The sequence below is a fragment of the Hemibagrus wyckioides genome, linkage group LG05 (genome assembly GCF_019097595.1).
Source record: "Hemibagrus wyckioides isolate EC202008001 linkage group LG05, SWU_Hwy_1.0, whole genome shotgun sequence".
In the NCBI taxonomy this organism is placed as follows: domain Eukaryota; kingdom Metazoa; phylum Chordata; class Actinopteri; order Siluriformes; family Bagridae; genus Hemibagrus; species Hemibagrus wyckioides.
Window position 1 is genome coordinate 3269961 of NC_080714.1, and position 72089 is coordinate 3342049.

A 72089-nucleotide genomic window follows, 5' to 3' on the forward strand; every position below is an offset into this window, starting at 1 on the left:
TTTGTTGTCACTTTTTTTGTTGTCATCCCTCTATGGGGCAGGTGGACGAGGACGAGGACATTGCGGGTAAAATTACTGTCATAGGAAACCTTCTAGAAGATGGCTTCTTAGGCTGGAGCAGTGACAGGCTTCCGATGAGGAATGACACACACACACACACACACACTTGCGCTAACTCATACACACTCGACAACTGAGAATGTCAGAGAAGGAGAGACGGAGACGGGGACGACAAAGTGACATGGTATGGGGGGGTCGGGGGTGTGGGTGTAGGGTGGGTGGATTTCGAGCATCAGCCAATAGGAAGGCTTTGAATAATTAAGGCGATCGGCTTAATTAGCTCAATTACGTTAATTTGACCACGGAACATGGCCATATGGTGAAAGGAAACAAAAGAAGGGGAGAACTAATTAAAAGTAAAATAATGAGGATTTTAATTAAGCTTCTCCCCAGACGTGGGTGAATGGGGATCTGGAGCAGGAGAGAGTAATTAAACCAGTGTAGCGCTGGCAACATTTCTCCCCTGTTATCTCTCTCTCACTCTCTCAGAACTGTGAGGGCTCAATCGGTCTAATTAAATCTGTAAATAAATTAGCTACATGGAAGTCTGTTCAGTTGACACCCACACCACCACCCCCCATCCATCCAACCCCCCAACACACACACACACACACACTTGCTCTCTCTCTCTCCTATATCTGTCCGTCATTTGCAGAAGAACATGACAGCAGGGTGGGGTCGAGGACTGATTTGTGTTTTGTTTTTTCCTTCACCCGTTGTTAACTACAAATGAACTGACTGGACACCAGCACGCTACATTCAGACTCGCAAATAGTCACCGAAGAAACTATATCGAACCTCAAACACAAGCTTACATAACACAGTAATCAGCCTGAAAGCCGGTTATCTGGTTTATGTTAGCTTTGTCGGTAGGATAGCAAATCAAGCTACAAGCTGTCATTAGCTACAGATGAACTGACTGAGGCTCTGGCTGGCTACATTCCCACTAACGAAGCAGAGTAGAATCTACAGTGTAGCTAATTCCTAAAATCAAACACACATGTGAACATGCAAAAGTTGGTGGTTTATTTATGTTAGGTGCTGAGTGTTATATTAGCTTTGTTGCCAGCTTAGCAAAGCAAGCTAAATTAAGTGTACTAGCTAGGGATGAACTGACTGGGCACTAGCATGCTACATTCACACTAGCAAGTCATAGTAGAGACTATATCTAGCTTCTAAACTCCAACACAAGCTAAATAACGTGCTAATCAGTGAAAAAGTGGGTTGGGTTTATGTGGCATGCTGTTAGCTTTGTTGGCAGATTAGCGAATCAAGCGTCGACAACTGTACTAGCTGTTGTGAGTAAGGAATGAACTGAGTGTGCACTAGCGTGGTACATTAACACTAGAGACTATATCTAGCTTCTGAACACAAACACTAATCAGTGTGAAATGTGGTTGTTGGGTTTATGTGATGTGTATTAGCTTTGTTGGCAGATTAGCAATAAATCTACATCTGTACTAGCTGTTGTTAGCTAGGAATTGACTGAGTGCAAACTAGCATGACACACTCACTCTAAGAAGAGACTATATCTAGCTTCTAAACTCAAACACAAGCTAAATAAAATTGTAATCAGTGTGAAAGTGGGTTGTTGGGTTTATGTGGCATGCTGTTAGCTTTGTTGGCAGATTAGCGAATCAAGCATCAACAACTGTACTAGCTGTTGTTAGAACTGAATGCACTAGCATGACACATTCACTCTAGCAAGAAACTATATCTACTTTAAAAAAACTCAAACACAAGCTAAATCAGTGAAAGTGGGTTGTTGGGATTATGTGGCATGCATATATAACATGATAGCCAACAACTGTACTAGCTGTTAGCTAGGAATGAACTGAGTGTGCACTAGCATGCTACATTTACACTAGCAAGTCACAGTAGAGACTACATCTAGCTTCTAACCTCAAACACAAGCTAAATAACACGTTAATTATTGTGAAAGGTAATCTAGCCATGGGAGTCACAGTCCAGTGACTTCTGTGCCGGTTCCAAGCCCGGATAAATAGAGAGGGTTGCATCAGGAAGGGCATCCGGCGTAAAACATTGCCAGATTTAATCATGCGAATCGTCAGTACTCTGAATTTCATCGGTCGAAGAAGAATTAGTGTGAAAGGTGGTTGTTAGCTTTGTCGGCAGACTGTACTAGCTGTTGTTAGCTAGGAATGAACTTTACTCTTTCAGATGAGATCGTACAACATGACAGTCAACAACTATAGTAGCTGTTGTTAGCTAGGAATGAACTGAGTGTAAACTAGCATGCTATATTAACACCAGCAAGTCACAGTAGAGACTTCTACACGCAAACACAAGCCAAATAACACGTTAATCAGCGTGAAAGGTGCTTGTTAGCTTTGTCGGCAGATTAGCGAATCAATCTACTAGCTGTGGATCTCACAAGCTTTCTTTTTCATCACAATTATCTTTCATTCCTTCCACAGCAACTTAAACGCCATGAGATTATTTGGAAGATGAAGTGAAACGAGGAAACAGCCACAGACTCCAGCTAAATTGTCACGCTGTCAGTGGAAGAGCAGATAAAACTGACAGCATTGTCACGTCTCACCATCGTGCTGGATCTTCACCTGACAGAGCAGCAGCTACTATTAAGACCAGGAATGACCCCTGTGACTCATTTTCTTTCGTCCAGGAAACTTACAAAATATAATCTATTGATTAAAGCTGCAGTTTGTATTTTAACAGCTCTGAATGTAGTTTTCAGTCTTTAATAGCTTTAATCATATTCAGGTTTGTGTATCAGTAAAACATTTCCAGCACAGATACTTTCTCTTAAACCACAAACACCTGAAGCAGCGGAAACCGAGAGCGATTTGTCATCGTTTTCTCACCTGATTTGTAGAAATGTGTGGGTTTTTTTTTGTTTTTTTCACTATGATGATGCACCATATAATTTCCACTTACGGGTTCCTTTGGTTTTCTATATCCCATGGTTGTGGAAATGGGTTCGATTTATTTCTGAATGTTTCCTTATTTTGGTAGCTGATGAATATTTTTCAAATATAGTCAAGCAAGCTTGTTCTAAAATTGAGGTAAAGATGTAAACCTGGCAACCCAGAAACCCATATTTCTTTAAGTGGTATCTAGTCTAGATTTAGTTTATGGAAAAACCACAACGGTTTTAGTTAAATATAAGGTGTTTTTTTCCTTCTGATATCCCGAATACCTTCTACAAACAGGTAGAGACTGTTTTAATTCATAAAATATTGCCACAGCAGTCAAAAAGCATACCTCGGGTTCCTCGAAGTTCTATATAGAACCCTGGGGTTCTGTACTTTGGCCAGTGTGGAAATTAAAGACGAGTTGGTAAAAGTGGCGGACTATCCGTGGGCTGATAAATAAAAATGAATCCAAAACATTACGTTTTCTGATAAAAGGGACATGTTTGATGTGATATGAAGACACGGTGCAGTGAATGTTAATGTTTCACCGACTGAGTCTGTCTAACGTATAGTCTTATTAATAATGAATAATCATTTAAATATTCAGGAATTAGCAGGCTAAGATAGCCTTATTAGTCATTTATATTCAGACATAATTCAACCCATGAGCATGTCAGGATCACAAACTGCAACTTAAAATCATTGTAACCACACACACACACGACTCCATATCCCCCTCTGGGCTTCAGCGCTGGTCCTTTATCCGCATTAACAAGCTCTTTGTAGTGACTCAGTGCCCCAGTGGGCGCCAATATTTACTCCGTGTTAAACGTTAAGTGCCGTCCACCCCGAGGTCCGGTTCCCATGTCAGCATGAGCCTTGGCTTTAATATGCCTTTCGTCAGTAATATCTCATTACGACAGACCTTGATTATGTCCTCGATCTTCTGCCTAAGCCACCCCACCCCACCCCAGCTCACCCCACTCCATCCCACCCCTGCCTGTTCCTCACCTTGACGGCACGTTTTTAATTAGAACACGCATTCAGATTGACAACAAAGTCATTTGCATTTTAAATGAACAGCTATGTATGCTTGACAACGTGAGCCGTTTCAGAGAGGCCATGCAGGGAAGGTCAGGCTCATGCTGCATGTTTTAGCAATGAGGATCTGCTCTTAACTCTTAAAGGGTAAATGTTAAATGGAAATGAAAAACTGCTCCAAAGTTTAACCATAAACACAACAAGGCATACGCTTGTGTTCTTTAAACATAATCCATATCGCTAATCTATAAAGTACTCTTAAAGGGATACAGTTATGTGTTTTTAACATAAACTCTATTGCTAAATGCTAAGGTCCTTTTAAAGGGATACTCCTGTGGTTTTTAACATAATCTCTGTCACTAATCTCTAAAGTACTCTTAAGGGGATACTCCTGTTTTGTTTTTTTAACATAATCTTTAATGCTAATCTCTAAACAACTCTTAAAGGGATACTCTTGGGTTTTTAACTAAACTTTATTACTAAAATCAGGTACTCTTAAAGGGATAGTCCTTTTTAAAAAAAATATTTTCAGGGAGGGAGTATCTAAAAGGAATACTCTTGTTCCTCTTAAACTCTCCGGCTAAACTCTGAAGTACTCTTTGGAATACGTCTTTGTTTTGTTTTTACATAAACTCTATGTCTAAACTCTAGAGTACTCTTAAAGAGATACTTCTGTATTTTGTTTGTTTGTTTTTACTTAAACACTGTGGCTGTACTCTTAAAGGGATACTCCTGTTTTGTTTTGTTTTACTTATACTGTAAATAAGTAAGTATAAGTATTTGTCTAAATTTTAAAATAGTCTTAAAGGGATACTCCTGTTTCCCCCCTTTAAACTCTGGGGCTAAACTCTGGAGTACTCTTAAAGGGATACTCCTGTGTTGTTGTTTTTTTACTTAAACCCTATGTCTTTTTACCCAAACGCTACAGCTAAACTCTAGAATACTCTTAAAGGGATAGTCCATCACTAAAATGTGTAGTTTAGGTGTAGTTATTCTTCTATCAAGAAACATTTATGCCAAGTATGTATTTTGGTTTAACGCTTTAATTTGATATGTGGATGATTTTGTAAATGATAAATCTAAGATATAAGACTATGAATCATTCCTTTAGAGATGGAACTACTTTCTGAAAGTGTTACTCCTGGCCTGATTACACAGTGACACTAAAATCCTGCACTGCTTCAACATCTGGCTCACCTTCATAGCTTCTGTGTTAGATTTTAAAGTTCACTGGATATGTTAGACTTTTACTAAATGAATTCAGTGACATATTCCAGTGACCTGATGTTTCACGTTTATCTTTAGGTTCAGCAAACTGCTAATGTGTCATCATGCTAATCACCAGTGCAGCTTTTGCAAGCCATAAAGCATGTTAAATTTCCCTCCTTAACTATTGCCCCTAAACCCCGAGCACACAGGTGGCATCCCTATGTAAATAAACAGGGCGTGTCAGTCAGGGGGGGCAGGTCGAGGGGCATGCCGGACCCCCCCCACGGGAAAGCCAGATGCTGCCTCTTACCTGAGAGCCGAGCGAACACAGAATAAGAAGCGACATTGTGGGGAAACTAATATAGACACCCATGGGAGACGTGTGTATTATTCAGTTTGGCTAAAATTAAATCAGAACAATGCAGGTCCCACATACACACTCCCACACACACACAGGCCCAGAGGACCGGGGGAAACCCGGCGGCGTCAAGTGCAGCAACAGTCTGGAGGCGTAGACGACGTAAACAAGGTGCTGGTTCATTAACAGAGACACAGCAGTGTCACAGAGGGGGGTCGGGATGGATATTATCACCTCCTTTAAAGAAAGAAGAGTTACTCTGTTCACATTAAAGTGAAAGCCAGACTCAGTTCAATCTGAAACTTATTTATTTTTATATATAAAAGTAAAAAAAATATAATATAGAAAGGATAAACTAGAATTCTATTGCAGACACTGACACCGGGCTGCAACAGTGTGGAAACCATCGAAACAACAAACCCTGCCAGCTCCGAATGTCTATGAATAGATACAAGTAAAAATAGAACTTCATTAGAAATAATTCTATTATAAGTATGCTTCAACTAAAGGCAGGCTAAAAACAGGAACTTTGTCATCACTGTAATGTAATTACATTGTGATGAAATCTACACTTTACTTCGTTCAAATTACAGAAATAAGTCTGAAAATAGAATTATAATTATATTCAAATCCATTCTGTGAAAATGTCATTTCTATTAGAAATACTAAAACTGGAACACTAATTTGGTCAGAAATAATAAAACAACAATCGTAATTACATTAGAAATATTTAAAAATTCATTTCATTTTAATATTTTTTAAAATTATATTACAAGTTCTAAAAAAAACCCGGAACACTAATTTTATCGCATACACTAAAACTAGGACCCTAAATATATAATCAAATACTAAAATTAATCCTATTACAACTAGAACAAGAACGGCGATGTACAAGAAACACTAAAATAGGAACTCTAGAAACTTTCCAAAATTAAATCATAAAACTAAGACAGCATTTCTGACATATACAAACATTTCTAGAATACAGAATTCTATTCTATTAATGTTAAAACTAGAACTGTAATTCTATTCTGAACACAAAAATCTGAATTGAAGTTATTTTAGAAATACAAAAAATTGAATTCTATTATAACTGCTAAAATAGAACTGTGCTTATATTAAAATAAATTGGATCTTTAATTATGTTACAAACAAGAACTTTAATTATGTTTGAATGACTAAAACTGGAACTCTATTATCTGCAATTATAACAGACTACTAAGAATAATATATAAGAATTGGAACACTATATCAAAAATATTCAAACTCTAACAACATTTCTATGGCAAGTACAAAAGACAGAATTCTATTTATATTCAAATCTATTCTATTCATTCTAAAATTCAATCTCTAAAGTCTCAATCTATTAGAAGTACTAAAACTGGAATTTGGAGTTAATTCTATTCAGAACTGTAATTAGGTTACAAATACAACAACCACAAATAATCTGAGATAAAAAATACTATTACATTACAAACAGGAACTCTAATTATATTAGAAGTACAAAAACTGGAGCTCTATTGAGTGGAATTATAATCAACTACGTACAATAATAAACAGAAACACTATATTTATAACAATATTTATAAACAATATTTCTATGGCAAGTACAAAAATGAGAATTCTATTTATATTCAAATCTATTCTATGAATTCTAAAACTAAATCTTGATCTATAAGAAGTGCTAAAACTGAAACTTTAATTCTATTCAAAATAATAAAAATTGAACTGAAATCATGTTACAAATACAACAACAACAAATAAATAGAGATTTTAAAAAATACTATTACATTACAAACCTTAACTCTAATTATAGTAGAAATACTAAATCTGGAGGTCTATTAATTGGAATTCTATTATATTGGAATTATATTAAACTACTAACAATAAAAATGGAAATCTTCAAACTCTTCAATCCTCAAATTCTAATTATATTCCAATCAGTTTGATTAATTCTAAAATGAAATCTTGATGTATAAGAAGTACTTAAACTGAACCGTCAATTCTATTCAAAATAATAAAAATAGAACAACCACAAATAATTAGAGATACAAATACTATTAGGTTACAAACCAGAACTTTACTTATATTTGAAATACTAAAACTAGAGCTCTATATATTAGAAATACTTAAACTGGAGCTCTATATATTAGAAATACTTAAACTGGAGCTCTATATATTAGAGATACTTAAACTGGAGCTCTATATATTAGAAATACTTAAACTGGAGCTCTATATATTAGAAATACTTAAACTGGAGCTCTATATATTAGAGATACTTAAACTGGAGCTCTATATATTAGAAATACCTAAACTGGAGCTCTATATATTAGAGATACTTAAACTGGAGCTCTATATATTAGAAATACTTAAACTGGAGCTCTATATATTAGAGATACTTAAACTGGAGCTCTATATATTAGAGATACTTAAACTGGAGCTCTATATATTAGAGATACTTAAACTGGAGCTCTATATATTAGAAATACTTAAACTGGAGCTCTATATATTAGAGATACTTAAACTGGAGCTCTATATATTAGAAATACTTAAACTGGAGCTCTATATATTAGAGATACTTAAACTGGAGCTCTATATATTAGAGATACTTAAACTGGAGCTCTATATATTAGAAATACTAAAAGTAGAATATGGTGTAGATTGTGTTAAAGGTTTGGTTTTATTACAGTTACAGTTAAATATATGATGATGGAAAGGTGGTAAATGTGAGGAATGTTTCAGGTTCCAGAAAACGTTCTGTTATTTCTCAAGTGAGAAAAAGAGGATATGAGATCAGTTCTCCCTCTACATCTCTCTCTCTCTTTCTCTCTCTCTTTCTTCAACGTCTCCAGCCAAGGTGACTAAGACTGTTCATTAGCACCCTGTGGAGAGGAACAGATGCAGTAAGAAACACCTTCATAAACACACGTACAAACCGAAACTGAGCTCAGTACCACAGCGCACAATTACCGTTTTTTTTTTTTCTTCTTTTTTTTTCTGCAGCGAAGGCGACAGTTTTCAGTTCGAAGCCTTTGGCACATGTGAAGAGGCCTCACGGCATTGCTTTACACAGCTGCTTGACACACTCGCATTCAGAAGCTACTCTGAAGCGGCCTGATTGACAGCATTTCTATTATTATTAAATCAAAAAGTCACAGGAATGAACCCGGCAGCTTCACGCTCGATTACACGCTGAATATTTCTGGATTTGACGGTTGGTTTGTTGGGCTGCTCCCATGGCCAGGAATTATTCGTTATACAGACGAGGAAGATTTTATGAAGACAGAATAGAATTGAATAGAATACTGATAAATTCTATCGTTCCTTATATAAAGTGTTTGGTCACTGCAATACAAATGTTTTATATGTTTTAGATTTATCTAAATTTGAATTAATCTAAATTTCACAGTTTCTATCAGGAATGAAGAAATAATAAAGCAAAAATAGTGAGGAAGTGGAAAATAAGACACGAAGGAAAGGGTCACTGGACATTGGGAACAACAGTAGCCAGTGGCTGGACGTTGAGAAAATGGTGATCAGTGATTAGACGTTGAGAACAATGGAAGTCAGTGATTGGATGGTGGGAACAATGGTGATTAGTAATTGCATGCTGGGAACAATGGTGATTAGTGATTGGATGCTGGGAACAATGGTGATTAGTGATTGAATGATGGGAACAATGGTGATTATTGATTGGATGCTGGGAACAATGGTGATTAGTGATTGGATGCTGGGAACAATTGTGTTCAGTGATTGGATGCTGGGAACAATGGTGATTAGTGATTGGATGGTGGGAAGAATGATAGTCAGTGATTGAATGGTGGGAACAATTGTAATCAGTGATTAGACAATGAGAGCACTAGTGAGTAGTGATTGGATTTTGGATTGAATGATAGTTACTGATTGGATACTGATTGGAACAATGGTGATTAGTGATTGGATCCTGTAAACAATGGTGTTTAGTGATGGGATGCTGGACATAATTGTGATCAGTGATTGGATTTTGGATTAAGTGATAGTGACTGGATGTTGGGAAAAATAGTGTTCAGTGATTGGATGCTGGGAACAGTGGTGATTACTGATTGGATGGTGGGAACAATTGTAATCAGTGATTGGACATTGAGAACACTAGTGATAAGTGATTGGATTTTGGATTGAATGATAGTCAGTGATTGGATGCTGGGAACAATGGAAGTCAGTGATTAGACAATGAAAACAATAGTGAGTAGGGATTTTTGGATTGAATAATAGTCATTAATTGGATTCTGGGAACAATGGTGTTTAGTGATTGGATCCTGGGAACAATGGTGTTTAGTGATTAGATGCTGGGAACAATAGTGTTTGGTGATTGGATGCTGGGAACAGCTGTGCTCAGTGATTGGACATTGGGAACACTAGTGAAAAGTGATTGGATTTTTGATTGAATGATAGTCAGTGATTGGATGTGGGAACAATGGTGATTAGTGATTGGATTTTGGATTAAATGATAGTGATTGTATGCTGGGAAAAATTATGTTCAGTGATTGGATGCTGAGAACAGTGGTGATTAGTGTTTGGACATTGAGAACACTAGTGATAAGTGATTGGATTTAGTCAGTGATTGGATGCTGGGGACAATGGTGTTCAGTGATTGGATGCTGGGAACAATAGTGTTCAGTGATTGGATGCTGGGAACAATGGTGTTCAGTGATTGGATGCTGGGAATAATGGTGTTCAGTGATTGGATGCTGGGAACAATAGTGTTCATTGATTGGATGCTGGGAATAATAATGTTCAGTGAATAATGTTCAGTGATTGGATGCTGGGAATAATAATGTTCAGTGAATAATGTTCAGTGAATAATGTTCAGTGATTGGATGCTGGGAACAGTGGTGTTCAGTCTGAGAAATAAATCTAGAATAAACGCTGACTCTACCTTTAATCAGAGATTGCTGTGCGGGTCTTTCTGTTTTCTTTCTTCTTTCCAATTGTGTGATCAATTGAGAAGTGAGGAATCTCTCTCTCTCTCTCTCACACACACACACACACACACACACACATGCACAGGTGAATCAGGCCATGTAGCCGAAATGTCAGTTGGTGGTTTGGTATTTCTGAGAGAGATAGAGGCAGAGGGCCTCACACCTTTCCGGCTGGACCCTCAGTGATAGAGGCACGCTGGAGCTCAGACAGGCAGTGAAGAGGGTAGTTGTGAAAGAGGGGGTCCTAACCGCACAACCTGTGGTGCATTGTGGGAAATGGGGCCTGGGTTCTTAGCTGGAGAGATAAGACTTAAGGCTGGGGCTAAGCCTTGGATTTAACCTGCCTGGAAATATCAGGGCTTGACTTGAAAGTGAGAGGATTGTGTGTGTGTGTGTGTGTGTGTGTGTGTGTGTGTTTAAATGCCACTACAGATTCTCAGAGGGAGGTCCACCTTGCTGAACCACAAAGCACTTCTCTCGGTTATCGTCTGTCACACACCTGCGCACAGACAATGGGGGGCCAGAGCAGGATGTGTGTGTGTGTGTGTGTGTGTGTGATCATGATGCTTGGTCAGTAAGATCCTCCTCCACTTAGCATTCAGTATCACCTGCACTTCAGTCAGTTAAGCTACCGTTTACATGATCACTTACTGACTGTGTGTGTGTGTGTGTGAGAGAGAGAGAGAGAGAGAGATAACAGTCATGCTTTAATCCTTATTCTTAGGTATCCCCACAAGATTTTAGCTCTTAGCATTGCTTTACTTGTTAAGGTTAAAAGCATCACCTGTAATTTGACTCTTGTGGGCGTGTACCGATGGCTGCTCTGATCACCGGTGGGCGTGGCCTGTCCTGCATTTTAATGAGTAACATATAGAGAAAAGTTTTATCATTGACTTGTACTTGTGATTTATATGGATCTGGCTGTTGGTGTGTGGCATGTGTGTGTGTGTGTGTGAGTGAGTGTGTATGTACTATAAATGACTTGATATATGTGTGTGTGTGTGTGTGAGTGAGTGAGTGAGTGAATTTGTGTGTACCTATGAATGACTTGATATGTGTGTCTGTGTGTGACAGAGAGTGTGTGTGTACCTATAAATGACTTGTGTGTCTGTGTGTGTGTGTGTAGGTATGTGAGTGAGTGTGTGTGTGTTTGTGTGTGTACCTATAAATGACTTGTGTGTCTGTGTGTGTGTGTGTAGGTATGTGAGTGAGTGTGTGTGTGTTTGTGTGTGTACCTATAAATGACTGTGTGTGTGTGTGTGTGTGTGTTTGTGTGTGTACCTATAAATGACTCAGTGTGTGTGTGTGTGTGTGTGTGTGTGTTATTGTAGAAGTCTGATAAGCCGAATGGAGCCAGACAGTAGTGTGGGTGCAACAGATCAGCTGATGAGTGCTCAGATACTGAAAGCTCTGTTTCTCTTGTTGGTTGATCGCAATGTGTGTAGTATTTTGTCCTCTCAGTATAGCAGAGGCCATTAGCGGTCAATGCTAAGTGTAATTACACTGTCATTTTAGTCAAGTGAAGTCATTTCCTAGGACTTTTCAAACACTTTTGAAGTAAATGTTGAGATTCCTGACAGCTTTGTCTTGCTTTCTCTACGAGTCTCAAATTGTTCGTAAAATATACCATGGCCATCTGCTAGCTAGCTTTGTTACAAATACTTAAATTCTAGTGTTTTCTGAGAAAAAGATTTCAGAAAGTTCTAGAACCAAATCATTTAGGAAAAGCTAACATGCTAAAATCTATCAGTAATGTTTTTGTTTTGTTTTCTGGTGAGCTAAATATCATTAAACTTTCATTTATCAGAGTTTTCCTAACAATTCTAATGCAAATTTTGATTTCTTTTCGTTTTCTTTTTGCCTCAAGATTCTATAAAATCCATACCGGCTATTTGCTTAGCTAGTTTCACTGTTAGCAATCTAGTTTCAGCTTACGGCCCTGTGTTTCCTGGTTGCCTAGCAACAGCGTTCACACTTCTTGCCAGACTGGCAAGACATTTTTGCTATGGATTAATTTGCCTGAAAAACAATGCTAACTCTAAATTTAAACACCAAATTACTAGCCAGACATTTATTATCAATTTATTAACACATCTGTGGTAAATTTTGACAATCCTGAGGGAGCTGTCTTTTTTTTGCAGTCATTTTACCTCAGATTACCCCAAATAAATACATGGCAGCTACGTATGTGTTTGTGTTAGCTCGCTTCCTCACTGTTTGTTTTTGCCGGTTGCCTAGCAGCTTTAACCGCTTGTGTTTTCAATCCATTAAAATATGATTAAACTCTTCTTAAACTTGACTGAACATTCCAGGAAGTATCCGGAACCACAGAGTTTTAAAAAACGGCCGGTTTAAGGCTAGTAATAATGCTAACTGTATAATAATTTAACTAGCTTAGTTGCTTGGTAGCATTTAAGTTCATTTCAACCGTGTTTACATCGCTTGGAGAAGAAAAAAGGGAGGAGTGAGAAAGAGAAGTGTGTGTGTGTGTGTGTAAGGTAGAAGTGGAGGCTGTTTACAGCTCAGGTGAAGTGGACCATCACAAAAGGAGTTGTGCAGCAGCCGCTGGCGTGATGCGGCGATTACGGCGGAGAGAACGTGCAAGCTGATGCATGTTCATGCTCTGGTTTTTCAATCAGGATTAAAAGAAATCTAATTAATCAGTATACAGTGACACGCTCACACTCGAACAGCCTCACACAAGATCACGGTCCATCTGCCAGGTCCAGCACCAGGCCGTGTTTCTGCACGTGTTCTGCTGAACTTAAACAGAACAAGGTGTGCCTCAGAAGAGTGTCCACACAATCACTCGCACCATCAAAATAGCAGGTGCTCCACCAAGCATTAAGTGCAATGCATCATGGGTAGGCATGAAAAACAACCATCAAGCAAAAACGAACAAAACAGGTCCGCTGCCGACGTGGAGAACATCCAGAAATATGAGTATGACGAAAGTACCCTAAGCCCTGACTGCTGTCATTACATAATTGTGTGCAGGTGTGTGTGTGTGTGTGTGGAGTGATGACAGACTACCTGCGCACACACACACACACACACATTAAACTTGATATATCTTAAAAACCGAAAGCACACCATGAATAAATTAAACTATAACAACATACAGACTTCTCTTAACAGATTCTCCTTTTACAGATTTACATATACAGTGAGGGAAAAAATGATTTGATCCCCTGCTGATTTTGTACGTTTGCCCAATGAGAAAGAAATGATCAGTCTGTAATTTTAATGGTAGGTTTATTTGAACAGTGAGAGACAGAATAACAACAAAACAAATTTCATAAAAGTTATACTTTGATTGGCATTTCAAGAGGGATTTTGTCCCACTCCTCTTTGCAGATCCTCTCCAAGTCATTCAGGTTTCGAGGCTGATGTTTGGCACCTCCAACCTTCAGCTCCCTCCACAGATTTTCTATGGGATTAAGGTCTGGAGACTGGCTAGGTCACTCCAGGACCTTAATGTGCTTCTTCTTGAGCCACTCCTTTGTTGCCTTGGCCGTGTGTTTTGAGTCATTGTCATGCTGGAATACCCATCCATGACCCATTTTCAATGCCCTGGCTGAGAGAAGGAGGTTCTCACCCAAGATTTGACGGTACATGGCCCCGTCCATGGTCCCTTTGATACAGTGCAGTTGTCCTGTCCCCTTAGCAGAAAAATGCCCCCAAAGCATAATGTTTCCACCTCCAAGTTCCTCCCATGTAGTTCTCGGCTGATTCCTCACCATTCTCATGATCATTGAAACTCCACGGGGTAAGATTTTGCATGGAGCCCCAGACCGATGGAGATTTACAGTTATTTTGTGTTTCTTCCGTTTGCGAATAATTGCACCAACTGCTGTCACCTTCTCCCCGAGCTGCTTGCCGAAGGTCTTGTAGTCCATTCCAGCCTTGCGGAGGTCTACAATCTTGTCCCTGACATCCTTGGACAGCTCTTTGGTCTTGGCCATGGTGGAGAGTTTGGAATCTGATTGATTGATTGCTTTCTCTGGACAGGTGTCTTTTATACAGGTTTAGGACACCTGGGAGTCAGAAGTCTTGCTGATTGACAGGGGGTCAAATACTTATTTCACTCATTAAAATGCTTTTTAAAACTTTTTTTGAAATGTGTTTTTCTGTATTTTGTTGTTATTCTCACTGTTCAAATAAAACTACCATTAAAATTATAGACTGATCATTTCTTTGTCAGTGGGCAAACGTACAAAACCAGCAGGGGATCAAATCATTTTTTCCCTCACTGTAGAAAGTTTACTTCAGTCTGTCTGTTTAATAAAATACCCCATGTTCTGCGATTGTTTGTTGACCAGAATGTGTGACTTGTGTGTTATTTTCAAACTAGTTTTCTAAAAGCTTCATCAAACTTGAAGAACGTCTTCATCATGAAAACTTAAATAAAAGATCATCTTGTCAAGCATGGTGATGTGTGATGCATTTAGTGCATTCATTTGTTCATTTATTCCTTTGTTCATTCATTAATCTGTTCCATCCTTCATTCATTCGTTCGTTCATTCACTCCTTCCTTCCATTCATTCATTCATTCATTCATTTGTTCGTTCCTTACTTCCTGCCTTCCTTTGTTCATTCATTCATTCCTTCGTTCATTCATTTGTTTTTTCATTCCTTCCTTTCCTTCATTCATTTAGTTATTCATTTGTTTGTTCATTCCATCATTCATTCCTTCATTTGTTTGTTCATTCTTTCCTTCCTTCACATGTTTGTTCATTAATTTATTTATTCATTTGTTCATTCATTCCATCATTCATTCATTTTTGTTCATTCATTTATTCATTCATTCGTAGTTTGTTTATTCCTTCCTTCCTTTCTTCTTTCATTTATTCATTCGTTTGTTCACTCCATCATTCGTTTATTCATTCATTTATTCATCCATTCATTCCTTCCTTCCTTCCTTTGCTCATTCATTCATTTCTTCCTTCCTTCTTTCCTTCCTTTATTCTTTCATTTTCATGAACTGTGTTCCCTTGATCAGGGTTACTGAGGTTTAATTTGTTTATATTTCTTTAAATAGGGGTGAATTAGTCCTCCCTCCTTCCCTCTCTCTCTCTCTCTGTCCAAGTCTCTCTCTCCGAGTCTCTCGTTCATTGTTTCAGTCCCCGTGTGACTATTTTCTCTCGTCCCATCTGGACCAGGAGGTGGGTGGGGGTCTGAGAGGGTTTTCTATTAAGGCTTTAATCTTTAATTGTGTAGGTGAATCTGAGCTTTAAGTGCGTCGCCTAATTGGCTGCGAGTGAGTCCATCTGCTTTGATTGGGAGTTCAGTGCAGCAGCATGGGGGGGAAGTAAGAGCGCCTGGCTTTGTGTGCACGCTGACAATAATCACAGTAACAAGCTAACAGCATACCATCTTTCCCATTATATTCAAGTCGGATTTTAAAACAACAGCTGCTTCCTTACAGCTCGGAAAGATTTCATCATTTTGTAGCAATATTCTGTACAGTTTTATATCTGTGTGTGTGTGTGTGTGTGTGTACTTAATGAGGTGTATAAGTACCTCTTGGGTTTTTCTCAGTAAAAATTTCGGCTCAGAGGAGAAACTCCAGTCTCTGTCATGCCTCCGGGTCTGTCAATGGATAAAAAAATTTAAATATGTGAATTCAACATCCAGCCAATCAGAGCAAAGAGACACGATCATGATGCTGCACTGCTTAGTAAACAATCATGTTTATTTGTCACATATACATTGCTGCACAGTGAAATCCTTTCTTCGCATATCCCATCCTTAGGGGTTGGGGTCAGAGCGCAGGGTCAGCCATGATGCAGCGCCCCCTGAGCAGGCCTTGCTCAAGGGCCCAACAGTGGTAGCTTGGCGGTGCTGGGGCTTAGTATAGCTGTTCCTGTAGTTCTTTCACCGCCACGACCCGGGTTCGAATCCCAGGCAGAGATCTGACCCAGCCGCAGAAGGATTAACTCTCAGTGCTGGTCCCAAGCTCGGATAAAAGCCCGGTTGTGTCAGGAAGGGCATCCGGTGTGAAAACCTGTGCCAAAATCAAATATGCTGATCGGATGATCCTCTGTAGCGACCCAGAACACGGAGCAGCTGAAGGACAACAACAACAACAACAGCTGTTCCTAAAGTTAACTACTAAATTAATTGGCTAATTTAATTAGTATATAATGTCACTTTTATAATACGGTGCTTCTGAAATCTCCATTCTGATTGGTCAGTATTGAAGGTGTCAATAAAATGTGCTCGTCCTACCGTATCATGTTACCGTTTCTATAGCAACTCATTTAAATAGATAGTGCCATGCACCAGGCAGCACGGTGGCTTAGCGTTGCCTCACAGCAAGAAGGTTCTGGGTTCGAATCCCGGGTTCGGCTTTCTGTGTGGAGTTTGCATGTTCTCCCCGTGCATGCGTGGGTTTACTCCGGGTACTCTAGTTTCCTCCCACAGTCCAAAAACATGTAGATTATGTTGATTGGTAATTCTAAATTGCCCATAGGAGTGTGGTTGTCTGTCTATATGTGTGGCCCTGCGATGGACTGGCGACCTGTCCAGGGTGTACCCCTGCCTTTCACCCAATGTGCACTGGCAGATCCCCGTGACCCTAATTATTAATAAAGTGGGTATAGAAAATGGATGGATGGATAGATGGTGACCTCTTCACATAAACAGATGTGTGTATTCAATCATGGTCGATTTCTATCACACACATTTCAACTCACCTGATTCCTGATTGCAGGCACGTGGACTCCATCACAAAGGGCACTCGGTCAGGCTACTCATTGTATACATGCTGTGTTTACATACCAAGCTGTTTGTTTAGTGATCGTCTGTCAGGTTTGCGATCTCCTGTCCGGTTCTCGATTGCTCTTGCCTGCTCTTGTTCATGTTGGTTGTTTTGGATTATGCCAATGATTCTGCACCCGGTGTTGGACTTTCCATCAAGCTCACTATACTTGAACCTGCATCAGTAAATCAACAAGGAGATGTTTGTTTAGCGTTTATGGAAGGAGTCTCCAGTGTCAGAGCTTTGTAACAAAGCTGTAACTTTTAGATTTTTGCAGTTACATGAGGTCACATCAAGAGTTTCATGAGAGAAAAATAGCTATTATGCTACTTCCCATTTCTGTTTCCAGTCAGAATCATCACTGAAATCAAGACGCTATGAGCTAATGAAACTATGAGATGACCTAGATTCATTATACACTTGATCTGTGACTGAGACACAGAGACAGAGAGAGAGAGAGAGAGCGAGAGAGGGAAGAATAACTGAGTGGGAGGTGATGAGTGCTTGAGAAAAAGAAGTCTGAAGCCACGTATTCGCCTCTCTGCAGTAATTCGTTTGTTAATTAGCGTGTGTCTGCAGCACTTCAGGCCTCTCGTTGATACCCGTTCGCTACGTGACTTTACTCACACGATAAAGATGTCGAGAGCGTCGTTCGAGATGTGTCGGTTTTTACATGTAGGATGATTCGAGTGTCACTTGAACTTTATCGGAGCAATTTCTCCAAATCACGTGCCGCGATTTAATCCCTTCATATGCGCCAAACGTCTGTGTAATAACATGAGTTATTAGGAGAAAAAAAAAACATAACACAAGAGGTCTCATGTGACGTTACCTTCTAACGTGGCCTCTGCATGAAAAATAACAATATTTGATCGGCTGTAAGAAAAGGTGAAGTGCTCGAGTTCAGGTGTGTTTTAGCTTCGTTCGCTCGGTTCGTTTGAAAACATCCATAAAGATAGAAACGTGTGGGCTGAGAGTGTGAAGGAATTGACGGTGTGAAGTGCAGCCTCTCAAACACCATGTCCTCACAGTAGCACTCATTAAAGCTAATAGGGTTCGCTAGCTATTAATAGCAGTAATCCAGTGAGCAGACTGGAAGAACTTTTGCATCACGAAACTTTACACTGCAAATGCATTTTTATTGCTATTTGTGAATTTTGTATTATTTCTGCTTGTTATTCTACAAAAAAATTAAATCACACACAAATGGTAGAATGTACTTTACTGTATAGTATAATTAGTCTCTAGTCACCAGATGTATAGTATCCCCATGCTAAATTTACCAAATCAGATTAATACTACTCCAGGAGACTTGGGGTACGAGCCTGATGGTGAAGGAAACCGGAGTACCCAGAGGAAACCCCTGGAACCCAGGAAGAACATGTAAACACAAAGGATGAAGGTTGGAATCAAACCATGTAAATGCAATATAATGTAAGAAATATTGGAAATGCAGATAATCTGTTCCAGCCACCCGAAAATATGAGCAATATGATCAATACGAAGTGTATGTAAACTGTATGGCTGTTTACAAAGAACTGACCCAAGCCAAGCATTCCATGTCGCAGGAAGTCATGCAACCAAGCTTGGGCTAAAACTAGAACAGACCACCCACACCACCAATCTGTTAACAAAAAAAAATGTGTGAAAAATCACCTAGCTTTTGAACGCATGATGAAGGCAACATTGGTATCGTGGGTTGACTCTTTCCAACAGAAAGAAATTCGTAAACTTTGGAAACTTGCTTCGCTTGGCTTTCCACTGAGGCAAACAAGTTTTGAACGGCTCACAGACGTACACACAACTTAGCTGGCGCTAAGTATGCTGAAAATGCTTCGTATGCTGAGACAAATTTTTTATTGCAAAATACAAATTCTTAAGGTGAAAATTCGTAAGGCAGGGCATTCATATGCCGAGGTTCCACTGTATTTAAGGTTAGAAATGTACCGGACTGTATGTTCTGTACAGTTTTCTTACTCCACAGTGCACTAGATGGTAAAACGTAACACACAGAAGATACTCCAGCATTCAGAGTTCATCCCTGATTCCTCCTCAGCCAGGACGATGCGAGGCTCTGTTGCTCTTTTTGAAAAAGAAAAGACCGACACTATTGTAGTTTACATCTTCAACCCAATTATGCACACAATTAAATCTGTCCCCAGGTGTCTTGTATGTGGAAATAGGACCTTTGAAAATGTCTCTCTGGTCTGCAAAGCGTAGAGTTGCAAGCAAATAGAGGGGAGAAGATCAATAAAAAGCGTTCTCCTCCCGAGGAGTCCCGATTACGCCCAGACTATCCAAACTATTTATCCCGCTGCGCTATGAGACACAATGGTACAGCATCAATACCTGCAATCTCCGACAGCAGGGTGTGTGTGCATGTTAGGCCCAGCGATACACCAGTGTGTGTGTGTGTGTGTGTGTGTGTGTGTGTGTTATCCTGCCAGCAGACGGTAATTGGGACGCTGCCGGTTTGCATCAATTCAGTTCAGTGGGGGAGTTGAGGACAAAATGGGGTAGGGGCCATTTAAAGTGCTACAAAACAAGGGCTTTTGTTGGGGCTTGGTGATTTTGTATGAGAAAGAGACATACAGACGGAGGAATAGAGAGAGATAGACAAAGATGGAGGGGAGGCAGGTAGGGGGATTTATGTCGCTGGATGCTGAGAGGGGGAGTGGACCATAAGGTGGGATCGGTATTTTCAATTATCGGAGAATTCTGTGTAATTTCATCCATTCAGAGCGCCGGCCTCTGACTGAGAGAGAAATGGGGGTCTGAGAGCAATGACCGCTACCATCCCGCTGTTCCTCGTCGAGGCTGAAGCACACATCCCCGTCGGCTGCCTCCCCGTCACCTTCAGCTCGCTATTGACAACGAAAAACTTTGTTTCACGTCGAGGCTTTTTGGAAAGTGATGATGTTTACGGCACAAAAGGACAAGCTTGAACATAATGATTTGAAGTTAGATTCAGAGTTATTTATTAGCATGATGTACTCATCTATGACTTTAGATGTTGAGTTAACCAGTGAGTCCCAGTCACTTCATGCTAATCTGCAGCTACGTGGCCTAAAATCGAGCCACTGCTGATTCTCACATTTTCAAAATATGTGAATCCAGGGTTTTGAAAATCAGACCAGACAGATCTGGCTAATCGCTTGAACATGTGACAGAATGTAATGGTAACTAGCTTGTACTCGCTGCTAGCTATCTTAACACTGCTTGTTGTTTGTTGTAACATGTGTAACATGTACTTTTAATCGTTGTGGTTCTTTCCATTACGTTCACTAAGTCCTGTTCTGTTTGTTCCTCCATTTTGTTCTGTTCTGTTTCTACATCCATTCTTTCATGTCTCTTCTGTTCTTTTCTTTCCCTTCTTTCAATTCAGTTCGATTCCATTCTTTTTGTTCTGTACTCTGTGATTTAGCGAAGATGCCATTCCTGTTCCTTCTATCTCTGCTTTATTTTGTTTATCTCTCTCTTTTTTTCTCCCTGAGCACCACATTGTTCGATGAGAGAGCAGCAAGCAACTAAACATCGAAGGCTGCCGGGTTATTGTGACAGAATGGCAAGGAGATCCGCTAAAAACACATGGTCCATAGACATGGACTAGAAACATTCAACCTTCTATATTCAGATCAAAGCTACCTCCAATGACTAAAACCTTTAGATGACTAAATTGTAGTCTCTGGCACTTTGTCCCTATTTAAGTTAATGACACCAGGATAATTTTTGCTCTGTTCTTTCTTTTAATGCCACTTTCTGCAGAAAGGGGGTTGTGGTGGTAAGAAGGAAAGTATGAAAAGAGTATTAGAGGGGGGTCGGATAAGTGCTAGGTGGATGAAGGAGAGGAAATTGACAAGTGCCCTTGGTGCAATACAATAAAAACATCCTGTCATTTGCGGTGCATCCCCTCTGCTCTTTATAAAATCTCTCTCTCTCTCTCTCTCTCTCTCTCTCTCTCTCTCTCTCTGTCGTGCTCTTTTTCTTCTCTCTTGATCTTTTTCTCACTTGTCCTTCCAGCACGAAAACACAATTAATACCTGCAGCTCTGTCCTACTGATAACAACAATCACTGAAGACTCTTTCCTATAATAACTCCATAAAAGATCGACAAAAACCCCAAAGCACCGTTGCTTATTACCCAGAAGCACTTCAATTCACAAATACAGCACTTTATATATAATTATAGAGGGAAGAATATGGGAGGAAGGAGAGCCTTTTTTTTTTTTACTTTTTTCCATTGCTTCGTTGAATTGCTTACACAACAATACCGGCCATGTTGGGATGTTAAAGTGGAAAGGAATGAAAAGACTTTGTTGGGGCTGAATATTACAATTAAAGGGATATGAAGGCTGCACAGAGTCCTTATAAATGCAAATGCAGGGCATATACATTATATCCTTCAGTACTGACAAATTAGTGACTATTTCTAGATTTGGGAATATTTGAACCCCTTTAGCAGCTTTATTTAAAAATAAGGAGCCTAGAAACTTTAGAGAAGATGTTAGTGATGTTAACTGGTTATGCAAGTTGAGGGAGCAGGTTCACTCGACTGTGTAAAGCCTATGTGACCAATCACTGATCACCACTATTCCCAACAACCAATCACTGATCGCCACTGTTCTTGACAACCAATCACTGATCACTACTGTGCCCAACAACCAATCACTGATCACCACTATTCCCAACAACCAATCATTAGGTGCGTTTACACGGACACTTTTTAATCAGATTGGACTGAATTCAATCAGATTGACGAATAAAGTCAGATATAAAGTAGATCAGATTGTTATGCGCGTTTACATGACACATGATTAGAATGGATTAGATCTTTTGACATGCGCACAGTCCACGGAAACATCCGTACGTCATACGTCATTCGTATCAACATCCGTACGTCATACATCATTCGTATCAACATCCGTACGTCATACGTCATTCGTATCAACATCCGTACGTCATACGTCATTCGTATCAATATCCGTACATCATACATCATTCGTATCAACATCCGTACGTCATCCGTCATTCGTATCAACATCCATACGTCATCCGTCATTCGTATCAACATCCGTACGTCATACATCATTCGTATCAACATCCGTACGTCATACATCATTCGTATCAACATCCGTACGTCATACATCATTCGTATCAACATCCGTACGTCATCCGTCATTCGTATCAACATCCGTACGTCATACATCATTCGTATCAACATCCGTACGTCATCCGTCATTCGTATCAACATCCGTACGTCATCCGTCATTCGTATCAACATCCGTACGTCATACGTCATTCGTATCAACATCCGTACGTCATACGTCATTCTTGCGTCATTGCACATGCGCAGAACTTTCCAGGAACATGTTCCATCTGATTAAGTGTTTACATGTCCTCTCAATCGGACTAAAAATGGTTTAAACCACCCCTTACCATCTGATTGAAATTTTAATCGGATGTTCCAAATACCAATCACTGATCACCACTGTTCTCAACAACCAATCACTGATCACCACTGTTCCCAACAACCAATCACTGATAAGCACTGTTCTCAACAACCAATCACTGATCACCACTGTTCTCAACAACCAATCACTGATAACCACTGTTCTTAATAATCAATCACTGATCACCACTGTTCTCAACAACCAATCACTGATCACCACTGTTTTCTCAACAACCAATCACTGATCACCACTGTGCCCAACAACCAATCACTGATCACCACTGTTCTCAACAACCAATCACTGATAACCACTGTTTTCTCAACAACCAATCACTGATCACCACTGTTCTCAACAACCAATCACTGATAACCACTGTTCTTAATAATCAATCACTGATCACCACTGTTCTCAACAACCAATCACTGATAACCACTGTTTTCTCAACAACCAATCACTGATAACCACTGTTCTTAATAATCAATCACTGATAACCACTGTTCTCAAACAACCAATCACTGATCACCACTGTGCCCAACAACCAATCACTGATCACCACTGTTCTCAACAAAAAAATCACTGATCACCACTGTGCCCAACAACCAATCACTGATCACCACTGTTCTCAACAACCAATCACTGATAACCACTGTTTTCTCAACAACCAATCACTGATAACCACTGTTCTTAATAATCAATCACTGATAAGCACTGTTCTTAATAATCAATCACTGATCACCACTGTGCCCAACAACCAATCACTGATCACCACTGTGCCCAACAACCAATCACTGATCACCACTGTTCTCAACAAAAAAACAATCACTGATCACCACTGTTTTCTCAACAACCAATCACTGATAACCACTGTTCTTAATAATCAATCACTGATAACCACTGTTCTTAATAATCAATCACTGATAACCACTGTTCTCAAACAACCAATCACTGATCACCACTGTGCCCAACAACCAATCACTGATCACCACTGTTCTCAACAAAAAACCAATCACTGATCACCACTGTGCCCAACAACCAATCACTGATCACCACTGTGCCCAACAACCAATCACTGATCACCACTGGTTTCAACAACCACTTACCAGTGTTTTTCACCCGCCCACTTCTTTGTTCTTCGTCTTAAACTTTCTTCTTATTTATTTCCTTTCTCTTCACTATATTACTTCATTTTTCTGCTTTCACTTTAAACTATTATTTTTTTCTTTTGTTAATATTCTATAAGTGTCTTCCTTCATATAAAATCTTCATTTATATAACATGACATGCCATATAACTGATCCTGATGGATGAAAGAATATGCAAATTAGCCTTTCTAGTCCTAGTGATTTTTGAACATGCTTATTGCTATTGTAAAGAGTTGCATACTTCACACGACACACTCGGAACAGAAGACGTAATGTTCTCTTTTTTTAACCAGAGTTTAATATTCTACCCAAAACTATTGCTGATGCAGCATCCTTGTCAAGATATAAGTCACCTAAACCAGGTCGCATGTCCCCAATTATAATCACAGCAGACATGTTTGATGTATTACAGTAAAGAAACCAGAGTGGAGAAGGGCACCGTGATCCAGTTCCTGCATCTGCTGCAGGAAATTGAATAAAGTGGGACATGCCAGCATGGTTATATCACAGAAACAGAATTAGTGTTCAGTGAGGAATAAAGTCATGAAGAGGATGTGATCCAGATGACATGTGTGTACACACTGTGTGTGTGTGTTTCCACACCTCGGATGTACGAGAAGCTTTGATCTCTATCTTAGCAGGTCCAGGAAATGAGCAGCGCATTAAAGTCCTGCATGACACCCGAGCTGGAGCTGAGAACTGCGTGCTGTAAAAACAAAAACACAAATCCCCTGTGACTCACACTTGTATAAGCAATCCACTTCTGACAGGAAATTAAACGGCTTGAAAAACCACCCATAAACCACAAAGAGACCGAAATGAGAAAATAATGACGGATTGTTCGGATCGGTGGAAAATTCATCCTCTCACTTTTCATACTCATACCAGAAAGAAAGGTACCAAACTGTACTTACATTTAGGCAGACGCCCTAATCCAGAGTAACTTATATCATTTTATCATACAATTGAGGGTTAAGGGCCTTGCTTAGGGGCCCTGGGATTTAAACTCACAACCTTCTGATCAGGAGTCCAACACGTTACCCACTAGGATACCACATCCCGTGTACTTCCTTGTACCTTGGTGCTGGGGTGGTACCAACAACGGGACATGTTTTGTTATTTTAGTGTGTATACTGTAAAAGTAGTAGTGTTTGGCTCAATATGGAAACCCAGGTTAGCCTGGAATGTTGTGTTTAATATAATAAACTATATTGCTGGAAGGTAGACGCACCAACATCAACACAAAAGAAAAATATTATACCCAATATTATACTACAAGGCAACAAAATACAATAAGCATCTAACTAGAAATGCAAAGCAGTAGCAAAGTATAAACATACACCGGTCAGCCATAACTTTATGACCACCTACCTAATATTGTGTTTGTCCCCCTTTTGCTGCCAAAACAGCCCTGACCCTGTCAAGGCATGGACCCCACTATATCCCTGAAGGTGTGCTGTGGTATCTGGCACCAAGATGTTAGCAGCAGATCCTTCAAGTCCTCTAAATTGCGAGTTGGGGCCTCCACGTCCACTTAAAGGATACTTTTGATAGATACTGACTACTGCAGACCAGGAACACCCCACAAGAGCTGCAGTTTTGGAGATGCTCTGATCCAGTGGTCTCGTCGGCAATACAATTTGTACCTTTGTCAAACACACTCAAATCCTTACACTTGTCCATTTTTCCTGCTTCTAACACATCAACTTTGAGGACAAAATGTTGACTTGCTGCCTAATATATCCCACCCACTAACAGGTGCCATGATGAGGAGATCATCAGTCTTATTCACTTCACCTCTGCTCAGAATACTATGCCTGATTATATATATATATATATATATATATATATATGAATGAATGTACAGATTATGTGTGAATATACAGAATATATATCTATATATGTATATATGAATATATAGAGAATACGTGTGACTATACAGAATGTTTATGAACATACATCATAGCAAAAGGAATGTACAGAGAATATATACAGTGATATATTGCAGTTTTGAAGGGTTTATCAGTGTGAAGGGGGGAATATTACCATTAGTGGGGAGGATTAGTGGGTTGAAGAGTTGAAGAGGGGTAAAAGAAAATATATAACTATTTCATTTAAAAGAACTGTACCACACTGTACAATTTGTTCCCTTTATTTCTGTTCACTACTTCTGTCCTGTCTTTCTGTTTCTCTCGGTCTCTCCGAGCTCCTTAATTACAACCTCCATTTGTTGCTGGTGCCAATTACGGTCAGTCCTGATTGCTCTTTCAAAATGAGTCAAATTAGCCAGGTCAGGAACAATAAAGACCCCCACCGAGCATTATGAAGGCATGAGAAGTCAGTTCAGGCGCATCAGATATAAAGCTAGGAAACGTATCCGTTCTCCTCCGTGGTGTGCTTTTCCACTTAATTAAAAGTAATTAGTACTTCAGGCAGAAATAGTGATGATGAGCACTACTTTGTACTAATTACTTAGCTCACTGTCGCATATTAAAGCTTTGTCGTGATTTTTTTTTTTTTTTTGAAAGGCTCCATGGCCTCGCACAACAATAAGAGCCGGGCTCATTAATAAACACCATTAATTACCACAATGAATAACATGTTCACGTTTCCGGAACGAATGGCAGGAATGAATAACGCAGATGCCATACCCCCCTCTTCTATTAAATTTCCATTTCGAGAACTGATTAGACTGATAAGACGAGCGTCGCGCTTTCTAAATAGTAAAGTCTAAATAATCTTTCTGTTTGGATCGAAAGAAACCTGGTTCTTAGTACAGCACTGCCTCCTAGTGACTCTATCCTCATGCCACATGGAAGGATGTGTTATAGGGAAAATAATCAACCCCCGAGTGCAGGTGTCATGAAGGTGGGTCACTGTCCCACCCAATCGTTGATTATTTTCCTATAACCACACAACCTGAAGTCATTTAGTTCTTATATGACAGAAATGTGCTAAGTGGTGAAGGTGAAGAAGGTACAGGAGTTTAAGTACTTGGGGTCAACAGTCCAGAGTAATGGAGAGTGTGGGAAAGAGGTAAAGAAGCCAGTGCAGGCAGGTTGGAATGGGTGTCGGGAGTTCTGTGTGATAGAAAAATATCAGCGAGAATCAAGGGGAAGGTGTACAGGACAGTGGTGAGACCTGCCATGCTGTATGGTTTAGAGACAGTGTCACTGAGGAAGAGACAGGAGTCAGAGCTGGAGGTAGCAGAGCTGAAGATGTTGAGGTTCTCTTTGGGAGTGACACGGTTATACAGGATTAGGAATATCAGAGAGACAGCTCATGTTGGACGTTTGGGGGACAAAGTTAGGGAGGCCACATTAAGATGGTTTGGACATGTTCAGAGGAGGGAGAGTGAGTATATTGGTAGGAGAATGTTGGACATGGAGCTGCCAAAGAGGAAGGCCAAAGAGGAGGTATATGGATGTAATAAATGAGGATATGAAGCTAGTGGGTGGAGAGAGATGATTCGCTGTAGAGACCCCTGAAGGGAAAAGCTGAAAGAAAAAGAAGAAGATATGACAGAAATGTGGCCAATTTTTGTATGACATGTCACCTTTTCCCTTTATAGTTACATTTAATGTTGTGGAAAGATTTTAAGTAATTAGTTCTCCTTTTCTCCAGCATTCACTCACCAGCCCTTGTCTTTCTCTATATCTTAAGGTTAAATTAAGTCTTCCTTGAACGTTAAATAAATATTTAGTGGAAGATCTTGAAGACTTGTTCTTGTCAGAAATTTTAAAAATGTATAAAAACTTAAAAATCGTCAATAGTGAATGCATTGGGTTGAGTAGGGCGCCCTCTGTTGTATGACAGGGGCTATAACATGCAAGTCAATTTCACTGTTTTAAAAGTCAAAAATCACAAATCTGAAATCTCATTGAGTTGATGCAAAATTGGGATTTCTACCAAAACAAGGCTTTCATTCTGGTGACACAATTCGTTTGCGATACAAACGCAATCCCACCATGCCTTTCTTTTAGAAGTATTTCTTATTCAAAATGGTGTCCATTAACAACAGACCAAAAAAGTGAGGCTTTAGTGTTTGTCTTATTGAGAGTTTTATATCGAGGCTCACTTGTCTGAGTGCGTAATATTTTTAGCTGGAACCAAAGAGGCCAGGGGGTGGTGGTGGTGATCAGAGGTTTCGAGATTATACACATTTGACTAGCAGGAGTGCTAAATATAACCAGGGTCAACACATGCATAAATATACACCCATACATGTGCCTCAGCTGACTGACAAAAGAGCAGACAAAAAAGCTCATTCATTGTCGTTCTGCCAGCTGCTGACTGGGCCTACGTGTTGGACGTCTTGGATAATTCTCAAGGGGTGAGTCAATCCAGCGTCTCTGGACACATGGGTGCATGTGGATATTTGATATGGAGATATGTTTCACTAGGACATTCGAAATGTTGAAGAGTCACAAAATGTTTACTGCTAGCAAATCTAATTTGGCTTCTGCTTGATTTAATGTGTTTGTAGACCACTGACAAAAAAAATAACATCATGCCGGAAACTTCTAATTGATTGGATACAGCATTGATGGGCCTATTAGATAAGCCTGTGATTGGCCAGGGACTGTCCAGCCCTGATCCACTGGTCCGAGAGGCCTACCTGATGGCTTACGATTATATTAACTATGTAACAGCCAAACCGGACACACCTCTTGGCCCGGCGCCGTCTCAAGCCTCAGCGGCGCTGCGGCACGCAGGAGACGAGCTCCTCCAACGCTTCCCGATCTTCTTCCGTCGCTGGCCACGTGTATTCCGGGACGTCACAGAGGACACCGCGTGTTCTACGCTGCTGTCCATCCTGGATGAGCACTTCTCTCAAGCGAGGCGCAGGGACCTGGCCTGGAGCGCCGTACTGTCCGTGTTTGTGCTTGCTGGTCAGATGGCACTGCACTGCCAACAAAGAGGCATGAACAGCGTTCTGCCCCAGCTCCAGCAGTCTGTAGGCAGCTTTGTTGAGAGAGTCATCTGCCCTGAGATCAGGGACAAGGGAGGATGGGTAAGTTGTTAACAGGGCTAGAAATAAGAATAGATCATAAGAAAATGTTAAAGGAAAACTTTTGTCTAGGAAACTGCAGATTTCAGGCATCTGGATGTCCAGAATATTTTATACACAGCAGAATAATGGGGTATACAATAGATCTAATATATATTTACAATTTGACAAGAGAGATATGAAAGAAATGCTCAATATTTACAGTAAAACACTTATTATACTAGTTATTTACACTTTTCCATAGGGTTTATGGTGTCCATACATCTTCAAACTGCCTATTGGCAAAAGTTTTGGGACACCCCTCCAAATCAGTGAATTCAGGTGTTGTTTTTCAGGGGTTGGGCTTGGCCCCTTAGTTATAGTGAAAGGAACTCTTAATGCATCAGCTTCATACCAAGACATTGTGGACAATTTCATGCTCCTTCCTGTTCCAACATGACTGCACACCAGTGACCAAAGCAAGGTCCATAAAGACATGGATGAGAGAGTTTGGTGAGGAGGAAATTGACTGGCCTGCACAGAGTCCTGACCTCAACCCCATTGAACACCTTTGGGATAAATTAGAGCAAAGACTGCGAAACATTCCAAAACTGGGACGTCTGCCTTTACATGCACATGAATGTAATATGGAGTTGTCCTGCCCTTTGCAGCTATAACAGCTTCAACTCTTCTGGGAAGGATTTCCACAAGGTTTAGGAGTGTGTTTATGGGAATTTTTGACCATTCCTCTAGAAGCGCATTTGTGAGGTCAGGCACTGATGCTGGACGAGAAGGTCTGGCTGGCAGTCTCCTCTCTAATTCATCCCAAAGGTGTTCTATGGGGTTGAGGTCAGGACTCTGTGCAGGCCAGTCAAGTTCATCCACACCAAACTCACTCATCCATGTCTTTATGGACCTTGCTTTGTGCACTAGTGTGCAGTCATGTTGGAACAGGAAGGGGTCATCCCCAAACTGTTCCCACAAAGAGCATGAAATTGTCCAAAATGTCTTGGTATGAAGCTGAAGCATTAAGAGTTCCTTTCACTGGAACTAAGGAGCTGAGCCCAACCCCTGAAAAACAACACCTGAACTCAATGATTTGGAGGGGTGTCCCAAAACTTTTGGCAATATACTGTATATTGACACAAAATCTTTCCTCTAAAAGGTAACCTTGTCTCTAAAAGGAGGAATTATCCATATACAGAAATTTAATTTACAGAAGAACATATAAACAATGTTGGAATTCTGTAGTAACCACCCCAAGACTTTAATTAGGGATGTGATAGCTTAGTGGTTAAGGTGTTTGTACTACTGATCAGAAGACTGTGACTTCTGCCATTCTGCCACTATTGGGCCCCTGAGCAAGGCCCTTATTAACCCTCAGTTGTTCAGTTGTATAAAATGTGATAAATTGTAAGTTGGCCTAGATAAGGGTGTCTGCCAAATGCCAGAAATGTCAGTGTAATTACAATTGACCAGGTTTGCATCTGTGGCAAGGAAATCTTCTACCTAGAGTTTAAGCTGAGAGAAGAGGAATAATTTGTGCAGGAATTCAGACCAAACAACAACGACTAACACTTCACTCTTCTGTGTGAAGAATATATAAACAACGTTGTGTATTGACAGAATTCAGTAACCGCCCTGTGTGTGTTTCTCCAAGTCAGGTTTTGTGGTTCGCTTTGGGGAGAAGCCGACTCTGGAGGGCCAGGTAAAGAAGGTGTGCTGCTGGAGTTTGCTCATACTGAGCTTGGGGATCATGGCCTACTTCCTGTGGAAAAGAAGAATATTTTAGCCAACACTGCCCTCATGTGGCAAATCCATGAACATGCCAAGAAGACTTAGAAAAATATTGAGTGTATTGTATAACACACATTACTCAACAGAGTGGCAAAATATGTTTGTCCAAAAATATTACAGTTATCATTCTGATATCCTCTTCACTATGATAATATAGAAGAGCTAGTGTTGCCTTGACAACTGTAATTCAGGTCAATCATCTGCCTGAATAACATACAAATGGAGATCTTTATTTATGAATTAGGTTGAAAAGTTAATGTAATTTTTCGACTTCGAGGGGGAGAATGAAAAATAAACAACAAACAGCAGTGTACAAAGTCCGCCTGTTTTGCTAAGCTTAACTAGCTCAAGTTGCTAGCAGCACCGTGTTTTCAGAGGCAGATTATTCACCATTAGCTGTATTAATAGCTTTCTTCATTATGAAATTTTCATTTTTACTTTTAATACACATTTAGAGTCCAGTAGTCATGTTTTCTGAACAGTATTGTAAATATTTCCTTCAACTGGTATTTTTGACTGTTGAAGTATTTTCAGATTTGAAGCCATGATTAGCATTAAAACCAGAGCTTGTGTGCAACTTAAGTTCTTTATTTTGTATTAGGTTAAAATTCTTCACAAATCATGGCAATGTGCTGTTTTTATGACTGAAATGCCAACTAATTTGGTTAGAAGACTTTATTCAGGAGGAAGTGATTGAATATCAAACAGCTGCCAGAGTTACCTCAGGCAAAGAGGCACCTCAAACCAAGTGACTAAGAAAATGAAATCCTTCACACTTTCACTTATTGCTCATATGGTAATATGAATAAAAATTGAGATCTTTGAGGGATCAGTTTTCTAAATTAGTATTCTTGCAGGGTTTTGCAGTTTGTCAGCTTAAAAATAGAGCTCAGTATTAACTTCCTGTACTCTGCAACTCAACCACCTTGACTGTAGTGTTTGAGGAATGTTGGCTCCTGCATCAGAACCAGGTCAGGATTACACCCGAGGATGTTCATGTTATGTCTCTGTCTAAAGAGAAATCCTACACTCTAAACAAGTTAGACAAGGAACTCCATCTCAATTCTAATGAAGCAGAGGAAAAATGTTTTGCACATGAAGAGAAAGTCAAAGACCACTTTAAATACGTTAACAAAAGAACTTTAATGACACGCTTCTGTACAGAAAAGGAATGGACAGCAGAACAGAACACAAACTGAAGCTTGGAAAGGTTTGTTTCAGGTAGAACACATACACAAGCAAGATTTATGCAAGCTCCTCCTCTCCTTCCTCTTCAAACTCGCCCTCTTCCTCAGCCGTGGCATCCTGGTACTGCTGGTACTCGGACACCAGGTCGTTCATGTTGCTCTCGGCTTCGGTGAACTCCATCTCATCCATACCCTCCCCGGTGTACCAGTGGAGGAAAGCTTTGCGCCTGAACATGGCAGTGAACTGCTCAGAGATGCGCTTGAACAGCTCCTGGATGGCAGTGCTGTTGCCGATGAACGTGGCAGCCATCTTGAGGCCACGTGGTGGGATATCGCACACGGCGGTCTTGACGTTGTTGGGGATCCATTCGACGAAGTAGCTGCTGTTCTTGTTCTGCACGTTGAGCATCTGCTCATCAACTTCCTTCATGGACATGCGGCCACGGAAGATGGCGGCGACGGTGAGGTAGCGGCCGTGGCGCGGGTCGCAGGCAGCCATCATGTTCTTGGCATCGAACATCTGCTGCGTCAGCTCGGGCACTGTGAGCGAGCGGTACTGCTGGCTTCCCCTGCTGGTCAGTGGGGCAAAGCCAGGCATGAAGAAATGCAGACGTGGGAAGGGCACCATGTTGACGGCCAGCTTGCGCAGATCTGCATTGAGCTGACCGGGGAAACGGAGACAGGTGGTGACGCCACTCATGGTGGCGGACACGAGGTGGTTGAGGTCACCGTACGAGGGTGTCGTAAGCTTCAGTGTGCGGAAGCAGATATCGTAGAGCGCTTCGTTGTCGATACAATAGGTCTCGTCTGTGTTCTCGACCAGCTGGTGCACGGATAACGTGGCATTGTAGGGCTCTACAACTGTGTCGGACACTTTGGGAGATGGCACCACGCTGAATGTGTTCATGATGCGGTCGGGGTATTCTTCACGGATCTTGCTGATGAGCAGAGTGCCCATACCTGAGCCAGTGCCACCGCCCAGGGAGTGGGTGAGCTGGAAGCCCTGCAGACAGTCGCAGCTCTCAGCCTCCTTACGCACCACATCCAGCACAGAGTCAACAAGCTCAGCTCCCTCTGTGTAGTGACCCTTGGCCCAGTTGTTTCCAGCACCACTCTGACCTGTACAAATAAAAACAGAACATTCACTCAAATATTCTTCACTCATAATATGTTCAAATTTAACCAAACTACAACCATACTCACCAAAGACAAAGTTATCTGGTCTGAAGACCTGGCCAAAAGGTCCAGACCTCACAGAGTCCATGGTACCAGGCTCCAAATCTACCAGCACAGCACGGGGCACGTATTTGCCACCTACAACACAATATTAATAAAAACAATTTAGTGTGAATTAACACCACTACCATATTACACATCACAAGAGATATGAAGACTATGTACCTGATGCCTCATTGTAGTAGACATTGATCCTGTCCAGCTGGAGGTCACTGTCTCCGTGGTATGTGCCGGTTGGGTCAATGCCATGCTCATCACTAATAACCTCCCAGAACTATACATAAAAAGAGAAAAGTAAAGTTAATTATTAACCATTTTATTTCCTTCTGGCTGTATATAAACAGGACTTTACACTCTACACATAATAAAGGACTGAAAATCACACTACGTCATTGTCTTCAACAATGCAAAAACATTTTATTTAACTGTTAACATACACATGTAAAGGGGGGTGCAGAGCATTTAATAAATGCAAGAAAAGTTCAATTAGCATCAGAAAAGTGGGTCGTGAGGTAATTTCTCATCATATCGATTTAATCGTAATAAAAGAAAAGCAAACGATTAGCCGCCGCATTGCGGCATTAAACTGGACACGTGCTCATATTTCTAGCCACAAGACCACCCGCGAAAACCCCTCAGCCAATCACAGCCATTTATTGACAAACGCGCTATAGAACGCAAATTCAAAAAAAATTAACCGCCAATAATGAGGCTTATTTTTTTAAACACAAAAAATCGCGCGCGCGCCCTTCGCGCCGGTTGGCTGAAATCCACAGACAAGGATTTTTTTTTATGCAGTTACGTCACCGCAGACTCCGCCCCACCCATATCCGGCTAAAAGGCGCGGCGCGCGCCCGGCTTGGCCCTCTGTAGTCTGGGCCTTCAGTCAAAAGAAAAATCGGAAATTGCGTAAAATATCAAATTATATTCCGATTGGTTTTATATCCCTGTAAAATATTACATAGCCAAATTCTAGGAATTAAAGTTACGAAAATTTAGGAATACTTCTGCCTCCCTGCAACGCCTTTGTCAAAGAAATCCCCCCCCAATCAACGGACACGCGCAGATTTTTTTTCTTGCAACGTCGCAAGCAAAATTATAGAACTAAAATGTTTCGTTGCAAGTTAAAGCCTCGAATTTTAATGGTTTTTATTTCCCTCTTTTTCCTTGAGAAATGCTAGGAAATGAGGAAGCACATGGCTATGGCGACCCATTTTTCATTCACACAGCCACAATGGCTGCTTCATGACCGCAATTATTCACGATTTTTTAAAATACAAAATCGAATATATTAGCCTAGCAATATGTATTTGGCTTTTACGGTCAATAATTCACGTTAAAATCCGCTTGAATGAACCCCATATTTCAATTTCATCGAGAAAAAAAAAAAAAGTTTCTTTTTAAATATGAACGTATATATAAAACCAACCTTAGCTCCGATCTGGTTACCGCACTGACCAGCCTGAAGATGCACGATTTCCCTCATTTTTGCTTGCTTTTTTTTTTTTTTTTTACAGAGGTAGTTCTGTCTGAGAAACGTAATCTGTCTTTCCTTCTTCTTCTACAGAAGTGCGGAAAACAGTGCAGCTCCCTTCAATATAAGTACTCTGATGTAGTCCCGCCCCAAGATGCCGGCATCAGCACGCAATTGGTTAAGATGTTCAAAAATCTGCGTAGAGCATCCGTAGTCGTCGTTGATTGGTCTAGACGAGCAGTCACTCAAACCGGGTCCTGTGAGCTTTGTCACGCCAGCGTATAGCCGCCGTAGTCATGCTAACTTAGAAGTCATGCTAGCCTATGTTTTGTCTGTATCACTACAGTACTAAATACATACTAAAAAATATATCCAACGTTCAGTTTATAAACTTTAAAAGGATCATGGTGTATCAGACAAGTCAATAAATATCCAGCTAAACAGAAATCTAAAACTGAAAACAAATATAATTAGCCGGTTAGCAAGCTAACTGCAACATCCTCATTAATATCCAATTAGCGTCAACTTATATAATTCTGCGCCTTGCGCAATAAAATGAGCCATTTCACTGCTGCACACTTAAAAACTAAATAACAGCAGTAAACACAAATACTAAAAAGGACCATGATGAGGCTTTGCAAGTTAAATAACTCAAATCTACTGCTTAATTCATTCTGTTCTCCAGTCACTCAATAAGGGACCTGTTATAGTTTCCATTGGAGGCAAACACATCTGCTTTCTGACATTTATCAGTAACCAAAATATATTAAATCATATAAGCTGTCAGCATTTCTTCCAAAGGGATGGAGAGAAGGATGGCAATTTAATCCAGGTTCATTTTTTAAAAGCACTGGCTTTTAAAAATCTTTCCAAATGTAACTCACAATACTTCAGGTGGTACTAAAATCTCAGAGATCTATACACGAGTAATAATTACATTACCATAGCTCCCTGTGTAAACTAATCGACTCTGAATAGGACTACAGACATTGTGTATTATGACTACATTCACTAGCAGAAGCAGGATATTACACATTCTGCAGCTGCAATTCCCCACATGCACCAGCATGTGATTTCTTCCTCTGTGCTGTGTATGGGAGGTGTTCCCAGTTCAGCTCGGTTCATTTCCTATTCTTTGCTATTACCGAGCCATTATGCAGCCTACAGTAAGTGATGTCCTCTCCTCCATCCCCCCGCTGCTTGTTGCACAGAAAGCCAACAATGAATAAAATGGCTGCCACAATGCAGAGTCCTTCTGTTCAGCATGTGGCCTACAGGTAATGGCAGCCGACAGTGGGAAAGTGGGTTTAAAAGAGCTCGTGGCGTGGAAAAATCCGAGCCCTTGTCTTGTCTCTGCAGTGTTTGTGTGGATTATTAATAGCTAATCTGTATAAAGGAGGGGGAAGGCCAAGACACAGTCAGCTGCCTTGGTACAGTTGGCATGACTTAGAGAGCGAGAATGTAAGATTTGTCATGTTGTATGCAGTGATGGAGGGGGCAGGGAATATTTCTATGGTCTCAAGGGCTTTTCTGAGATGACCAGAGGCAGCCAAACAGATGGGATGTTAGCGGGTCGCCCTTCAGGTCTCTCTGTCACAATCGGGGACAAAACCCGTGCTGACAAATTTCGAACAAAATGTTTTTTAAAAAGCGCATGTTAAATACTGTCTCTAAGCCTTACTCAAGTCAGCAAAATGATACACACACACACTCCCTAACTACTGACCTAAATTTAACAGGACTTTCTGGATCCTCCCTGTACTTTCTAATCAGTGGTTATATCCAAATTCTAATTCTGGAGACAAAAGAGCCAGTGTGTGCTCGTGAAATAGCTTGCGTCATCGCACAACACTTCCCCCATTTCACCCAGCTCTGCCTCTGCAGCTACTTCTGGCAGCTTAATGGCTAATTGATTTAGTAGGAGATCAGACTACAAATCTTGAGGTGTGGCAGTGCTCAGGAGTGATAGCACTCTGGAGATGTGTGTATGTGTGTGGAATTGTGAATATGAACAGAAATGTAAGTCCATTGAAGATGGACTTACATTTTGTTAACTAATGTAGTTAGTTAACAAAACTGTTTGCAGTAGAATTGACTATAACATTTTATTACTAATTCTTAATGCCTGATAAACAACATTCTGAATTTCGTCTTTAGACCAAGTCTTTGTCATATTCCATGTGTGCAGCTAAAAATATTTGGAAAAAATCTGGAAGTAATAAAGATTCTTCAGGCTCCACCACTGAAGAAAATAGCTAACACAAATTGCTATACACAAGCTTTTATTATTGTGTTACTTTTTAATTTGTTTTATTTATTATTTATTCTTTAGACACAGTATTTTATTTTATTATTATCTTCTTTTTTTCCATCTGATTTTATATGTAGCCCATTTTACTATTCTATTTTTTGACCCCAAACTCATAATAAAAATAAGCTGAAAAAAATAAATCAAATAAAATGTATAAATTAGCAAAGCATATTTAGATGTAATTCTAAACAGTAAATTGTACCCAATACAATTTGATATTCTGATATGCTTCCATATGTTGGTACCAATTTTATACATAATACTCCATTTCACTGTTCACTTATTCACCTAGTTCAAGATCCTGTACAAGTGTCTCCATGTTTGGTGGATATTACAGGACAAACCTTCCAGCTTCTCTATCTGTATATCTATAATCTGATATCTATACATTAATACCGATGGTGCCAATAATCTTAGCACAAGTGGCTTGCTGGTGATGCTTCACACAAAGTCATTAAAGGGCAGGCTAAGCTTTTTATTACACTGCCTCTGTGTGTGGCTTATTGTGTGATCTGCAGTGGACTGAGGTCTGTTTCAGTATGGATCCTCAGAGACAGGGTCTGATCTGCTGTCTTTTGACTCAGCATCTGTTTTTTCTGTGCTGCTCTGCTAATCTCTCTTCACAAAGCAGCTAAGATACGACAGAAGGGATGAAGAGGTAATCGTTTAGCATTAACAATACTCTAGCAGTTTTGAAGGCGTTAAAGAAACAGGTTGAAACCAGACGTAAGTCTTCAAGGCGTGTTTGGTGTCTGATGTTTTACATTGGAGAAATCATACTAAGGTGGAAAATGTGATGGAAATCCAGCTCACTCAAAATCAAGTCCAGTTCATCTGGTATAGGACCCAGTACGACGTCTTGTAATCTTTAATTACAGCAGTATAAGTTGATAGTGCTGTATTCTGTACAACTGACCTTTGTCCACTAATCAAACATTAAATACTCACTCACTGTAGATTCGATACAAGACCAGCAAGTGTAACGATATTTAAGTACCATAATAAATTACACTTGGTGCTCACATATTAAATATATAAACGATAAAAGCAAAAACACAGGGAAAGACTTCTTAACATATAATTGAATTACAAAAGTAAAAATATTTAATTCTAATTTCATTTAATGCAGTTCCAGTCTTGTAAAGAGGTGCCATGTACAGAATACTGTCGTTTCCTTGCAAGCAATCGGAATATTGACGACGCATGCTGATGAAGGAGGCGACAGTCTCCTCCATTTTCCACCCTTCACTATTCCACCAATCAGAATGCATTTTGGTTGCTAGGGTGATGTTACAGAGCCCAAGCAATCATCACCGCCTATATAAATCCAACGAAAGGCACAGAATAGAACTAAAATGTTATCTGAACACAGTAACATTACAGGGGAAGCCATCTTAGGCAACCAAACTCGCTTGTTTATTTTAATTTGTGGATTTTGTAAGTTTCCCATTGGTATGAATAAAGTATCTATCTATCTATCTATCTATCTATCTATCTATCTGTCTGTCTGTCTGTCTGTCTGTCTGTCTGTCTGTCTTTCTCTCTGTCTTTCTTTCGGTGTCTTTTTCCAGCTTGGCACGAGGTATGGTAACGAAAAGCAGGAATTCCATATAGAACCTAAGTTAGTCCTGGCCTAACCTGTGTTGAATGAAAACGAATTTGTGTAGCAAATCAGTTGTTTAAAGGACGTTCAAGAAGCTCTGGCGGATTTATGGCAAGATTTTGGGCGAGACTTCGTATCTTCAAAGCAATCATCTAACAACAAGCATGACTTCATCACGTAGACTTCGGTGCTGGCGTGAATATAGTGTAAATGATTCAATGAATTTTCGCTGAGTCATTCGTTAGCTAATAATCTCGAAGGCTTGGGCTGGTAGAAATGGATGTGAATGTTCATTCATATGTTCAGCTGTCTCTAACGGAGCATGTGCAATCCCCAGGGAAAGTCCACACAGATCCAACAATGGTCTCAGGCTCCATTTCACGCCGTCATACATGAAGCTTGCCGGGACTGACACGGTTGTGAAACAGCAGAAATCATTTTAGACTGCTCTTAAAATAAACACGGGCATGTTTACTCCGAGATTGAGAGGAAAAAAAACATGACCATGAATAAATTTTCTTTATTTTCTGAAGGAGCTCTTTTGTGTGCTGAGACTTTATTTATCTCCTAGTATAGACTGGAGTATGTAACTTGTTTTCCTGAAGTGCTTAGAACCAAAATAAGGGCACTTTGTGTGAGAAAAAAATCTGTCCTTGCAGCCCTGCCAAGCCTTGCTGCAGTCTAAGGCTTTTTGCCCATCCCCCTCTCATCAGCCCTGTGTGTGAGGGAGCTAGCTAAGCTGCTAACAGTGAGTCAGAATTGTGCTCCCTAAGGATATCTTCTTTTACACAAAGCTGACTCAGCTGCTATGAACACACACACACACACACACACACACACACACACTCACTGCTTCTCTTTCAGAAGCCATAAAGACTGTTTCTTTCTCACACACACACACACACACACACACACACAAAAACAAACCACACACACTGCCTTTTAAACTGGGTACATCAGAAGCCTCTGAAGAACTAGCGTCTATTATTACATTAGCCACTAGCCCAGAGTCCTGACATTGTTCTCAGAGGCTGACTCAAAAGAAAAAAAGACATGTCTGTATTTCGTTCTGCAAATATTCTACACAATCAGAGCCTGAATGGATTCCACACACACTATACAAGTTATTTATTAGCCATTTCAAAGAAACGAATAGAGAAAACGCTCGACAATGGATGTCCGGTCCTTTGCATAGATGATGTCAGACAGTCAGACATTGCCACACCCTTAACCTTCTGCTCTGAAACACCACCAGAGTCTGTTTAAATGATCTGGTATTGATTATTGATCTGTACAGGGACACTGTAGTCAAAAGGTCAACATCATCCCCCTCGTATGTAAATGCCATCTGCCATTTTCATCCCCTTTCAGATTAATCAGTAAGCTTAGATGATAAATTCAATAATCTTCGATGAAAACTAGATCAGCCAAACAACAACGAAAAGGAAAGCCAGAGTGAATAAAATCATTCATTTGAGTTTATTGTTTTGTTTTAATATTTAATCCTGCTATTTCACATTAGTAGCCTAGATGGATAACTAGCTAACTATCAAGACTTTGAGTTTTAAGGGTTTTGTTTTTTGTTTCTATGTGAGGGCATTAGCTTTAAATGAGCTTTCTTCATTGAGTTTGACAGCATTCGTATGCCTGTCAGAATATAATTAGCCTGTGAAATGGTCATTTTGAGGTAAATTGATGACATTTTAGGAAATGGCTATAGTTTCAACCACTCTGCTGTCTGGACCCTACCATCCCCACCATGAAATTTCTTCTCTTGTATTTCAAATTGCCCAGTGTTGAAGGAGCTTTTGAGATGCAGAGTGACATTAGTATTCCAAGCACTTGCTCTCTCCCCAGGGAGTTAGCTGCAGGAGGCTGCTTCTGATATTAATGGGACTGGACTCGCTCTCCTTCACCCTGCTCCTGTACTGCAATCCATGTGAAGGGAACATCAGGGAGAATGAAACCACAGGGAGGTCACCGAATTGAGAAAATGTTAACGTTTGAGGTTGTAATATAAATACCGGTGTTAACATTTAGCATATGCTAGGTTACTATAATGTGACACTCCGTATTAGAGTCAAAAACTGCTTCTGAATTCATAAAGACTGTCGCTTATCCCAGGATTCAACCCTAACCCCTAACCCTAACCCTTATTCATAATATATAACACACTCTGTGCTGTTTGTCTTTGGTCGTCAACACCGAGGATTTATTATCACACTATCTGCCACCCAGAAGAGGATCAGTTCCCTTTAGGGCTTGGTTCCTCAAAGGGTTTCTTCCTCATGTTGTCTAGCTACTGTTGCCTCCAGCTTGTTCATTTGGGATCCTGATATGGCTGTATAGCTGCTTTGCATGACACTGAACGATTAGTACTGCTATTAATATTAGTGTTAGTTGCCTGTTGGTGTAGCTAAACAGCAACATCTTACTAGTTCTCAGGAGGTACGGGATCATTTTCAGGATGAAAACAATCCTCAAGGCCATTTACAATGCAAATGAGTAGCTTGGTGAAAACACTGTTTCATTGTTTGTTCCCGTTTCATACGATATGTTAAAGTCAGTAATCAAGTTCATCAGTGTGGAGGCGTAAAAGTGTGCTGGTGATCCTAATAATACAGATAATCATTTAAATCTGGAATAAATCAAGCAACTTGATATACAAGGGATCCTGAACATACTGTGGTGTAAACGATGAAGGACCAGGACCAGGAAATATCATTAAAAGAACTTGCAGAACAACGCGGGGGGCGGGGTTGGGGGGGGGGATTATAAAAGGAGAACAATAAACACCTGCAAGATAGGTTGGTAACATGATAACTCATGGAAAGGGCGAACATTTTACACAAAAATCTAACAGATTAACACAGCAAGGATTCCAATGGAATGGAAATGTGTCCACGCTAAGGAATTAAAACCAAGCTCTTTTAATGAATGATGGAATGCCAGCGCCCAAAACATGGGGCCGCCATTTTGCTGAGGCGTGGCTCGTCACAGATAGTGTGAGTGTGGCGCCATCTTGTGGCTGTCCAGTCTTCGTCTTCCTCTTCAAACACAGACAATATTTTATGAGTGTCGTTTTAGGAATTTAAAGCATGTTGTTTATATGTTTTACTATATTAAAACATCGCAAATATAAATGACAAAGTCATTAAAAATTTCACTCACTGACAAATTGCTGTTGTGTGAGAGGAATAAAAAAAAACTTCAGGTAGATACTGAAGTCACTAGTATTTTTCAGCCATAATGCTTTTTACCAGATTTTACAATTCATATTGTGATATATGAAATAATAAAGATGAACAATAATAAATACATTGGAAGCAAGAGCCTGTATCGCACTGACGCATAGTTTAGACACCAAGGCATTCTCTCTGATTAAAAAATAGTGTGAAATGTTTACCCTTCATAGATCTCGACATTATTAAATTCATTAGAACTGATCCGCCGTACAGCCGATGTCTGATTTCTGTGCCAGGTTCAACCCTAGGCAGAAGTTTACGTTATATTATACTGGATCATCAGATTTAAGCTCTGACTATATGCGTCCTGCAGCTGCTTCGCTGTTAATCCCATTGAAAACATAACAGCTTGTGGTTTAGATGTTGCCATTGAAATGTTATTATCACTAATGATAAAACGCATACAGGGTGTTTTCTTTTCATTTATTTATAGTTATTTAATAATGTATTGTCACCTTCATTTCACCTATGCCTGGACTATATATATATATATATATAGATATATATATATATATATATATATATATATATATATATATATATACACCGTTCAGGCATAGCATTATAAAGTGAATAGCACTGATGATCTCCTCATCATGGCACCTGTTAGTGGGTGGGATATATTAGGCAGCAAGTCAACATTTTGTCCTCAAAGTTGATGTTAGAAGCAGGAACAATGGACAAGCGTAAGGATTTGAGCGAGTTTGATGAAGGGCCAAATTGTGATGGTTAGACCACTGGATCAGAGCCTCTCCAAAACTGCAGCTCTTGTGGGGTGTTCCCGGGCTGCAGTGGTCAGTATCTATCAAAAGTGCTCCAAGGAAGGAACAGTGGTGAACCGGTGACAGGGTCATGGGCGGCTGAGGTTCATCGATGCACTTGGGGAGCGAAGGCTGGTCAACGTGATCCGATCCGACAGACGAGTTACTGTTGCTCAAATTGCTGAAGAAGTTAATGCTGGTTCTGATAGAAAGGGGTCAGAATACACAGTGCAGGACGGATCAGGGCTGTTTTGGCAGCAAAAGGGGGACAAACACAATATTAAGCAGGTGGTCATAATGTTATGTCTGGTCAGTGTATTAACACTCATTAACACTGACAAGTGACTTGAATTAAAAAAATTTTCAAGTCTTTGCTATTTAGCTTTGACGCATCTGCAATCTCTTATTAAATATTTAAAGCGTTGAGGGAAACCAGGTATGCAGACGATGAAACTAAGATTTAAAGTCTGTTTACTGCATCAAAATAAATTCTGTCAACTCGGCGGACATCTTGGATACTGGTTTGCTTAACCCTGCTTTTACTCTAGCATCAGGTTTGTAATATGTCTCTTTTGGTTGTGTAGTGATCAATACTGCATATCTCATCCTTGGGGGGTTGGGGTCAGAGCACAGGGTCAGCCAGGGGGTTGAGGGCCTTGCTCAAGGGCCCAATGACTGCAGCTTGGCAGTGTTGGGGCTTGAACCTCCTATTAACAACCCAGAGCCTTAACCACTTGAGCTACTACTTTCCAGTTATATAATTATATAATTAAATTTTCGACTAATCAGCGTGACATGTTTTGCGCATCACACAGTAAACAGGAACTAAAGTTTAGGGTCTGGAGCTGAAGAAAAGTGCCATTGGATCGTTCTGAGGGATCATTCAAGTGAGCCAGATGTTTGGATTTGTAGCTTTACTGCATTAAATCTTTGAGAAAATCTCAGTTCAGTTGTCGAGGTCACTGAAATCACAGCTCTGTGTTGTGACTCTTTTAGAAACTAAATGATTAGCTGCCATTTTCTTGCTAGCTGATGTAAACACATGGTAAATGAGCCATTATTTAAATGATACGATGATAAGAGTCCTCTTATCTAATACCCTGATCAGACATCATCAGTAAAGTCGGTAGACCTCAATCATATCTATAAATACTGCGCAGTAAAAAGTGTCACTCCGCATATGTTATAATCTCATTTATTACTGAATATGCCACAATTCAGCGTCTCGCTTCACAAAGCGCTCACAAAATTCACACAAACATTCTGAGCTTATTAAATATATACATCATCTCTCATATGTACAAGTCACCCCTTTATAACGAGTCGTCTCTTTTTTTTGGGCATTTTTTAATATCCGTTAACTATGAAAATATCAAAAATATAGCTTCCTCTTTTGTCTTGTTGTAAAAAATAAAAATAAAAATCAGTCCTGTGGGTGTGTGGGGCCCGGCTTAGGAAACCGTGTGCAACTTCCTGTTGCGTTTGGCTCTACGCATCGGAGGGAAGCTGATGAACTCGAAGTGTTTCGTTCGGTCCGAGTTGGGGAAAGGAAGCGGACCTTTGTGGAGCCGCTTGATGAAGTGGACTTCTCTTTGGTTCTCCCTGGTTTTAGAAGCTTTGATGGGTCTCCCTTTCCGACTGAAGGCTACGTACCAGCCATCATACTTGGCGTTCTGGAAGGCGGTGTAGTTGTTCTCCAGGACTATCTCGGTGAAGATGCAGTCCCTTCCTCTGCCGCTGGCCTACGGGAACACGGCCATAACTGATATTAGTGTTTACTTCATATATATTTACTTTAAAATAATGTGGAGCAGCGAGTCACATGATTCCCTGTGATCTGAAGACATGTTTATTGGTCTATCATTTATTTATTTTTTACCCTCTATACCACCCTACAACTGAGTGTTTTTATATTAGTGGCTCCCATGACCATTTAGGATGCTTAAAACCTTTCATTTTACGAAGAACCTCTTTAAAAAAATCTTTATTTTTAATTTAAATGTGTAAATTTTTTATTGACAATAAATCACTTCCTATGCACTTTAAAAAAGACAACGCTTAACCACGTCTATCCATCATGGTTCTGCATAGAACCCAACAACATTGTTCTTAATAAAACGTGTAAAATGTGGAACCTGAATTATCGCTTGAGGGTTCTGTGTCTGTCTCTATGGTTTTGGATGTGGAACCCTTATATGTTACAAAAAAACACTTATTTATCCACCAAACCCATGAAGAACCAATGAAGAACCTTTTTTATTGAGAGTCTAAACATATGTACTAATTGGAAGCCTAGAAAACTTCATTTCTACTATTATTCATTCATTTCACCACTCCTATCAGGCATCTATGGTATGTAGGTAAAGGTTCTTGACCTGGACAGCAGGTGGCACTATTTCCTGTAGAAGGCCACAGCAAAGAACTTCAACATCAAGTCTTCTACAACCAAAAAGAACCAAAATAAATAAATAAATAAATAAAGAAGGAAGCAAAAGTAAATCTGCATGTACATTCTATGAAATCTAAAAGACTCCAAATAGTTCTCCACTGTCCATCTGGGAGAACTTTTCATGGTTCTGTGTTACACCAGAACAAGGGGGTTCTCCAGAACCAGTGTGTTACATCAGAACAAGGAGGTTCTCCAGAACCAGTGTGTTACATCAGAACAAGGAGGTTCTCCAGAACCAGTGTGATACACCAGAAAAGGAACCAGTGTTATCCAGACCCAGGGGGTTACCCCAGAATCAGGGGTTCTTAACTTGCATAGTGCACTTAAGAATAAATCCCTTTCGCCACCAAAATTACTTTCTATTTTCCATTATTTTCCACTTAATATCCAGAACCTGTTTTTTTTTTTATCCATTTTTTTTGTCTTGGTACTCCGTCCATTCTTAGAAAGGGTTCTTCAAGTGTTCTCAGTGTGCTCCTAAAACAGTTCTGGATCTTTGGATTTTCTTTGGAATAAAATAATCATAACATAATCATTGGTACATCTACAGTCCTAATAAGAAGGTTCTATCTGTTACTCTAAAGGGAACTCTGACAGTTTTGTGTAGAACTCTACAATCCCTGTTCTGAAGACCCTGAAGACCCCGAAGGAACCCATGAAACACGGTATAGAAAATGCACTCTTATACAATCCAAAACGCTTATGGGTTCCTCTGTATATTTCTCCAAAAGAAAGGTTTGAAACAGACTTGAAGAACCATCATTTATCCGCTGAACAAATTGTGGAGGAACCTTTATTTTTCTGAGGTATGGACTGAGAATGCACAATATATGGTTCATGTTGGGTTCTTAAAATGTTGATTAGGTCATCAAGGGTGCTTATCCTCCTAAAGCATGGAACTCAGGACAGAAATGTCCTCCTGAACTTTTGAAGGACCTCAGAGCTACAGGTGGACCATCATAGAATACTTAAGAATGTTAAGAAAATATATTCATAGAACCACTTTAAGTCCTATATGGAAGCTTTTTTTCTTTGAGAGTGTGTTTAGATTGGCATAACTAATAAAATGTAGCTCTAATATTCTAATGATCTCTGCTTTGACAAAATAGAACCATTTCTGGAAGCTAAGAACCTCTATTTACCCAGTTAACCCTTCAAGAACTGACAAAAACCCCTTTCGAAACCATTGTAATCCAATGTAGAAAAAACAGAATAATATACTTTTTTAAATAATCCTAAAGAACACTGTTAAAGAGCGTAGCTGTGCCCAGTGGGTGAGTTGTGGTCAAGACGTTAGTGTATACCTTGCCAACCAGCTTTCCTCTCCGGTTCATACAGAGGTATCGTCCACTCTCGGCTCCTTTGATCCGAACTCGACTGCCAAACGTGTCCGTCTCCACATACAGCCTGGCTGCAACACAGAAACACACACACACACACTGTTAGTACCATGATATTTGAAGAACAGAACATTGTTGGACCGAACAAACGGGAACCTGAGAGCGGTTCTGAATCTAACATTAAGGTAAACATGCTTTATTACATGTCCATTGAAATGAAATGGTGTCTGAAAATGTTCTTGAAAGAACATGCACGTTCCTGGAGAACCTTTTCAATTTCAACTCATGCAGATGTGTGATTTAGCTGATTAGTTGAATTACATGTGTTAGAGCAGGAAAATACTGCTGTAAGCATGACAGGACCATCCAGGACCAGAGGGTTACCCCAAAACCAGTGGGTTCTCCAGAATAAGGAGGTTACCCCAGAACAAGGGTGTTCTCCAGAACCAGTGGGATACCTCCAGAACCAGGGGTTTCTCCAGAACCAGGGTGTTACCACAGAACAAGGGGGTTCTCCAGAACCAGGAGTTTCCCCAGAACCAGGGTGTTCTCTAGAACCAGGAGTTACCACAGAACCAGAGTGTTAACCCAGAACAAGGGTGTTCTTCACAACCAGGGTATTAACCCAGAACCAAGGAATTACCTCAGAACCAGGGTGTTCTCCATAACCAGGGGGTTAACCCAGAACCAGGGGGTTCTAAAAAAAAAAAACAGGGTGTTACCCCAGAACAAGGGGGTTCTCCAAAACCAAGGGGTTCTCCAGAACCAGGGGGTTAACCCAGAACCAGGGTGTTCTCCAGAACCAGGGGGTTAACCCAGAACCAGGGTGTTCTAAAAAAAAAAAAAACAGGGTGTTACCCCAGAACAAGGGGGTTCTCCAAAACCAAGGGGTTCTCCAGAACCAGGGGGTTCTAAAAAACAGGGTGTTACCCCAGAACAAGGGGGTTCTCCAAAACCAAGGGGTTCTCCAGAACCAGGGGGTTCTAAAAAAACAGGGTGTTACCCCAGAACAAGGGGGTTCTCCAGAACCATAAACAATTATTAAAAGAAACTGTTCTGTGTTTGTGTTAGGTTTGTGAAGACCTTCAATATAATGTAGAAGGAAATGATTCTTCAGTTCTTTGTGGTACAGATACATAACAACAATGTGTGAACATTAGAGTCCTTAAAGGTTTCTTCCTGCTGTAGGGTTTAGATCAGATCGAGCAACATAAGTGTTTTTTTCAAGCAAGCTACAGAAACCCAGATATCCAAGGAACCCTTCTGGAACCTTTTTGAAGTGACTTTACGGAAGTTGAGATGGTAATATGCTCTAGAGAACCTTCCTTCTGAAAACGTTTATTCATCCTACCGTTCTGAAGATTCTTTAAAGAGAAGATAAAAAAGGTTAATCACTCTGAAGAAGCCTCTTAAGGATGCTTAAAAGTTTATTCACCCCAAAGAACCATTAAGGGCTTCCTTTGGGAAGTAAATTATTTATTTATGAATATCCTTTATGGAAGCTGAAAGGTTTATTGACCCTGTAGAACCTTTTTGAGTGCTTTTTATGAAAGCTGAAAAAGTTTATATTATAAAGGAACCTTCTTGTTTCTTTAGGAACCTTTTAGAGTGTTCTTTAAGGAAGTTTATTCATCCTCACAGAACTTTGAGTGTTCTTTGAGGGTGTTAAATGGTTATTTGCTCTAAAGATCCTATTTGTTCCTTAGGAACCTTTTCGAGTGTCCTTTAGTGAAGTTATTTGCCCCAGGGAAACATTTTAAATGTTCTTCAAAGAAGCTTCCCTATTGAGAACCTTCCAAAGAATTTCCAAGTTATAAACGTTTAGCTCACTTTTTAAAGAAGATAAAATGTGCTTTTCTCTCATAAGAGCCTTTGGTAAACAGAGTAAAAATTGAGGTGTGTTATTTAAATAAATTATCTGTGATTATTTGTAGATTTGTGTAGACGATATAATTTAACAACAAATATCACAATTGTCACAACGCGACATATCGTGCGTCCCCGCGCGCGCGCGTGCCCGTGCGCTCCTTTCCTCGCTGCTTTGATGTTTAAAGTCCATTAGCGCTGCTCGCAACACAAAGGCGAGCAATTAGAGAAATATTTGTCGGTCTTTATGCGCGCGCTCTTTGCCTACATTGAACTAATCAAGGCTCTTTATGCGCAGCGATAGCGGCTCTGTAGCGTCACCGAAACCCGACACGAAATCCGATTAGACTCACCGAAAGTGTTGCCGTCCTCCGCGGTGGCGCTCACGCGCTTGCCCTGGATCTGCACGTGGCGCCCGCTGGTGCGGCTGTAGAGCTGGTAGACGCGCACCTGCCGCCGGCTGAGCTCGTCCGTCTGCGCGCCCTGCTCCCTCACGTGCTGCTTAAAATCAGGAGAAGGCTCATTCTCCCCCTTTTTTCACGTAAAGGGAAAACATAAGATCACACGTTTCTCCCTGGCTCTCGTTCCCTATGCCTACATAGCACTGACTTACACGGTAAATGCAAAAAAACAAACAAACAAACAAGTAAACAAACAAACCAATAAACACACAAGAACGCCTCGTGCTGGAGTAAAGTTGGCGGATTTTTTTATTTTAAATCATATAGTTATTTCCTGACACGTTGGTTAGCTTAACTCAACCAGAGGAAGCTTATAATATGCGAACACACTTCATAAATATTTTAGAAATTGCATGATGTTAGATGCGTAAAAATATGACACCGTGCGTCTTTACGCTCAAAGGATCAATGCACTGCTACAATTCCTTCATGCATAAAATAGTAGATTATAAAATATCTAGAAATGTGATTACATTCTAAACATAATTACTTTTATGTTTAATTTAAATGCGTGTAAGTTAATCTCTCTTTGGATAACTTAGGATAAGTTATAACCCTATACACGATATAAGTAATGTTCAAGGACAACTTTTAAAAATCTTAGAAATACGGCTGCATTTATTAAACACTCCAAAATGAAATGCATGCGTATAAATTCTATATAGTTCAGATTTGTGTAGAATAGCTAGAGAATGTGAATATTTACCTGTGCATGACACCAGACCACGAAGAAGTGGAAAGATCTGCAAAGTATGGAAAAGGGAAGACTTTACAACTTAGCAACAACTTTATATCATAACACTGATCGATTATGAGCAATATTTTTTGCACTTACAAGTAAAAACAGCGCTGGTTAAATCCATACATTTTCTTCTTGAGATTATTTCCCCCAAAAAACAATGTGTTTTTTTTTTTTTTTTTAAAAAGCAAGTAATCCAGCAGCGCGTGCTTTAAAAGGTGAGATTGAAATCCATCAGCTGCTAAGAAATGATGAATAAATAATGAATACAGTGTACAGTGTCCTCAGAGAGAGAGTAAAGCCCAATGGATAAATCCGAATCCCGAGCCGAAATCAGAAGAACTCGTCGGTGGACAGCGGTGCGGTTCCATCCTATGCTCTAGGTGTCTCCGTGTTATCGGTGTTTGTTAGTTAACTGACTTGTGTTTGGCGGCACGCGCTCATAGTGCCCGTGTGCAGGCTCGTGCTCCGGTTCTGAAAGCGCGCGACGCGTCTCCGGTCACTCACTGCACTGAAATGACAGACATCACACACAGGTCTCCAGCCTGAAGTCACCGCAAACCAATGGTGTTTAAAACCACGCCCCTTAACGCCTAAACTACACACCAACCCCAAGTTGCAAGTTACAGGCATCCAAATCAGGGCTTCTATATATTCACACACACACACACACACACACACACACACAATGTAATAATTAATAATAATTAATAAGTAGTCCATGAAAAAAATATATGCGCTGTTGTTTTTTTTTTCAAGGATTCACTGGGAGCAAAAACTTTCATCTTCCTTAAAGAATATCTAAAAATATTTCATTCTGATCAATCCATTATTAAAACATTATTTATTTATTTAAGTTTTTTTTATTTATTAACTTTCCACCTACCCAGTTGAAATATAATTAAAACTCTCCTCTGTAGTTATTCCTCTGTATAACTTTTATACCTTAGAACAAAAAGGGTTTATTTATTTATTTATTTACTTATTTACTTACTTACTTACTTACTTACTTACTTACTTACTGACTTGCTTACTTATTTATTTACATACTTATTTATTTATTTACTTACTTATTTACATATTCATCCATTCATCCATTCATCCATTTATTTATTTATTTATTTATTTATTTATTTCGAACCATGAACCAATGCCATGGTATAATACACAGGATTATAAAACCTCTAGGCTCTATTCTATCATGCAAAGAAATAAAACAAAACAAAAGCAGCTGATTTATTTTTTTATTCATAATAACAGTTTTAGTCTTGTTTATGTTTTATGTTTTTTATATAAACTATTTTTATATAACTCAATGGCTAACGAAGACTTCAGTAGATGTCATATTTAAAAATAGCCGGTTCCCGGGATGAGGCTTTAGGGGCCCGCTGTGGTCCCCAGAACTGGACCTTTAACTTTATATTTTCTTTTTAGTGGAACAAAAATTGTGTGAATAGAAAATAATCATGTCTCTGGTGTGATGTAATTTTGGAGGGAAAGCAGCACTGGTGTTAGCCAGCTAGTAAAAAGGTCTTGTCTGAATGCTAGTTTGTTTATTTCATTTTCATAAAGCAACAGGATTAAGAAAAAGAGTTTGTATTTGAGCATTGTCGTCTATAAATACACTGTATATAAAGTATTGAAATTGTTGACTGATGCTTAATGATTCAAGGAATCAAATTAGATTAAAAGAATCAAGTAAAAAGAGTCATATTCAAGTATCCTATGTTCAGTCATATTAAACATATTAAATACAGCATTAAAGTGGTTTATTTACACGAAAGTGAAACAGCCTGAAGATGAAAAACCTTCTGATGTGAGCGGAAACCGTCAGTTTCACCCTGGCCTCTGGTTTTCGATCCGATCTAATGGATGATTAAAGTCCATCGTTTCAAATCAGCTGTAATGCATTCAAATCATCGTCGTCGTCCACTGTATTTAAAGCTTTTTCCCTTCGGGAAGGGGCGGGGCAGCTGATGTTTGTTGGGACCCACGGCTCACACCTTTTGCTAACGTGGCAGCCCCTAATAAGGAAACAATGGGGCCTTTTAATCATTGGCGTCCAGCTGGCTTTTGTTAGTTTATGCTGGAATCAACATCAGGGCCTCACGCTACCTGGCTAACAGGATGCTCACTTTCTGACGCATACTTAGTAGATGCCTCCCAGCAATTAGTGCTATCTTGCTAAAGTGCATGGAAATGGGAATGCCACTAGGCCCTTCAAAGGATTTCCCATCACTGTTGGATTCCGTTGCCTTGAGATTATTGTTTAAACTAAAACGTTTGCTTTAATGGTTAAGAGATTGCATTAAGAAGGTATTTGTACATATGCATGCATGCTCAAACATTTAGGTATCACGTAGATATAATTAAGGTTAAGATGTTAATTCGTTTATCTGATGAGATACGAAACTCAGTTAACTGCCGCGTTTTAGCTGTTTTCCTCTTTGCGCTGTTGTTAGCGCGTCATTTGTGATGGGATGGCCATTGGCATGTTCTCCACCCATCAGTTTGTATTTGGTGGAGGAGGACAGATCAATGCTTGATAAACAAGCCAGACTGACGTGTCACGGGTGTGAAACATCAGATGTGTTAAAAACACGTGAGAAAACTCTGCGGGTTACAAAAAACTCAAGATTCCTGCTGTTTGATTTATGGTATTAAACATATCTGAAAGTAAGGATGAACCGTTTCCTGTTACCACAGAATGTGATTTCTTCCAGCCCAATCAACCCGGAGAGAATCCTCAGTCTGAGTCAGTCCTCAGGGTTCATTACGCGGCTTCCTGAGCCATTCTTATGTGATAAGTACCTGTGCTCTAAAGCAGCCACGCCCTCCTAAACCAACACCGAGAGGACAGAACGAGACATCTCACAGCTGAGGATGAGTAAAGAACTGAGAGCTTTAGCGCTACCGCTGGATTCCTCTCAGACCCAGCAGGATGCCGAGGGTGGCGACTGTGTGCTTTTGGAAGTGGCCGAGTGAAAAAGAGAGAGGTGATGGGTTCTACTCGTCTACCCCTTTCTTCACCCCAGCCCTTATTTCGTTTACAAAGTGGCGGGAGATCTAAGACCCTGCAACCCAATCTTATTTATTTGCGTCTCGGCTAGTTTTACTGGTGTTAACTCCACGATGGAAATAACCCAACAAGCACCTAGCAACAACAGCTCAGAGCTCTTCTCGGCCAGAATATAAACCACAGAGTATCTCTGTTTCTCTACACTTTAAAACTCTTAGATGTTCCAAAACATGGAGACATGTTCAAGCTTCAATGTGTAGATGTGTGAGGACATGTTTGAATGTTTCCATCATCTGTATCATCTCTCTGATGATAAACATGCTAACATACTATGACAAACCTAAATATCTACCATCAATCAATATCCAGTATGTTTTGCAGATCGGACTGAATTGGACTGCAATGTTCATGCTAGTCGGCCATGACTAAGGTCTCAGGTATATGAATGGAAGTAAAGTGGCAGTGCATTTGGATATGAAGACTAGGTGATGGTAGTTCAATGATCATCCAATGAGTTTATCCAAAAAAGGTCCTCCTGTGACCTCCTGTACTGGGTCTTTACAGCGGAGCTGAATGAGTCCTCTGCCTATGGAACCCCACTGTTTAACCAGTATGTCATTGAGGGGATGTTGTTTATTGTACAGAATGGCTTATCAAGTGTCCTCTTTTTTCTACCACCACCTCAGACCCACCCAGAGAGCAGCCCAAGACTGATCCAGCCTTATCGAACACTTTGTTGAGGGTTTATTTTGTGCATCTCCCCCTGCATACTGCTGCAAAGAAGATGCACTGACTACCAACATCATATCTGCTGCAAACATGAAAGATGATCTTCCTTAGAAAATAGAGTCTGCTCATCCCTTTTCTATACACAGCCTCTGTGTTGACCTTCCAGTCCAGCTTTTTGTCGAGATGGACACCAAGGTATCTATAGGTGTCAACCAGAAAATCAGTAACCCAGGGACGGCAACTGTGAGAACACAGAATAACCTCTTCACATACACAAAGGTGAGATCATACATTAGTGAGATCTTAATATCAGGTTGAAAATTTTTATTCATTGATTTTTAAGAGCAGAATTACATTAGTGAAGGCTTGTTATATTTGTCCTTGTCATGCTCCTGGTGGGTTTTTTGGGTCGTTCTAGTCATTACCTGATAGAAGCAAGTGATGGGTCGATTGGTGGTCTAACAGCTTAAACCACATCGTAAAATACAACTGGTATAAAGAACAACTGGCTTTTCTGACCCCACAAAAATAGAGACAAAGCCTTGAAAAAGTGGGTGGTCTGCCATTCGTAGGGAAAAAAACAACTTTCAGAATGTGTGCATAAAAGAGAAAATGGGGAAAAAAGTTGGAATTAAGAACATGACCCCATTGCCATGCTATTTTTTTGTCCTTACTGGCTCATTGGTTGACCTCTTGAATGTACAGTTCTGTCCCCTCAGGCCTGATTTTTGATGGAACATACCTGGGTGTGAATCAAGGCTGATATCAATGCATTAATAGTGTGAAGATTTCTCCGCTAATAAAGAACTCGTGCTTGATAAATGGCTAATTTTTACAGGGTCTGTTGCTGACCCTTAGTTTTACCCCAGCCATTTGCAAGCTGACCATTTGAGCTTGCCAAATTTGACACAGCTGACACAGGCAATAAATTTGAACTAGTTCCCCCACCCCCTTGATCCCTAATGAAGCCTAGCCCTTCACCCCCCAATAACACCTAGGGGCAATGAGAGAGGACACGTCTCAATCCAAACGCTCTGATGTCTTTGATTTAGTACCATCAATGTGGAGTAATATTTTGCTTAAATATGAATGAATTCAATGGGCAGACTGGATATTGCACATGTGAATGGCAAAATTTAACATGCCGATTGACGTAACACACATTCAACAGGTAGTAATACTGTACTATATTAGCTAAAAGATTAGCAGATAATTATGGGTGCTTCTGGACCTGGTGTGATCTTGGAGGGAATTTTGTGTTGGAGAGAACTGCTACAGTTTCTTGGCTTCTATTTTGGTGAAACAATTCTTTAAGAAATTAGCATAGAATTTTTAGAGGGTAATTAAAAACCAGTGGTTCTGTGGATTCTTTAAGAAATTAGCTTAGAATTTTTGGAGGGAAATTAAAATCCAATGCTTTTGCATATTCTTTAAGAAATTAGCTTAGAATATTTGGAGGGACTTTAAAACCCAATGGTCCTGTGGATCCTTTGAGAAATTAGCTTAGAATTTTTGGAGGGAAATTTTAACCTAATGGTTCTGTTGATAGTTAGCGTCCTAAAAAGGAAACCCAGTATTTGTAGGCTTCCATATGAAATCCTTAAGGATTTCCCCGAAGTGATAACCATAGAACCAATGAACCAATGAGAAATGAACTCATACCACAAGGCAATTTTTTCTATGCTTTTCACATGGCAATTATTTCCCATGTTTTCAATTATTAACAGAATGTCTTTTTTTGTGTGTGGCTATTTTCTATATGCATTTATTTTCACCTCTACTTATCTAGCTGAAAGCTTTGAAAAATGTTCCGATATTTAAGCTAATAGAGAATTATCTTCATCAGTACTCCCTTATATATGATTCTTTAAGAGAAATTCAAGGATTCTTTAGATGATTCTTTAAATTCAACCTCAAACCTTTACTAAATGAAATATTTGAGGTTTTAGGGTTGAGTAGCGTTGAACCTGAAGAATGCTTTTTTGATGTAATTGACAAATACAGTGACATAACCTGAGATATATGAACTATTCTTCACATACTACTGTTTAATGTCACCAAGTGATACACACCTCAATGGAGGGCTGTTTTTATGTCAATTTAAACTGTCAAATTAAAAAGTTACAGATGTGGAATTATTGATATATATGTAATAAGTGTTGTCCTTTTTATCAGATGTGTACTTTTATAATAAAGCAGTCAAACACATGAGCTGGACACTTAAAGAAACACTGGACATTTGCAGATTAATTTTAACTATATACTTGTAAAACTACATTTTTGCCAGTAAAATATTGTAAATATACAATAAATAAAGCAATTATTGTATTTATTTTGCATGATATCAATGATGGTTTTTGTAATATATTGTAAATTAAAAGCCCTTACATCTGATGCTTTAATCTAAAGCAGTTTGTTATTGAGCTTTACACTAATTTAACGTTCGTCTAAATAATAAGTGAGCACGATCGAGTACACGTGATGGCTGACGAATCCATGAATCATCACCGAGGCCATGAAATCTCCGAGCCGCCTGATAGAACGGACTTAAGTCTCCACTGGGACACATCGGTCACTCCTGTCCTGGGGCTGAACCAATCTCTAATAAATGACTGTTCTTTCAAAAGCTGTGATTTAGAGGTCACATTTTTAAGATGCTTCTTTGTTCGATTCAAATTGTTTTTAACACTAGTCGCTTTGTAATAGTATTTATTTCATCATGATTCAACATGACTGAAGTCCTGAGGCTTATTCTCCCCAGTGTGAGGGTTTGATCTGGGCCACGTTAGACGCTTATCCGGCTTTGACCTGACCTCTCAGGTCCAGCCATACACACACACACACACACACACACACACACACATGAAAATACAACATGTTCCGCAAGTCTATTTGCTGCACGCTGACATTTTGCTCCTTAAAAATAACACAGATGTTTCAGTGATTGTGGACACGCTAGCTGAGACCTGTCCCTTCCCCCAGTTCTGCCTGTTTTTACTGTTTCTGGATGAGAATGAATCCGGGTTAGGGGTCTGACAAGTCTACATAGTCCTACAGCACTACCTTATAGCTTTGGACAAATATAACACGTATCGTGGGATCAGTATGCCCATCTTGGGGCTTGCCTTAACTTACCATACCATAGAGCAGCTCTTGATTCTGATTGGTCAGAAGATCAGCAGCTCTGGGAATGATGGTCAAATTACAGGTTTATATCAGCTTGTGCGTTCTGATGCTTAACAGTTTTAAAGGCATGTGTTGATTTGTTGATATGGTCAAGCAGACATTTTATAGAACTATGGAAGGAGTCTCCAGTGTCAGTGCCTTGTTACAGTCAGAGGTATCATATAACCCCCCTGCTCTGATGTAACATCAGGTCTAATCATATTTTAGGCTTAAATATCAATAAATAATAGCAATACATTCTACAATAAACAAGTAATTTGATGCTAAAGTGTGATTTGATATGTAGTGTATGTAATGTGAATGTGAGTCTATAGGAATAGTTTTATTTATTTCTCAACTATTTAGAGTTTCGTTCTCTCCAAATAAATGCTTCTATGTGAATATTTGCAATGCTTTGAACAGGTACGTCTCTTGAGGTCAGGAACTGGATATCTATTTTTTTTTTGTCCGACGACAAGCGGCTCTTGCCGGCCGATCGCTGGAAATTCCCTCCGATAAAATTAGCCCATGAAACATCTCTCTGCATTTCTCACACATTAACACCTCCACAGAGTCTGAGCTCAGAGACACTCTGCCATGCCCCACCCAGAATGCACGACAAAAATAAAACCTAATGTTAAAAACGCAGCCGTGAGAATTGAGTGGAATGTTTTCAGAGAATATTTTCGGTACGAAAATGACGTAATAATTTATTGGTGAAAAGGAGCTCCAAGCTTATCATCGGGTCCTCGACGTGCCAGGCCGCATATTGCTGTAACCCTTCATGAGGCCGCTGTGAGCTGTCATGACTTTTCGGCTGCTCTGTTTGGAGTGGATTTGAGCAGCTGTCTAGCCGTCAGCTCCACCCTTCCTCTCTCCCTCACTCTGATCTCACCACAGTTCACACCTGATCACAAACCGCTGCACTTCACCCAGGAATTTTCCATTTTCTATTTTCACTCATTGCTAGTCCCCTAACCCCGCACCCCTCCCCACCACTACCACCAGCACCACCACCCCCAACACCAATACAAAGGCCACACGCACAAGTGTCCTTCCACAGGCCGACAACTTCAGATATCAACATCACATGTGCACACACACACACACACACACACACACCAGCAAACATGCTAGACTGCCAATGGCCAAAAACATTTTTTAAACCCTTCACGAAGGTTTCTTATAATTACCATTGTCCTTCAAGGCCAACACCCACTAATTTTCATGATCATTTTATCCAAAATGCCATCCAACCAGCATTACTACCATCTGCATTTACTGACTATGAGAGACAGATACTCTGCTAAATGACTTGGAAAAAAAATGGCAACTAAGATCGTCCCTTTGAATGGAAGAGGATGTGGCATAATCTTCTAAAGGCCCTTGGAATTACCTCAAACAAATGACCTCTCTTACCTTGGCTGAAATGGGGCCATTGAAAACTCAAACCTTGAGGGTAGTGTTTGCAAGTAAGACCCCCAAAAACAGGAAACTACCAACTCCTCTTAACCTGGATGGGTTCAGAATAAAGAAGCAACATGTGACCATTTAGGGCAAAGTCCCGAGTTAGGGTCTGATTTAATGCCCCTCAAAGTAAGGGTAAAAGTGCATTCTCCTTGTTGTCACAGATTATGATGTAGATATTTTTGAGTTCCTGTTGAGTTCCCATCCATGGGTAGTGTTGACTCCTGAACCACATTTTTCATACAGGGTGATGTGTGGACTCACAAAACTGTGCAGTGCAAGAGAAGGTGGTGGCAAGCAAGTGACCGATGACCTTGCAGGCCACAGAACCTGGTCAGGTTTGGTCCACAATTTGAACCAAACATGTGCAATGTCCTTAGTTGGCATAAGGTCCAGTGGCCACCAAGGAAAGGGAAAAGGCGCATGGATGCCTGCTGTCATGGGTCTTGATACAGATATTTTTGGATCCATAATTCTTATAAGAGGTTATGAACCTATCCTATCCTAGTAGACATGATTTGTTACAGCAAGAAAACTGATGTGGCATGAGTGTGATTCCAGTGTTCAAAGAATTTGATGGGAGAATTTGATGGCAGTAACTGGGGAACCTGGAGTAGAGGAATTGATAGCACTGGCCACTGATGGTGGCTGTTGTGGTTATGGAGTCAAAAGCTAAAGCATGGGAGAGGTTTGGAGAGCCTTGCAGAGATCTTGATTCTGTACTGGCTTTGGATAACTATGTCTAGCTCCTAGATCCTGAGTGTATTGTTTGCTAATCCAGTTTGTGCTGTGCTTGATGGTCTTGACAATATCTGACAATGAGGTATTCTTTTCAAATTGCTTTGACGCCACCACTTGACTCTACCAAGTTTGGACCCTGCCCCCTTTCCTCTGAGAGTGTTTCTTGATCCTATAAGTGAAGATGTCCCAGTTGTTAAGGCATGAGGTTACTAACAAGAAGGTTGTGTGTTCAAATCCCAGCACTGCAACTGTTAGACCCTTGAGAAAGATTCTTAACTCTCAGGTGTAAAGTTGTCTTTATTTGTCACATATACATTACAGCACAGTAATTTAGTAAAGAAGAAAAATTCTTTCTTCGCATATCACATCCTTTGGGGTTGGGGTCGGGGGCAGGGTCAGCCATGATACAGAGCCCCTGGAGTAGGGTGGGCTAGGAGCCTTGGTCAAGGGTCCAATAGTGGCAGCTTGGCAGTGCTGGGGCTTGAACCCTTGTTCTTCTGGTCAAGGTTTCAGAGCTTTAACCACATATAAATGAGATAAATGTAAGTCGTTCTGGACAAAGGCATCTGGCAAATAACTTAAATGTAAGGTAGAGGAAGTTACAAGGTATCTGAACTTCTCTGCTCTTGAAGTTACCACCAGAACTCTGAATAGAACCAACCAGTTTTTGAAGAGGAGACACAGGGCAGACAGTTAGAAATTCTGGTTTACTAAAATAAACCAATTGTGATATTCCTTACCTTCTGGACAGTATTTCTTTTAAAGTGATACTGGCTTCTAAATAACAGGAGGCAAGTAACACATCTTTGGTCTCAGGTGATATGCCTCCAAGCCTTTGTGTTATATCTCAGCAGACACTGCACACACAAATTAGTGATAGAACATGTGTTGATGTGTGTACCATCAAATATGTCCTCAGAAAGGATTCCCATAAAGGATTCTCTTGCTTGCTGAGGTTGAACCTGCCTGGAGATTTACCTTTTTTGTTCACTGGAGGTAAAAAATTTCCCCTGCAATTATCAGGTCAGGTGTGTTCATTCTCAGTGACCAGCCATGGGGTCAGCAGTCATGGGAACCGGTTCTGCTTTATTCGGGTCAGTCACAATGCCCTCTTACCTGTGGCTGACCCCTTGTTAGGAGAACGAGTGACCTCCTCTGTGTCAATCCTCACCCCTCTTCTCTCTCATCCCTTCATTCTTTTCAATCAGCTCTCCACCTCCACAATCTACAGCGGCATCTTTCAACCGCCCTCTCACTCGGCGAGGGGCCAAGAGCTCCATTCAAAAAAAAAAAAAGTTCAGAGCCTGACTGAGGATGGAAAAGTGAGTAATAGTTTTTTTTTTTGGTCAATCCTACTGCACTATTTGAAAGATCACTCTGGTTACGTGGCAGCTGAAGGAAACGTGTTGGAATAAATGGCTTCCTGAACAAATTGCTAACGTTTATGATAACGTGTATGGCTTCCTGAACAAATCGCTAACATTGAGGAGTTTCTTCATTGATTGAAAATATTTTCACACAGAATTTGATCAGTTTCGACATGTTTGGTTGAACAAAATCCAATCACAGAGCTTATGGTTAAAACCTGAGTTGAAAGATAAAGTCCTGGCTTAAGGACTAATATTTGTTTCCTGAGATCTGCTTCAGTTTGCTTGTACACTTTAACCACAGAAACACTAACATTTACGCTTAATATCTTTGGTTAATTTTGGAATTCCTTCAAACTAATCAGCACTAATATGTAATCTAACATCGACTGTCAGACAAAGATAGGCTTATAACGATGTTTTAACAAAACACACACACTTTTTATCTTTACGAACGTCCTTGTAAAGAGTCGTATAGCGTAAAATGCCTGATTTTCAATCTTCAGACTGGGATTTGAGGCATTTGATAATTTGAGATTGCTAAAAATTCACAATAACCTGAAAGATACATTGAATGTAACCTTAAACGATCTGTTAGTCTCTTAGATGAGATTATTAAAGCACTCGTTTAGATTTAAAGAGTGGATTTATAGTCTGTAAATACAAAGATTTAGTTCGTTCATCTTTTCAGTGGAGATTAAGAATTAATCTGAAGGCAAAATATACCATTAGGACTAATTTTTATTTCAGGTTAAGAACCCAAAGAGAGAAAATAAAGGATAATGCTATATTAAAAGCAGGTAGAATTAAATTTGTTTTAACAAACAAAACAAACCAAAGCGACTTTTTTTTTTGCATCCAACACCTTAATACCATTTCCATACCAAACCCCATTAGCTTATTCTTTGAAATCTGAGCTTGTTTAAAAGTTAGCATTCTGTTATTTTGGAGTTATCATTCACCGGCAGATCTGTCTCACTGCACACAGTGCCCGAGTCAAACACACACCGTAACCCTGGGAGTGATGGAGAGCGAGGCTTTGATGCCAGCAGGAGTGTGTGTGTGTGAGGTCGGAGAGAGAGCGGCGTAACCGAACACCATCTCAGACAGCACTTAAACCCTTAGAGAGAGAGAGAGAGAGAGAGAGAGAGACGCACACACATAGACTCACAGACGTACACAGCTTCTTTTCCTTCCTCACCTGTGTGGACATGTGCACCGGAGCAAGTTCCTGCAGGAGCCACGACTCGGCCAAGTGAGGGGCCTCGCTCGTCTGGATCCATGAGTGATGCTCTCCACACCTTCCTGTATGAGTACACAAGATAGCGTGTCTTACAGACGTGGAATAATCCAATTAACCTCAATAAGTTCTGATGTTTCTTCAGCAAAGTTGAAATCTCAAACCTGATTCTTCTGAAAGTGTTCGTGTTTTGATGGTCAGTAGAGTAAAGATTTCTGGGAAGTGATGGAGGAAGGAGTCTCCAGTGTCATAGATAGATAGATAGATAGATAGATAGATAGATAGATAGATAGATAGATAGATAGATAGATAGATAGATAGATAGATAGCACCTGTTTTTTGTTTGTTTGTTTGTTTGTTTGTTTGTTTTGTCTTATTAACCTAAAGTGAAAGTAAGAGACTGGATTTTTGTAGCTGCGTTAATGTGAGTGACTTTTTAATAAATTATTTTTATCCATTTATTAATGTATGTTATTAAAAGTATGATACATATAATAAATATGTGATAAATATGATAAATAAAATAATATAATAATATAATATAATCATAAAAATAAAAATAAATAATATAAATAAATAATATCATCGTAAATAAGAATAATAAATCATATAAATAAATAAATAATATAATAAGAAAAATTATTTTAAAAAATTACAAAAATTAAGTAATAAACACATAATAATATACATAATAAAAAATAATAAACACAAATACAAAAACTGTTCTGGTTTAAAAGGAATGAGTCACTTCGCAACAGAAAAAAATCTTTCCGAATGTAGAATTCTGTAATAGAATTGTGGACGGGGCATAAAAAAATAACCATAATAATTTCTCCTTGTTTATTTTCACAAGACAATTAAATCATTATGCGTAATTCTATCACCTGCCCAAGTTCCACCAGATACATAACTATGCCGTTTCACCAAAAAAATGCGTCCAATAATCGGTTTAAAATGTAGAACAAAACCAACGATTCAACCCAGTCATAAGATTTCGTCCTCTGTCACATGATTGGTTAGATCTTAGCTCGTGGGTGGGGTTTAGCAAATGAGGAAAATAACAAATTAATATATGAAGTCCATTCATTAGAGTTCCATCAGACTTCACACAAGTTCTGAATAGTGTTTGATAGCAGATGAGGTAAAAGTAAACCATTCTGAAATGCACACACACACACACACACACACACACACGTACACACACACAGACACACGTACACACACACACACACACACTCAGAGGTTTCTGAATGGTCAATGGTTTTGTGTCAGTCGAACCTGACAGGAGCATTCCAGAGGAATATCTCGCTCTCAATCACTGTTTCTGCTTTACAGGATGACAGTTTAGATGACACACACACACACACACACATTTCAACCAAAACTGTGCCTATCCTCTTGTGGACATTTGGTCCTTACAAAGATACACACACACACACACACACACACACACACACTCGTCATCCATCACACACACTGCACTGTAGCTCTTTGTGTTCTCTCACTGTCCATGTCAAAATGTTGAAGATGCTCTGTCACAGCTCCTCACACACACACAACCACACACACACACACCGCTGATTTAAAACAGTAAAAACACGTCTCACACCTGAAGCACTCCGCTGATGTGAAATACGAAGCTGTGTAATCACACACACACACACACACACACACATAATAATGAAGCACTTAAAAAAAAACCTCAGAGATTTGGATTACACTTGAATAAACATGTTCCTTTACGGATGCCTGCGAATTACGTTCTCTCTTTATTCTCTGTTCATTTCATCAAGAATTAATCCGTAAGAGTACAGCAGAGTGACTGAGAAAGAAGAGGGGAGAGAGAGAGAGAGAGAGAGAGAGAGAGAGAGAGAATGATTTTATTCAGTTCATTCATGTCTCACTTAAGAGCTTTTTGAAAGGAGGGCAAGTGGCAGCAACTTCCATCATGTGAGGTGATCTGTCTGTCTGTCTGAATCAGTCTCTCTCTCTCTCTCTCTCTCTCTCTCTCTCTCTGTCACTATTTGCCTGTATGTCTCTCTCTGTCTGTCTGTCCGTCTGTCTATCTCTCCCTGTCACTCTCTCTCTAAATCTGTCCGTCTGTCTCTCTCTCTCTGTCTGTCTGTCTGTCCCTCTGTCACTCTCTCTCTCTGTCTATCTGTTTGTCTATCTGTCTCTCTGAATCTGTCTGTGTCTCTCTCTGTCACTCTTTCTGTCACTCTTTGTCTGCCTGTCTATCTCTGTCTGTCTCTTTCTTTGTCACTCTCTTTCTGTCTGTCTCTCTCTGAATCCCTGTCTACCTGTCTGTCTTTCTGTCTCTCTCTGAATCCCTGTCCATCTGTCTGTCTTTCTGTCTCTCTTTGAATCACTGTCTATCTGTCTCTCTCTCTTTCTATATGTCTCTCTCTGTTTGTCTTTCTTTATGTCTGTCTTTCTGTCTCACTATTTTTCTCTTACTATGTTCCTTTATCTTTCTCTCTGTCTGTTTCCTTCTTACTCACTCACTCACTCACTGTCTGTCTATCTGTCTGTCTGTCTTTCTGTCTGAATCTGTCTGTCACTCTCACTGTCACTCTTTGTCTGTCTCTCTCTCAGTCTGTCTCCCTGTCTGTTTCTTCCTTTGTCACTCTCTTTCTGCTTGTCTCTCTCTGAATCTCTCTCTCTCTCTCTCTCTCTCTCTCTCTATCTGTCTGTCTGTCTGTCTCTCTCTGAATCTCTCTCTCTCTGTCTGTCTGTCTGTCTCTCTCTGAATCTCTCTCTATCTGTCTGTCTGTCTGTCTCTCTCTGAATCTCTCTCTATTTGTCTGTCTGTCTCTTTCTGAATCCCTGTCTATCTGTCTGTCGGTGTGTCTGTCTGTCTGCCTATCTCTCTCTCTATTTCTGTCTATCTCTCTCTCTGTATCTGTCTTTCTGTCTCTTCTGCCTCACTATCTTTCTCTTACTATGTCTCTTTATCTTTCTCAATCTGTTTCCTTCTCACTCACTCACCCACTCACTGCCTGTCTGTCTGTCTGTTGGTCTAGGTGTCTATCTATCTGTCTGTGCATCTGTCTGTTTGTGTGTCTATCTATCTGTCTGACTGTCTGTGTGTGTCTATCTGTCTGTCACACTCTCTCTCTCTCTCTCTCTCTCTCACACACACACACACACACAGTGAAGACCCCCATGCTACACGGTCCATCAAAAAAACCTCTTATCCTGCTAAGCTCTCATTAAGAAGCAATTAATTGTGTACATTAAATGTTTTATTTTTTTAATTGGTGTTTAATTGGGTTTTTATCGGGTCAGTACAGCAGGTTCCAGGTTCGGGCCGGATTCGGGGTGCACTCGGGGTAGACTCTGGGTGGACTCGAGCGAGCCTCAGGCTGCACAATAGCCGTCTTTCTTTCACATTCAGGTGCTACAAAGTAGGCATGCTCAAAGCCTTAATCCCACATTCAGAAGCCGGAGGGACAACAGAAGCCTTTCACACAGGAAGGTGGTGTTCCTGGCTCTCAGGTATGTCCTCACTGCTTCCCCTCCCTCCTGCTTTCCCTCCATCCCTCCACAACCTCTCCCTGCCATGTCAAAAGAAAGAAAGAGAGAAAAAAAAACACAATTACCTAAATTATAGTGATTCTTTTATCCGCTCTGGTTTCTCAGAACAGGCCAGGAATTCTGTTCGCTTCGTTCCCGGCTCTGACGGAGAGGAAACCTGATCACTGTGTGGAGAACTCCCATGAAGCCTGGACTTTCCTTTCTTTTTCATTTAATGCAGCTTCCTTCAGATCAGTTCCTTAGAAGCTTCACAGGATGTAAACAAAACACACTCGTTTTGCAGAAAATCACAGGATGAGTTTGGATTTTAAAGCTTATCACTTTTCCAAAAATACCTCTGAACTTTCCTAAAATTCTCACCAGGTTTGTATCAGATACTAAAGAATAGTGACTTCCTGTTTCATAGAAAACTGACCAGAAACGATGATCATGTGCAAAATCTTGAACTGCTGAATTTTATAACCTCAGATTCAACGTACTGTTCTTACCTCAAGCATTTTTGAAGCTCTACTTCCTGTTGGACTTCCTGTTTTTTAGGCCCAGGTAATAAAAGCCCAGAAAAAAGCATATAAAATGAATTAACATTTATAAAAGAAAAGAAAAAAATCATGTGGAAGAAAAAATAAAAATACTCTAAAGGTGAAAAGATTCATATGAAAATATTTTGAATACCGTGTACCATAATGGCAAAAGTTGACATGTGGAAAAATAAAACTAGTAGGAAAATAAAATGAAAAATCATTAAAAATCATGTGAAAATCATACTTCTTAAACATGAGGGGGGAAAATACACATGAAAAATTAAAGATATTGTGAAACTTAATGTTAAAAAGCAAAATGGAAAAATGGATTAAAAGTAAAATAAATAGATAGATAGATAGATAGATAGATAGATAGATAGATAGATAGATAGATAGATAGATAGATAAATAAATAAATAAATAAATAAATAAATAAATCAATCAATCAATCAATCAATCAATCAATCAATCAATCAATCAATCAATCTGTGGGGAAAATTGCCAAGAAAAAATCATGGGGGAAAATCAAACCACACACACACTTCATTGTCTCTCTCTGTTCTTCCAAAATTGTGCCTTAAAGACTTGATTTCATTGAATGAAGGTTTTATAGTGAGGTCATCTTGTGAATTCTTCTCCATGTACACTTCCTCTCTCTCTCTCTCTCTCTCTCTCTCTTTTCTTTCACTAAGTCTTCACACACTAAGCACTCCTCACTCTGAAATATCACCTGCTCTCCGCTCCTTTAATCACTTCGCCTTACATTCCTTCATGCAGTTTGGGAAAGCGTCTCATGTACAGGTTAAAGAGGGGAAGAATTTCCCAACAATAACGTCAAAGCCATCCACATCTGACATCACTCTCTCTCTCTCTCTCTCTCCTCTCTCTCTCTCTCTCTCTCTCTCAAAACACGCTGTGTATTAATTTGCTTTATAAAGTGTAAAACTTGACTTAAAAATATCAGAAAACGAAAAAGATAAAAGCGTACTTTATTTCCCAAAACACAAATACACAATGGCGACGAATATGCGACGGTCCAAGTCCAAAAGGTCCAAATATACACTTTCATTATATTTTTAGTTTTTGTTACACAAAACATTTGCCACCTAAAAACTACAGCAGTGCTTTCCAAGCTAAAAAGTCCAGAGGGCGGAGCTTAAATTGATCTGACTCCTCCTATAATCCTAAAACTAATTCGTAACACAGTGCTGTACAACACAAAACAACACACTGAACCTCAACTCCATCCAGCTCCGCCCAGGTACCAGGAGAACGAGGTCTGACTCCGCCCCTTGGATGAGATCTGACTCCACCCTCTGGATTTTTGTTCTGTAGTGAGTCTGTTGAACTCAAAATTCCTTTTTTGGATCAAAGTTTATGAAAAAAAGATGATTCATTTGGTTGACAGGTTCATTCATGACCTGCATCGTGGACAGACACGCCCCTCGATCGGCAAGACACTGTGCAGTCGCCACATAGCGTCTCGATTTCGTCCACCGTCCACCTACAACACAAACCCTACAACACACACCCTACAACACAACGTACAACACACCCTACACCACACACTACAACACAGACCCTACACCACACATCCTACAACACACACCCTACACCACACCCTACAACACACACTACAACACACACCCTACACCACACCCTACAACACAGACCCTACACCACACCCTACAACACACACCCTACAACAGACCCTACAACACACACCCTACAGCACACACTACAACACACACCCTACACCACACACTACAACACAGACCCGACACCACATCCTACAACACACCCTACAACACACACCCTACAACACACATCCTACAACACACACCCTACAACACACCCTACAACACACACCCTACAAAACACTCTACAACACACCCTACAACACACACCCTACACCACATCCTACAACACACACCCTACAAAACACTCTACAACACACCCTACAACACACACCCTACACCACATCCTACAACACACACCCTACACCACATCCTACACCACACATCCTACAACACACACCCTACACCACATCCTACAACACACACCCTACAACACACATCGTACAACACACACCCTACAAAACACTCTACAACACACCCTCCAACACACATCCTACAACACACCCTACAACACACTCTACAACACACCCTACAACACACACCCTACAACACACACCCTACAACACACACCCTACACCACACCCTACACCACACCCTACAACACACACCCTACAAAACACACCCTACACCACAGATCCTACAACACACACCCTACACCACAGATCCTACAACACACCCTACAACACACTCTACAACACACATCCTACAACACACACCCTACACCACACATCCTACAACACACACCCTACACCACACATCCTACAACACACACCTTACAACACACATCCTACAACACACATCCTACAACACACTCTACAACACACATCCTACAACACACACCCTACACCACACATCCTACAACACACACCCTACACCACACATCCTACAACACACACCTTACAACACACATCCTACAACACACATCCTACAACACACTCTACAACACACCCTACAACACACATCCTACAACACACATCCTACACCACAGATCCTACAACACACCCTACAACACACATCCTACAACACACTCTACAACACAATCTACAACACACCCTACAACACACACCCTACAACACACATCCTACAACACACATCCTACACCACAGATCCTACAACACACACCCTACAACACACCCTACACCACACATCCTACAACACACACCCTACACCACACCCTACAACACACACCCTACAACACACATCCTACAAGACACACCCTACACCACACCCTACAACACACACCCTACAACACACACCCTACAACACACATCCTACAACACACATCCTACAACACACACCCTACAACACACATCCTACAACACACACCTTACAACACACCCTACAACACACACCCTACAACACATACCCTACAACACACACCCGACACCACACCCTACAACACACATCCTACAACACACACCCTACAACACACACCCTACAACACACACCCTACAACACACATCCTACAACACACACCCTACAACACACATCCTACAACACACACCTTACAACACACCCTACAACACACACCCTACACCACACCCTACAACACACACCCTACAACACATACCCTACAACACACATCCTACAACACACATCCTACAACACACACCCTACACCACACCCTACAACACACATCCTACAACACACACCCTACAACACACCCTACAACACACATCCTACAACGCACCCTACAACACACACCCTACAGCACACCCTACAACACACACCCTACAACACACCCTACAACACACATCCTACAACACACACCCTACAACACACATCCTACAACACACACCCTACAACACACACCCTACAACACACCCTACAACACACACCCTACAACACACACCCTACACCACACATCCTACAACACATACCCTACAACACACCCTACAACACACACCCTACAACACACACCCTACACCACATCCTACACCACATCCTACAACACACACCCTACACCACATCCTACACCACACCCTACAACACACCCTACAACACACATCCTACAACACACATCCTAGAACACATACCCTACAACACACACCCTACAACACACACCCTACACCACACCCTACAACACACACCCTACAACACACACCCTACACCACACCCTACAACACACACCCTACACCACACCCTACAACACACACCCTACACCACACCCTACAACACACACCCTACAACACACATCCTACAACACACACCCTACAACACACATCCTACAACACACATCCTACAACACACACCCTACACCACACCCTACAACACACACCCTACACCACACATCCTACAACACACATCCTACAACACACATCCTACAACACACACCCTACACCACACCCTACAACACACACCCTACAACACACATCCTACAACACACACCTACACCCTACAACACACTCTACAACACACCCTACAACACACACCCTACAACACACACCCTACAACACACATCCTACAACACACATCCTACAACACACACCCTACAACACACACCCTACAACACACACCCTACACCACACCCTACAACACACACCCTACACCACACCCTACACCACACCCTACAACACACACCCTACAACACACATCCTACAACACACACCCTACACCACACCCTACAACACACATCCTACACCACACATCCTACAACACACACCCTACAACACACATCCTACAACACACACCCTACAACACACACCCTACAACACACCCTACAACACACACCCTACACCACACATCCTACAACACACATCCTACAACACACATCCTACAACACACACCCTACACCACACCCTACAACACACACCCTACAACACACATCCTACAACACACACCCTACACCACACCCTACAACACACACCCTACAACACACATCCTACAACACACACCCTACACCACACCCTACAACACACACCTTACAACACACATCCTACACCACACCCTACAACACACACCCTACAACACACATCCTACAACACACATCCTACAACACACACCCTACAACACATACCCTACAACACACATCCTACAACACACACCCTACACCACAGATCCTACAACACACACCCTACAACACACATCCTACAACACACATCCTACACCACAGATCCTACAACACACACCCTACAACACACATCCTACAACACACATCCTACACCACACATCCTACAACACACACCCTACAACACACATCCTACAACACACACCCTACAACACACACCCTACAACACACCCTACAACACACACCCTACAACACACCCTACAACACACACCCTACAACACACACCCTACACCACATCCTACACCACATCCTACAACACACACCCTACAACACACATCCTACAACACACACCCTACAACACACCCTACAACACACACCCTACAGCACACATCCTACAACACACACCCTACACCAAACACCCTACAACACACACCCTACAACACACACCCTACAACACACCCTACACCACACCCTACAACACACATCCTACAACACACATCCTAGAACACATACCCTACAACACACACCCTACAACACACACCCTACAACACACATCCTACTACACACATCCTACAACACACGCTACACCAAACATCCTACAACACACTCTACAACATACACCCTACAACACACCCTGCAACACACTCTACAACACACCCTACAACACACATCCTACAACACACATCCTACAACACACACCCTACAACACACACCCTACAACACACACCCTACACCACACCCTACAACACACACCCTACAACACACACCCTACACCACACCCTACACCACACCCTACAACACACACCCTACACCACACCCTACAACACACACCCTACACCACACCCTACAACACACACCCTACAACACACACCCTACAACACACATCCTACAACACACATCCTACAACACACACCCTACACCACACCCTACAACACACACCCTACACCACACATCCTACAACACACATCCTACAACACACATCCTACAACACACACCCTACACCACACCCTACAACACACACCCTACAACACACACCCTACACCACACCCTACAACACACACCCTACAACACACATCCTACAACACACACCCTACAACACACACCTTACAACACACATCCTACACCACACCCTACAACACACACCCTACAACACACATCCTACAACACACATCCTACAACACACACCCTACAACACACACCCTACAACACACACCCTACAACACACACCCTACAACACACATCCTACAACACACACCCTACAACACACACCCTACAACACACATCCTACACCACAGATCCTACAACACACACCCTACAACACACCCTACACCACACACCCTACACCACACACCATCCCACACACACCCTACACCACACACCATCCAACACACACCCTACACCACATCCTACAACACACACCCTACAACACACACCCTACACCACACACCCTACAACACACACCCTACACCACACCCTACAACACACATCCTACAACACACACCCTACAACACACACCCTACAACACACATCCTACAACACACACCCTACAACACACATCCTACAACACACACCTTACAACACACCCTACAACACACACCCTACACCACACCCTACAACACATACCCTACAACACATACCCTACAACACACATCCTACAACACACACCCTACACCACACCCTACAACACACATCCTACAACACACACCCTACAACACACCCTACAACACACATCCTACAACACACACCCTACAACACACCCTACAACGCACCCTACAACACACACCCTACAGCACACCCTACAACACACACCCTACAACACACATCCTACAACACACCCTACACCACACACCCTACAACACACCTCCTACAACACACCCTACACCACACACCCTACAACACACATCCTACAACACACCCTACACCACACATCCTACAACACACCCTACAACACACACCCTACAACACACGCTACAACACACACCCTACAAAACACACCCTACAACACACACCCTACAACACACACCCTACAACACACACCCTACACCACATCCTACAACACACTCTACAACACACACCCTACAACACACTCTACAACACACACCCTACAACACACCCTACACCACACCCTACAACACACATCCTACAACACACATCCTAGAACACATACCCTACAACACACACCCTACAACACACACCCTACAACACACATCCTACTACACACATACTACAACACACGCTACACCAAACATCCTACAACACACTCTACAACATACACCCTACAACACACCCTGCAACACACTCTACAACACACCCTACAAC

The 72089-nt window shown here is 40.6% G+C and overlaps 3 protein-coding genes across 4 annotated transcripts; 1 reads left to right on the forward strand and 2 right to left on the reverse strand.

The window, feature by feature from the left end:
- Nucleotides 1–28080: 28080 nt before the first annotated feature.
- Nucleotides 28081–31450, forward strand: bcl2l16 (BCL2 like 16). Its single transcript, XM_058389610.1, has 3 exons — nucleotides 28081–28214; nucleotides 28368–28895; nucleotides 30532–31450. The coding sequence occupies exons 2-3, from the start codon at nucleotides 28428–28430 to the stop codon at nucleotides 30661–30663; spliced, it is 600 nt and encodes a 199-aa protein (XP_058245593.1). The 5' UTR covers nucleotides 28081–28214; nucleotides 28368–28427; the 3' UTR covers nucleotides 30664–31450.
- Nucleotides 31451–31792: 342 nt separating this feature from the next.
- Nucleotides 31793–34680, reverse strand: tubb2b (tubulin, beta 2b). The gene is made up of 4 exons (XM_058389609.1): nucleotides 34521–34680; nucleotides 33257–33365; nucleotides 33059–33169; nucleotides 31793–32974 (listed from the first exon to the last, which is right to left on the reverse strand). Exons 1-4 carry the CDS (start codon nucleotides 34575–34577, stop codon nucleotides 31914–31916), a joined length of 1338 nt encoding a protein of 445 aa, XP_058245592.1. The 5' UTR covers nucleotides 34578–34680; the 3' UTR covers nucleotides 31793–31913.
- A 9020-nt stretch (nucleotides 34681–43700) lies between these two features.
- On the reverse strand, nucleotides 43701–49841 carry fgf17 (fibroblast growth factor 17). Of its 2 annotated transcripts, none has more exons than XM_058390094.1 (5): nucleotides 49437–49841; nucleotides 49308–49344; nucleotides 48494–48638; nucleotides 46239–46345; nucleotides 43701–44227 (listed from the first exon to the last, which is right to left on the reverse strand). In XM_058390094.1, exons 1-5 carry the CDS (start codon nucleotides 49466–49468, stop codon nucleotides 43937–43939), a joined length of 612 nt encoding a protein of 203 aa, XP_058246077.1. In that variant the 5' UTR covers nucleotides 49469–49841; the 3' UTR covers nucleotides 43701–43936. The 2 variants fall into 2 exon arrangements, with proteins under 2 accessions (XP_058246077.1, XP_058246076.1); XM_058390093.1 differs by having other exon boundaries at nucleotides 48494–48671.
- Nucleotides 49842–72089: the final 22248 nt, after the last annotated feature.

Excerpts from the sequence above, each read along its gene's own strand:
- bcl2l16 (XM_058389610.1), top strand. The coding sequence starts at position 28,428 with ATGGGCCTATTAGATAAGCCTGTGATTGGCCAGGGACTGTCCAGCCCT. Across the intron at positions 28,896-30,531 it reads TCAGGGACAAGGGAGGATGG|TCAGGTTTTGTGGTTCGCTT; the intron begins GTAAGTTGTTAA and ends TGTTTCTCCAAG.
- tubb2b (XM_058389609.1), bottom strand. The coding sequence starts at position 34,577 with ATGAGGGAAATCGTGCATCTTCAGGCTGGTCAGTGCGGTAACCAGATC. Across the intron at positions 33,366-34,520 it reads GTAACCAGATCGGAGCTAAG|TTCTGGGAGGTTATTAGTGA; the intron begins GTTGGTTTTATA and ends TTTTATGTATAG. Across the intron at positions 33,170-33,256 it reads CTACTACAATGAGGCATCAG|GTGGCAAATACGTGCCCCGT; the intron begins GTACATAGTCTT and ends ATTGTGTTGTAG.
- fgf17 (XM_058390093.1), bottom strand. The coding sequence starts at position 49,468 with ATGTATGGATTTAACCAGCGCTGTTTTTACTT. Across the intron at positions 49,345-49,436 it reads AACCAGCGCTGTTTTTACTT|ATCTTTCCACTTCTTCGTGG; the intron begins GTAAGTGCAAAA and ends CATACTTTGCAG. Across the intron at positions 46,346-48,493 it reads GGAGGACGGCAACACTTTCG|CCAGGCTGTATGTGGAGACG; the intron begins GTGAGTCTAATC and ends TCTGTGTTGCAG.